This window comes from Sander vitreus, chromosome 4 (assembly GCF_031162955.1).
Source record: "Sander vitreus isolate 19-12246 chromosome 4, sanVit1, whole genome shotgun sequence".
Classification (NCBI taxonomy): domain Eukaryota; kingdom Metazoa; phylum Chordata; class Actinopteri; order Perciformes; family Percidae; genus Sander; species Sander vitreus.
The window spans coordinates 17864843-17936931 of record NC_135858.1 but is presented as its reverse complement, the minus strand read 5'-3'; the positions used below and the strand labels follow the sequence as shown (position 1 = coordinate 17936931).

General features: G+C 40.9%; 1 protein-coding gene across 3 annotated transcripts; it reads right to left on the bottom strand.

Moving 5' to 3' along the window:
• Positions 1-15830: 15830 nt before the first annotated feature.
• Positions 15831-60818, bottom strand: pax7a (paired box 7a). Of its 3 annotated transcripts, none has more exons than XM_078248816.1 (9): positions 60731-60818; positions 59270-59505; positions 58373-58517; positions 57855-57983; positions 39602-39801; positions 31988-32153; positions 31313-31509; positions 19705-19948; positions 15831-18568 (listed from the first exon to the last, which is right to left on the bottom strand). In XM_078248816.1, exons 1-9 carry the CDS (start codon positions 60816-60818, stop codon positions 18453-18455), a joined length of 1521 nt encoding a protein of 506 aa, XP_078104942.1. In that variant the 3' UTR covers positions 15831-18452. The 3 variants fall into 3 exon arrangements, with proteins under 3 accessions (XP_078104942.1, XP_078104943.1, XP_078104944.1); XM_078248817.1 differs by having other exon boundaries at positions 58388-58517; positions 60731-60815; XM_078248818.1 differs by having other exon boundaries at positions 39602-39789; positions 58388-58517; positions 60731-60815.
• Positions 60819-72089: the final 11271 nt, after the last annotated feature.

Sequence of the window (72089 nt, the reverse complement as noted above, 5' to 3'; positions counted from 1 at the left end):
GTTCTTCTTCTGCTCAGAATAGGTTAATAATAGAGTGAATGGACGGCGTCCGAGGGAGAAAATAGATTCTTGTGCATACATCAGCAGGCCCTTTAGGCCAAAATCAACTGGCACTGTAACATTATACTTTATCGTTGCTTCTAGTGAAGTGCCACACATCTGTATGTGTTTAATGGTAACAAATGGAAGTAAGGGGGTTGTGCCGTCTTGTAACAAGCTTGTGGTAAAAAGTGAGATTTCTTCTGTTTTATGGCTCCACAACATATTTATCTTGTGGTAATCAGATCATATTGAGTTTCAAGTTCAGCCTGCATACAACATGTGTGATAACTGTGTTAAGTATAAGATTTCGGGTGCTGAAACCTCACAGTAAGTGAAGTCAGAGTCAGAGGACCCAGTTTGGCGTAGTAGTCAACATCCTGAACCCAGAAGCTTTCTCCAGTGTTTGACAAACAGCACCATTACCCGCACGCCTTCATTTCCATCTGTATGCTATCACTTGGCTGTCAGCGGCCGGATTGGCCTGTAGTTCGCAGGATGAAAGGGAGAGATCCTGTTGAGTGAATAATCTTGCCAGTTTACAGAAGAGAGTGGATGTCAACTTGACAGACTGTGAGTAGCACACAGATTTGGGATTCACGGGCAATCCCATAGTCCCTTTAAATCCGGACGTGTGAATGTGAAATCAATAGTACATCCATACAACAGTTTGTTTGCTGGACTCTGGAACGCTTTGTTATGAAAATAAGAGTCATGGATCTTTCCCTTGCGGATTGAGGACACAGGAAAGGGCACAGTAAACATGGCATCTCAGCATGAAAATCCTGATCTTTTTTTTTTCTTTTTTTTTTTACACAGGAAATAAAAGCATACACTATTGAAATACATCCATTTTATCAACACAATGTAATTCAAAAACATGAAAGCAATATGAATGATCAGGGGCGGTGTTAAAATGAAATCTTGCTTGTGTAAAATTCCTAATTATATTCTCTGTGAATCAGTTTGTTTTAATTACCATATTCAACTGTGATGCTTTAAATCAAATGTGTCTGAAGGTAAAGCTCGCCATTTGAAACATCTCCTCAGGAGTCTATACACTCCACATACAAACTACCTCAACCTCAGACACTATGTCACAATGATCTGTATCGTAGGAAATATTCAATAGACTTCAATGGCACCTTTACAGACATATGCATGTGCATCACCGCATAGCAACTGTACATATAACATAGCTGTCTGGGTTGGCACGGCCATCATGCCCTGCTGTTTATTTGATATGCAAAGGAGTGCTGTGGAGCAGCGCCACGGTCTTTGCTAAAGTACTTTACTCCTCACATAACCCAAAGTGGCAGCAGCAGCATCAGGATGAGCTCCAAGAGCGAGGTGGCTCCTTCTCAGTAATTTATAATGCACTTAACTCCTCTATCCTGTTGATTGTCTGCATTACCAAGAATCAAACACGAGGCAAAACAAATAAAAAATGCCACTTTTTATTCTGGTTTAACACAGTCGAAAGCACAAGTCTTTCATTACGTTCCCGCTCATTCACATCAGGGTCTATGTGGAACAGAAACAGGGATTACGATGGCAAAGGAAAACCACTTCAAACTGCCTCCATAAACACCATCAAAGAATGGCATCTTGAAAAGACTTGGTGAAAAGAGCGAAGAGGGGAAAAGTAAACACAAAGTGTCAGTGTCAGTTTAAGGCTGGTTATATTCAGTATCTTTAATTCAGTAGTAGTTAAAAATATCATTATTGAAAACACTACAGCGCTGTTAGATTTATAAATCAGACACTGCAGGGACTCTAACCACACCCTTCACGCCGGTACGACATGCCTTAGCCTTCCCAGAATACTGTGCTGCTGCCTAAAGCAGTTGTATAGACTGCCCATTGCTCATGGTGGAGACCATTATTAAATGTGCTCTGTGGAGGGCCTGCAGGTAGCTCCCAGGATCAGACACAGGGAGAGCAAGAGGGGCTGTTTGGCTTAAGTGTTTTTTATTAGGATAGATGGAGACCTAAGCTCCATAACAGAGCTTCAGCCCTTTCTCCCAGACAGGGGCCCACTTTCCCTTCTCACTCCACACAGGCACATATCAAAACACCAGCCCCTCACAGACACGCTGTTAAAAAAATGGCTTGTTTTTTTTCCCCCTGTCAAAATACAAATGCTCTGTGTTGGAATTCTGCAATTTCCTTTATCAGCTGCAACAAGCCCATTTCTCGACTGTTAAACCCGTAATTATTGTCACTAAAAACAAAACTGCACAAGGAGGGAGACCGTGTGTCGTTGCATGTGTATGAAGTGTAAAATAATGACTTACTTATGAGAACTTGAAGAGCGAAACTCTGCTGGAGCTCTTATTGTGTGTCTCTGCTCTAAAACCCAAAGCTAATGAATACTGTCGCCAACTCAGCCAAATTTGAGTTTTGGCTCCACCTGCCAGTTTTTGCTCTATATTTTTCAAACAATGCTGCAGCACATATTAGAGCCAGCTGGCCAGATGACATAACTTCCTCCTCTAGTTGTAACGATATGGTGACATGTGTAAGCCTGCTTTTACACTGCCCATTACTGACACTAGAACACTGAATATCTGCTCTGACAGTAAGGACAGTAAGTCGGGGAAGAAAACTTCACACAAATGCCTCCATCCCTTAATTTGAGGACCAGGGCCAGTTGTTAAAAATCTCTTTGATGTAAAAACGTTATGTTAACTTTATATATCTTACAGACAGCAAATGTCACAGCAGTTGTATATTTATTAACTATCTTTGTGTGACAGAAGTTCTCTCTCTGTCTATAAATTGTAATCAAAGGTATGAGAAAATATTTTATAGATGACTTTACTTTGTCTTGACCCTACTGTTGTCATCAGAGGAATTGTGTGAACCCAGAAAAAAATGTTCCCATCTGGCTCCCCATCACTCCAACTGCTGCTGTTATGCGTGTGGGAACTATGATGGTCTTGCACTGGGCACAGAGGAAGAAAAGAAGTTGGAACAGTAGGAGAGAGGGATGGATTCACTTGAAAGATCCAGCTGTTAGGCCATCCGAACCCTGGGAAAGTCTGATACTGTTTTAATGTATGGGTGAGCACCTCGCCAGCACATCAGCCTGACTTATAAAGCCTCTTTAAAAATGTAGGGAACAGGTGGACGGGGAAGTTTGGCAAAGGGTGAAAAAGGCTGAATGCCAGGTCAGTTCTCACTGCCAACATTATGTGTTGCTTTGAACCCCCCCCTTTTTTAACCTCCTGCAATGCAGTCAATTACTTTTTTTATTTTTTTTATCAGAATCAGAATACTTTATTATTTATCCACACATCTATTAAACCACAATTCCTTTACACATTGATTTCTCCACCTTCATATATTCTCCACATTGTATTTGTTGTATGCATTAGTTTGTGTCAGTATAGGCAGATAGATATGAGAAACTCGCTCCAAAGCTTTAATGTGGTGCAATGCGGGTGAGGTCTGTACAGCAGTGTGTATATTGACTTCTGTGTTTCTGTAATGTTTCATTGAATAAAACAAACAGCCACCCTCTCAATCCAGTTTTATCCATAACCTCTGAAATGAGACTTTATGTTTCATACAAACGGCATCTCGGTTACATCAATAATCCTGCAAATGAAATCGATTTCCCCCCACGCTCTTCCAATTCTGATCACAGCTGGGTTCCCCATATGGAGTATTAATGGGGTGGAGCACCCTGAGCCTGATCTAAAGCTGGAGAATTCTGGGCACACCACAACATCAAATCCCACTGTAATTACCTTCATGCAAACACAGGGGCCCTCTCCAACACAATATGGGTTGAAGATTGGGATTTGTGTGCATTGTTTTTGAGGCTGGAATAGATCTTGAAAATTGTTTGGTGCAATTTACCAAGATGCTTAAGAAAATTGAAGAGCACTGACTGTGCGGCATACAAATGACGTTGTGATGAGAACAATATACAAGCTCTACGTGGCTCATCTACATTTTTGACAGCAATGACTTTCTGGTACAATACAACAATGGCTAATCATCATGTTTTCCATAAATTCAAATTAGAGAGATCATGGATCTTGACAATCGTCACTCATCTTTTTACTCAACAAGAAATTCTCCAAATCGAAAATGAAACCAATTCTACCCATGCAGATGGCTAAGCAGCTGCTTCTTCTCAATTAGCTTACACATGTTTTTGAGCCCAATTTTGGCACAGCAAATAAAATGCCATTTTGTCACTAGATTATGCTATCTGACATAAGGCTATTGTCTTAATTCCCTTAGGCTGTGGTGGAGAAAAATCATGGAACAAACAGAGGACCAGGCTATATCCTGTCTTACAGACATCCCTATCCCATCATGCACACCCCAGCCTTCTCTCTCTCCAGCAGGTGGGGGTGGTCATGCACCATGCAACACGGTTATGGGTTTAAGTCTGAAATCTACATACTGAAATGACTTCAGCTCTCTTGCACAATGCCAAACTTGCAGGAAGTCTGATGAGTTTATTTCATCAATTCCAGAAATGCTGCAGAGAGAGAGAGAGAGAGAGAGAGAGAGAGAGAGAGAGAGAGAAATGGACAGACAGAGAAAGAGAGATGGACAGAGTGAGAGGAGAGAGTATATTTCTACATACAATAGCCTGTGTCCATCAACCTCTGAGTACGTGTGTGTGTGTGTGTGTGTGCGCACATGCGTGGGTGCGCGTGCGCATGCGCATGTGTACAATGTGCATACATTGATGTGTGGAAGTAAGTTTGATGTGAATCCTCTCTGCCCTCTGAGTAGCACAGTGATTGCTGTCCATCTGCTCCAGGGTCTCAGGTGTGTGTTATCGCTCCCTGTGCCCCTGGGAACTTTCAACAGATATGCCAGTCAGCCCAGGCTGAACTGCTCTTGTAAATTACTCACTAAACAGCCCTGCCCTGGATTCTGCATTCGGGGGAAAATCAATTATTTGACCCCCCCTTACATTTCACAGTCCATTTTCAGCATGCTGGGGCCAATTACACCCAGCAGAAAGACTACTCTTTATGTCATTCCCACGATGACCTCCATCTTGCAGCTCCACACGGAGCACTGTTAATGCACCAACTACAAGCACTTGTGCCACGAAGGAGCGTGCTAATGCACTGGTTACCCACACTTTAGCCACACCAAGCACACAAATACACCAGCTGAGAGGCAGTACCACAACCGCACATAGCCAGCTGTAGTGTCTCTCAACTGGGAGGTGATCATCCCGTGTCCAGTGCACTGAGCGAACGCCACTGACGGTTTGACAGCCCTAATGAAAGCTGATTACCAGGAGGCATCTATTAATTTGTCCTTAATCATGACAAAGAGAGTCTGTGGCTAACAGCTGTGAAATGGCAGCCGCCGCACGGAAATGAGGCTCAGGGAAAGGCCGGGGACAAGGGGTTAGGCCCTGCGCTGTCATTAACTGCCTGCCATTGTGTGTGCTCGCTCAGAGCTTAGCTACAGGTAACTCAATAAGATAACACAGACTGCGCTCTGCCCTGGTCTTTGTGAAAAGCTATTGCTGTGAATCCTGGGTGGCTAGGCAAAGAATAGGAGGATATTGGTTTGCATGCTCCAAGCAGGAGTTCTTATGATCCAGGTGAGAAGCTGACAGTAACATGTTTAAGCTCTGTTCCTTCATCTGCTGGAGGGGTGCTGAGGAAAAAGTCAATCAACGACTGAATAGGTTGCTGAAAAGGAACTGAGCTGGCTTTTCAAACAGACACAGTGCAGAAAATGTATGCTCAATCAAACCCTAATTTTAGATTATTTTTTTTAATTTGAAGAAATAAATGACAAACCTGCCTTGTCTTTGAAATCGATCGAAAATAAAACTAAAACAAATATTAACTCCAATAGACACATAAGTCATGCAGGGAGGCCGCCTCATAATGAAATCTTCATATTGAAAATTTACAGCTGTGTCAAATCCTGGATGTAGCTGCTTTGGCAGGTTGGTGGAGTGATGGAGGCCCCTCATATAAGTCTAAATCATCGGCCTGCCTAGAGTGGCTAATGTGCTTTATAGGACACTTAGTAAACATTGGGAGGGGGGATAATTATAGTGGCTGTCACAAGGTCTGTGATGTAATTTTACCATAGAGCATTTAACCTATGATTTGTCATGAGACTAATGATCTTTAATTTCTCTTCTGTTAGTTAGCACAGAGGAGACATTTCTTGTCCTGGAGACAAACTATGTCCAATCCAAAAAAGGTCCAATAGAAATATATTGTTCATGTCTGATCAACAGACCCCCTGGGATCAGACTCCAACAGTTTAATCATGGTTAGATGTCCTAATAAAAAAAAAAAAAAAAAACATCAAATCAAAATGGACTGATTTGCTTTTCATTTCCATCTGCTGTTAGGTTATGCCTTTGACCACTCTGGACACTTAGCTTGACCAAATGTCCATGCATCACTAATGTTAAATAATCTGAATAATTCATTTAATTAGTGTAGGCTACTACAACACAGATTTGTGCAGGGATGTGAAATCTGTTCTGCTTCGGACGCCGTTGGGTCTTAAATTGTTCCTGTTCTTGATTATTGTTGCATTTTTCTGCGTCATGTCTAGTAATAAGCAGGGGTCTACCTGTGCCTTGTAAAATTCCCACTGGTGTTTTTTCTACTTCTTTTTAACATGAATGGCAGTGAGTGGTGTTTAGTTAAAAAAAACTCTAGAATAATTTCACTATTTGAGATCCATTCTTTTGGAATACAATTTTACAGTGAGGAATGCGTGAAATGATGGATTTTGTGTATATTTATCTTGAGACACCACAGTGTGCTTTGTGTTGTGTTGCTGCTTCCGTAAACCTGCAAACCCTATCAACTCTCTTATTCTGTCAGGGTTTGATATTTACATGTTGATATATAAGAATGATGTAGTCACTTAAACTTGCAAATTAATAATAAATAATTAAAAAGTCATTTGAAATGTATCACTCTGCATTCAGAATATATTTCTTGAATTACATTATTATTATTATTATTATTATTATTACATATGACATCTCTGCATTATATTTCAGTGTTTTTGCTCCACTCTAAAAACATTCATTCTGATAGGAGAAAGACTGCAGGACTCGGATGTAACATGACAAACAAGGCAGAACATTTTGTTTGGCTTCGTATGAATTAATCAGTGGAAATGGGCAGACATGTTGAGCAAACAGTCATTTAAGACTCTGCTGAGACACTGATGAAACCCATAATTCAATTAGATACTGAGCTCTTAAAGATGCAACAAGTCGTTTAGCTCAGGAGGGAGGACAACAATCACAGCCGGCTTCAACACAAATCCACAACTGACAGACACATACACTTCTGTAAACCTCCTGAGGGCTGGATTAATTATTTGATAGATGAGAAGTGATAAAGGCTGCAAAAATCTAATAATATTGTGAAACGTTGTACATTCAGATCATACTTTAATTTCTAATTAAAATGAATATTGTTGGAAATAGTAAAAATGCACCAATGTGCTACTGTGTTTATCATTTAGAGGATCCAGGAGGAGAACACTCTGTAAGTCCTTGTACACATGTGGAACATATGTCACTTGGTCCACGTTTTAAACTTTATTGTACATGAGTACATTTTACATTTCACATCTGTTAAGCACATTTTGTCGCTCATTTGCATTGCATCAGAAACTGGCATTAAACCTGTATGACTATGTAAAGGAAATGTAATCATGCTGTAACATCAAATGTTCAAATAACATGGTCGATACCATAGTACATCCATCCAGCTACATTATTATTATTATTATTATGTGTAGTCAAACACAAAAATTTGTGTATTGGTAAGCACCTCGCCAGCCCATCAGACTGACTCCTAAAAATGTAGGGAATAGGGGCGCCTGGGTAGCTCACCTGGTAGAGTGTACGCCCCATGTACAGAGGCTCAGATCTCTTCGCAGCGGCCGCAGGCTCCATTCCGACCTGCTGCTCTTTGCTGCATGTCGTTCGTCCCTCTCTCTCCCCTTTCATGTCTAAACTGTCCTACCAAATAAAGGCCTAAAATGCCAAAAAATTACCTTAAAAAAAATTTAGGGAACAAGTGGAAAGGGATGTTTGGCATGGGTTAACGCAACATCCCATAATCAATTTTGGATCGATTGTTAGTAATTTTACCTAAGTGAAAAATCTGAAACAGTTTTTTTGCTTGAGCAGGATATGTAATACAGTAGCTTCTTCACCTTATTTTTACAAATATTAGCATCTATTAACCTGCAGGACAATATATACATTACAAAATCAATTCATGTATTAGTTTTTACGTGCTGCCAAAATCTCAAAATTATAATGATAAATAAAATACAATTGTGACAGAATAAGAAAACAACCATTATGTTTTATGATTATAGAGAACAACATAGTATATGTATCTGATTTAAAAAGAATACCATCTTAAAGACACATTGTTGGCATTGCTTCAAACAGCAGTACAATTGTAGACATTAAGCGCTGTTACTGTGGGTGCTATATTCTTCATTCAGCCTCTCTCCTATCAATCCTATCATACGGCTTTCAAACAATTGCAAAAGCATTCTTGCTGCTTAAGTGCTAATTTGCATAACTTATAAGCCAGTGGGTGAATGTATGTGATCAAGTGACACATTTTAGTGGTAAAAGAGAACTCATGTGAAACAGCACAAAGTAGATTTGAATGAAAAACTCAGACATAAGGTGTCTTTATAGAAGTCAGTTAATGTTTGATTAGCATTTATTTATTATTTCACACTTTGAATTTGACTATATTAAAGAGACTAAAAGATGGAATGCAGCACGTTGCGTTCCTCTGTATTTCTGTTTGCCATTTGGTGGGTGTTGTCAGTTTAGGGTTTGGGCAGCAGGGAGTTGAGAGGCACCGCAAGCCTCATGCTGAGTCCCCTGGTGCTGCCCCCTCTCATCTACGAGAAGAGCCTCTTCCCCCCTGCTAAGTTTGCAAAGTCCAATTTTCAGCTAATATGGAGGTCGCAACAGCAAGCGCAGAGGGCGTAGTAGGACATAATGGCTATGGGATTGTAAATATTGGTTTTAGAGAGACACAATTGGAGGGCAAGCGGAGAGAAATTTCCATATAGTATGTGCTAGCACCATTGGAGGCCTTGGTGCGGCAGAATAGATTTTCCATTCTAGTGTGTCACATTAGATTTTCGGAGGTGCTCAGTGGCAGGTACATGTCATTAGTAACACTTTAGCACAGTAATGAACCTTTTTATTTATCCGGTGCCTCTCTCATGAATGAATAAGGAGCTGCTCCCCAACTGTGCTCAGCCGTGAGGAGCAGACCGAGGAGGCAGAGAGAGAGAGAGAGAGAGAGAGAGAGAGAGAGAGAGAGAGAGAGAGAGAGAGCCGGGAGCATGATGAAGTCGAAAGGGGAATGTGGAGCCCTGGGGAATGCTGAGGAGGGTTAAATGATCATTATTGTGACACTTACATGCACACACACTAACACACACATGCGCTCACATATGCATCAGTGAACAAAAGAACACACACACACACACACACACACACACACACACATACTCCCCACCTCCGCTCCCTGAGGTCCTGATCTGACACTCTATTTACACACACATTTACACAGTCTACTCCCTCCTTTATAAAGCTGACAGGTACTTAACCGGTACATTACTCTGAGGAGCTCAAGCCTTACGGCGGTGTAACCAAACTGTCCATTCACTGCTGGCCTTGTCTCAGTGTTCATTCAATAATGGCCTCCGAGAAATGCACCAGTAACGAGCAGTTGTAACTGTGCAGGCAGGCCCGGGAGTCTGACGCTAAGCATCAGGAGACTTTTAAGATGGCCCCAGCTCATTGGTGGAAAAGAAAAATCTGTCAGGGTTCAGTAGCTTGTAGAGACACTGAGAGCCTCGCTAGAGTTTCAGTCACATGGGAGCTCAGCTCTCCAGAACTGCCGGTGCTATGTAGAGTTGCTTGACGTGGGTCTGCTTCTGTTAGTTTCATCAGAAATCAATAGCACAAGTGAGTTTATCAGAGTTGCTGAAAACCAGTCGATGCATATCATGTCTTAGGTCAGTGACTTAAACCATTGTTATCCAGGTGGCAAACCTCTATCTTAGCACCTCCTCCTTGGATCCTCTCAGATCCCAGCCTGGTGCAGTGAAGCGGTTAGTGTGGCAATGGCTGGTGTGGTCAGGGCTCCATGTCACCCCCAGCATCCTCAGTGTTCATTTCCCTTTCATCTTGAGTGTGAAATCGTTGCCGGTGCAGCACTGACCTCAGCATTAAGAGGTCAACTATTGAAATCTGATGTGCGCCACTCTGGCTGAGGGACTTCAACAGATGGAGGGAAAGAGAGGGAAGGTAATACATGGAAGGGAAAAGAAGGCTCTTTAAAAAGATTCATTTCAACAAGTTGTAGCACCATAGTCTTAAAAAGTTACTCTCCAAATAAGTTTAAGAATCTGTTAGTGGGGTGAGAAATAGTTTCTGATTTTTACATAAAGAGTCATTTTCTTGACACTAGTGATCTGATGGTTTGTTTCAATTTTGAAGACTTCTTTGAAAGGAAATCCAAATTCCGAGAACAACCATTAGCGTTTTTATTGGAAGGGTGAACATCTTTATGCCCCTGCAAAAACATCACAGTCTGAGAATTTATTAGGCTGAATGTTACAATGAAAATTTGTGACTGTTCATTCGAGGTTATGTTCAATTTGGAAAATACCGACTTATTGGGACTTTAGCTCATTCACAGTAACCCCCAGAGTTAGACAAGACGATACATACATGACGCCCCCAGCGCTAGCTAAGAGCTAGCACAGATCCTTAGATGTAACTAGTTCCAACTAGCCTACTGCTCCGAATATGTGACAAAATAACGCCAAAATGTTCCTGTTTACATGTTGTGATTTGTATAGTCACAGGGTGTATAAATAACACGGTCACTATGCTTTTACTATCTAGTAATTGTTGACTCTATTACTCTAACTCTGGGCGAACTCCAGGCAAACTCTCTGCTCCTCACCACAGGGCTTCAGGTGCTGCTAGCAAATCACTCCGCCCAAGTAGCAGAAGTAGCAGTGCCTCGCCTTTCTGAGAATATAGTTCCCAGTTTGTATACGGTTAGAAGACAGCTGTGTCTCATATGACCTTGTTATTTGTACACCCTGTACAACATGTAAGCATGTTGGCGTTATTTTGTCACTTATTCAAAGCAGTAGGCTAGTTGGAACTGGTTACCTCCAGGATCTGTGCTAGGCTTAGCTAGCGCTGGGGGCGTCAGATACTAACTCTGGGGGATACTGTGAATAAGCTAAAGTCCCAATAAGTCGGCGTGTTCCATTAAAACACTCCTACGCATGTTGATACATAGTTTTTGGTAGTTCAAGTGTTACATCCCCATTTATTTGCTTGAAACATTATTTTTTACTTTCATATTTCTCCTCACCGTTAAGGGCACTAATACCTCTGAGTACAAAAACTCCCAAAACTCCAAACTTTGCAGCTTTTGGCAGCTTTCTACAAGATACATGCCAGAACTTCCTGTCTCCATGTGTTTTTAAACACAAGGTTCTGCATTTAAAGTCAATTCGACACCTCATCTCAGTATGAATCCCCTCCGAAAGTACATGTCATACGAAACATCAGAGAAGTTTGAGGTCTTGTCTCATATTTCCCATCGGCTACACTTTCATCCCTCTCTCTGCAGCAGACCACCCCTAGCAACCCTGCCCAAATAAGGTGTTCTGCCTTCAATACTCTCCTCTCTGAAGAATCTGAAGAGTTCAGAATCTGCCGAAACTTTGGATCTCAAACACAAACATCTTTTATTCAAAGGGTGTCTGTAATCACAAATAAATAGCATTCTAGCGATGAGCGCAAGGCACAAGAGAGAGAGGAGCCTATCTCAGGAGCAGATAACTAGTAGATATGATTCCTCAGATAAGGAGCAGTAATTTGGCTTTTAGAGATAGCTCCGGGGGCCGCTGTGCAGAGCTGCGCTGATTTACTGTGTGTACGGGAGGTTGTTTTTTTTCTCCACATTTTTATCTCTCCTGTTGAAGAGCTTTTCATCTCTGATGATTTTCTCTCTTTTTTATGTATTTCCCCCAGAAGGTGAGATCACAAACCCATAGAAGGCAGAGTGGCATGTTTTAAAGCGATGGACAAAATACAAATATTTGAAAATGTATTTCATGGTAATTATGTCAGGTTTCATGGCCTTGGCACAGTACTGAGGCACAGCCTGGATGCCTTAATTTGTGTAGAAACTGTAATCATTTGTTCATTTCAAGGTGAAAATTGCATTTTTTAATTTAAATTGTATCCTGCGTGATAGGCTATTATCTAGAAAAATTGTCGCTGTGTATGGCGGTCTATGCCCTGCCGTCACGGCTGTTTAGAGCCCACCTCTCCTGAGAAAGGGCTTATATATGAATCTCCTGACTGAATGCACCCAGCTTGTTCTTCACTTAGGGCTGCCACTGCACTCATTTCCATTTTGTTATTAATATTAATTAGTTTGAGAGCACAGCTCAGATTTGAAATGTAAATCAAGCTTGGCTTCACAGTGATTTTTATCTTGCTCCGATTTCTTAGATTTACAACTTTACTTTTTTCTTCTCCATTCATTTAAAAAAAACTGCTTTAAGGGACCTGTGCATTGCATGTGTGTGTGTGTGTGTGTGTGTGTGTGTGTGTGTGTGTGTGTGTATTTGTGCATCTATGTGCACACTTGCAATATTGGACTAATTGGTTGGTTATATCTTATAAATTATATGTAAACTGATGAAATGCAATATAGGTAAAATATTTTATAATTGGGAAGCAGATTCTGGTAAATAAGATGACTTAAATCTATCAAAATACATAATTTGAGCTCCTGCTTTTTACTTATACATTACAGATTGTCTCTCTATAATACCTGAGAGGGATAACCATGACATTCAAGATGCCTAAAATCTTCTGAAAATAAGATTCTCTCCCTATGCAAAACACACAGTTGGGCAGGAGATATATGCACAGCAAGCTGTGTGTCTGTGTCTGTGTCAGTGGGATCCTTGAGGTGACGAGCACAAAGCTGAGGCTCAGGTACACGGCGTATGCTGGCATAATTACAGGATTTGGAGGATTATTATACTGTAAGTGCTTTCATGGCGACAGCTGGGAGCTTTTTACTCCCCGTGACACATAATCTCAAAGAATAAAACCAAGACCCCCAGAGCATCTCTTAATCATTTCTTAGCATACCTGCACACGGCTCTGAACTCCCTTTCTGAAGACAGATTTGTAAAATTAGAATATAATTATCATATCTGGTATAAAATATTCTAAAGTCATGTTTTCAAACGCACATTTTCTTTAAAATTGAGACATTTTTTGGCATGTTTTTCTTCACTGGAGGCCCTTGCTGGTCGTTTGTGTTCTACCTTCTTCTTCATGGCTGCTCTGAGTCTTCAGCAGCAGGTTATTTATCACAGCATGGCCAGGTTCAGGAGCCTGGTCCTAAATTAGATCTAAATCAGAGCCTCTATTCCATGGCTCAATTTGAAAGTGGGTATGACCAGGCTGAGGCTACGACTTCTCTATCGCTGTCTCCTGAGCGATAGGGCCTCCTGGTCTCTGCGGTGAGGCTCAGGAGTTTCATTTCCATCCCTGTGATTTAAACAAACCCATTACCGCCAGCCATTTATGCACAGGGGCAGTATACAAGCCGCCGGCCTGAGGACACAGCCCATGGCTAAGCTACCGTGGCACAGAGCCACCTTCAATGGCCATATGTCCATATAGAGAGGGGAGAGGAGGAACGAAGAACTAGGGCCTCTGCACTTTATCTAAACCACTCCAGAGAGGCGAGTGGAATCGGCTCTTGTGGGCTCTGTTTATCCTCTGCTCCTGTAGTCAATCAATTAGGGGATCAAAGGAGGAGATGAAGGAAGTGTCACAAAGCTCTCCCACACACCACTGCCTGAGCTGCCACCCGGTCCAGTCTGAGTGACAGCAGACCGGAGGGGGACCAACTCCCGGGCCGGCACCTCAGGAGACAAGCTGGAGCAAAGGGGACAACCATGGCACATGCCAAGGTCTAATCTGGACAACCAGAACACAAACTTTTAGTGGAATATATGCAAGATGACACACAGCAGGCAAAGAGCCACCTGACAATGCATATTCAATATGTTGAGAGGATCCACTGAAATACTTCCATCTCCTCAGAGTGAACTCATATACAAAAATGTTGATTTAGTTATTGATCACATTCCTGCCTTATTAACATGCTTCTCCAGAACAATTTTTTAAATGTGTGTTTTGTAAATCAACACTGAAGATAATTTCCACATTTAACTGAGCCTCGATGACAATATTGATAATGATAACGTGGTGATAACACTGCAGTTTGGAGCTGATTTGAATCTGTAAATCTAAAGGGAATACTTAATATTCTGCTTCCGTTTATACTAGCTGAGCTGTTCAAATCTCTCAAATATTTAACAAAGTATGAAATATAAATAATAGTTACCTCATGATAACACAGTCTAAATAGAAGTTTATTCAGATGAGTCCTTACTTTATTTAGCATCAAATTTATCTCCTAATACAATTTGATGTTAATGATGTTAATACTTGTGATTAGTGATGCCTTTAATTAGTTTCATTTAATTGCAAATGAACAGTAAAGTATTGAATATTATTACTAATATTTCATTACTAATTTACACAACATAATGTATAAACATTTTATCGCTGCAGTGACAGCAGACATATGTAACATGTTTGAAGTGTGTTTCAAATCAATCAGGACTGAATGAACATACCTAAGGCGTGTTTCACATACCTCTGGCAGTGCTGATGGCAAAAACTGAATGAGTTCAACTGACGTGTAATATAAAACACAGCGGATGCTTCCAGACCACACCGGTTAGTTCTTCTGCATTCACACCATACCACAGAGATTTGCACACAACATTCCTTGGTCAGCGGCGGGAGAGGAGAGCGCTGCTGGTCAGTGGGCACAATGAATGACTTCCTACAGCTGCAACCAGACACGCTCTCAGTCTGTGTTTCTGAGTCTGGGACGTCTGAGCTCTCATCACTCCCTAATCACATCACCAGCACTGGAACAGTCTGCTGGTGGCCGCTCGTTCCACTAATGTACTTTAACACACACACACACACACACACACACACACACACACACACACACACACACACACACACACACGCACGCACGCACGCACACACACACACACACACACACACATGCACAGGCTGTGTGCATATGCTTATGTATACATGTGTAAGTGCACATGGTGCACTCATAAACTTTACACTAGGGCTGCAACCAACGTTCATTCATTATTGAATAATCTGCTGGCTTTTTGTTTTTGATAAACCATTAAATTTTTACTCTAATAATTGTCAGAAAATACTGAAAAATACTTATCAGAGCCCCGGGTTATGTCTTCGCTCTGCAATTTTTGTCCGAACAACAGTCCAACACTCAAATATATTCTAAATCACAATGATATCCAACAATAAAAAGCAGCAAATGTACACATTTGAGAAGCTGAAAGCAGATCATTTCTGTTATTTTTGTTTGAAGAATGACTTAAGCAGTCAGCTAATTATAGATATACTGTAGTTGCAGATTCATTTTTCTGTAATGGATCAGTTGACGAATCACACTACTTCACACACTAACACGTGGTAAAACAATCTGAAATCTAAAATAGAATATGTTTAAAAAATAATAATCAACACACAATAAAAAGACGAATGGCAGAATCAGTTTTGGATCTTTAATTGATAACAGTTACGCCAGTGTTACAGTAAACACACCAACAGGCTGAAGGTAGTAAATACCAGTACACGTTTCCCACTACTCTAATACTTCATACAGCAGAATAAATTATACCATGATAATATACACACATGCGGAACAGAAAAAGGAGTAAAGCAAAGCACAGATGTCAGAAAGCAACTAAACAAGGTTCAAACAGATGGGAGGGGGCATAAGGAGTTGTATGCTTTAAATATCCAAATGTTTGACGCAAGTGTTAGAAATGGGTTTGATACACTAAAGACAATTCTAAAGTTCTTCCTTTTTAAAATATACACATAAGTGAGGCGTCTAAGCGGAGCAGGGAGAACTGCTGTGATTCAGTGCGGAATCAGTGTTACTTTAACTTCTTCTCCTGAAGTCATATTGGTCCACAAATCAAACATGACTCCATTCAGTTTCCCAGAGCAGAGAGGCTGTGTTCACCAGCTTCATCACCATCCTGAACCGTTGGTAAAGTCCTGCACTGAAGTCTCAGGGTTCAGGTGTATTAGGTCCATGGTCCAGTCGAGTCTGGTCTGCACTAATAATCAGTCTGTGAGATCAGAATGCTCTGACACATGAAGATGTTTCATCAAGCCACCTTTCAAATATACAGTGGCCCTGTGGTCCAGGGAGTCTATGTGTGTCACCAAGCATTCATTTTCCATTAAGCCCAGTTTGATCCTCTTTTATACAACTTTTAATTGGAACATTTTTAATGGAAATTATTATTATTTTACTGATTTATACAAATTCAATCTTACCTGGGCCCAAAAACAGAAACACAACTTTTGGTCAAAACAGGTCAACCAATTAAATACTATTAAAACATAATCAACAGAAAAATAAGCCAGTTAAGGATACTCAAATCAAACATTTACTTCCACAGATTCCTTGCTTACCTACCACTCAACATTGTTTTGTTTTAGTATAAAACATACTCTTTATAAACAAACAATACACAATCTGCTCCAGCTACTGTACAGTTTTCTGTTTTTTAAAGGCGACTGAGGACCAAATCCTTCCTTGAGATAAAGTGAAAAATTCATCATCGTGGATATCACACACACATCTCAAGGGATCAGCTGGTCTTGGATCGTGTCAACTATGAGTGCTACACAAATGTTTCATATCCACTATTCTTTATTTTTTTCCTTCTTTTTGTACATTTCAGTGAGTCCGTCAAAGCGGAGGATTAGAGTCACTGGTTAGAGTCCAAACCAGTGAGGGGGGCCAATCAGTGGTGTTACCTGTGCCCTTTCACAACTGACTGGATTATATGATTTTCCAAAGTGCATGTGAATGGCACAGCTTGTGTACTTTTTAATCTCATAACAGAAAGCGTTGGAATGCTTATGGAGCCGGTGGAATGTTTCGAAGGAATGCTTGTTTAGTCTGAGAGTGGAAACCAGTTGAAGGTGCATTTACACAATGAGTTTTTTACTCTATGAAAACAGAAATACTGGCTAGTAATGGGAAGGGTCACTGTGAATTAGCTTTGACATTAATTTTGTGTGATTTAATCTGCTTTACACTGTTAAAGTCACATAGGGTTTCCTGGCAGATGGGATTTGGGAGGAGTAAAGGGGGTGGGGGGGATTGAGTTAGCCCTCCTTGGCAAGGTCCATATTTCTAAACAAAATACATTAATTTGCCCAATCCTGTTTTTGCAAACAATGCCCCCCTCCCCATGGACCGCGGCTAAGGATGGGATGGAGGTTAGAAGGGGAAAGCTATTGGCCACCAAAACGCTGCTTTAATTCCCTGCAGAATCCATCCAGCCAGACTTCCCACAGAGTGGCCAAGTTCTTTAGGAATGTCAAGATGAATATGAAAGTGGGAAGGTCAAATCGCTCACGAACATTAGAGCTCAGGGAACAGGCAGAGGAACAGCAGCTTGGAAAACAATCATCCTCTCTATGTGTGACTGTGCCGACACGCAAAACATGCACACGCAACAGACACACACTCCCAAATCGTCTCAGTCATCCACACTGTGTTTTACACACCAACATCTAACAGAGAAAAGAGATACGAATGGAATCAAAGAACAACATAAATCACATTAACCATAATCATATAACAGCAACAATAATCTTAACAATATCAAAAAGGAACAAGAATAAGAGTCGTTCAAATGATATTGGCTTTGTTAACTACTATGAACGGCAAGGTCAAAGTACATGTTGTTGATGGCTCTAAATGTGTGCTGGACTGCAGCCAAGACAAACAGGAACCCGGGCCAAGACGGCCATCCTTGGGTGTTCTGGGGTCCTGTCTGGCCTTCTGAGCTAAACAAAACAGGGTTTGGGGCTGGGGAAGGAGTACAAGGAACAGGCAGAGAAGCCCAAAGGTTGAGAAGAGAGGGTACAGAGCCGCCTGGTGGTTGACAATGGCGTGAAACGTTTAGTTCCATTCCCCAAATTGCCTTGTCGTACTCTCAAGCGTCACTTTCTCTGTTACACAGCGAGGCTGCGTGTCTGTGTGCTGATGTAATGGCCGGGCATCAGAGCGACCAGCAGAGGGGCGAGCTAGAGTCCAGACTTGATGGAGCATGGAGGAAGGTGGCAGAGGGCGGAGGAGAGTGGTGCTGGGTGCGTCCTGGGAGGGGGTTTAGTAGGCTTGTCCCGTCTCCACCTGCAGCAGTCCCAGCACGGCCGAGTGGTCTCCAAGTTTCATCCTCCTCTGGGTAGACAAGCTCACGTTCTTGGCCAGGTAGTCCACAGCAGCTGCACAGAAACAAAAAGACAGAAAAAAACACACGTCAGACAGGTGGTAGATTCCTGAGACATACGTCCTATTCACTCTCATTTCATTCCTCTGATTAAGGCTGAAATAAGTTGTGGCAGAAGCGAGTGATTCAAAGGAAAACAATTCACAGAGAGAGAGAGAGAGAGAGTGAACGATAAAAACCCCTCCCCTGTCCCTTGTCTGAGGTTGGCAGGCTGCTGGCACAGAGCATGTGCATCCTGGTAAAGTCTCCGTGCTGTCACTCAGACGGGTCCCCGTGTGTGTTCTGTGTGCCAGTCTTCATTACACTTGGCATCTCTGATTTCATGCCCTCCACACTCCACATGGCCGATCATTTTCATCCTCAGACAGCAGCTCTCTCCTCTCTCCTCCATTCATTACCCATCTACTGTGCTCAATCACCATCTTAATTAACCTCACATCAGCTCACATCCGCACTGCCACATCCGTCACTTTCTTGCTTGCTGACAAAACACTGGTACGCACACACAAAACGTGACGGATTGGCATGCACTCACGTGCATTCAATACAGCAGATCACTACTAGAAGATGCATATAAATACAAACAAATGTCGGCTAGCTGGCGCTGGCTGGCTTGTTTGGGAAGTGTGCTTCTTTTTACCTCTTATGAATGGCTGTGACAGCATCAGTCAATTATGCTGATCTAATAAAGCAAACTCTTTCCTGTCCTGAGGGTGTGTGTATGTGTGTGTGTATGATGGAGAAGAGAGAAAAAGGGAGAGAGGTGGGCAAGAGGACACTGTGGCCCCTGAGGGTGTGCCGTTCTTTGAAGTGGCCCTCTCCTCTTTCCCATCCAAGTGGAGTGGGCTGTGACTAAGGCAGCTCTCTAGGAGGATGGTGGTGGTGTTGGTGGTGGTGTGAGGGGGGGTCTTTATCAAGAGCATGTGTCTGCCTCCACCAACCAGGGTGCAAAGGTCAGCAGGCTTTCTTGCCTGGGAGTTGGACATCACTTCATAGGCTTTTTAAATGTAGTCAACTTTAGAGGAGGATATAAAGGAGTGACTCGTTTGGACACATAATTAGACAAAAGCACAACAACTCAAGTTAAACACAGACTTACAGTGTATAAATGTTAATTCAGGGTTTACTCACTCTGTCCGTACTGGCTATACTGGTAGCCTGCAGTGACGGGGTCCACACTGTAGCTGGTGGCGCTGTAGGTGGGGGGGCAGTATGACTGGGAGGAAGCCAGGCTGTCCTTGATGGTGTCAGAGCGCTGGCTGCAGCTGGCTGAGATGGGGTTGGAGCTGTCCAGGCTGCTGTGCAGGGGGGAAATAGAAAAGTCGTGCTGGGGCTGGGAGGGTACGGCGCTGGGGTTACTCAGGATACTCATCACCTGGGGGTGAAGGGGAAACGGAGGATGTTAGAAATTTGGAAAATTGAGGATCAAAGCATTGACAGAGTTAAGGGGAAAGTACATTTTTTTCTGCAAATATAGTGCCATCCTAGCACTTCACGGTAAAGATGCCAATAGAAATACACCATTTAAACTTTGAAATAGGGAAAATGGAAAAACTTCCCCATCTTTTTTTTTTTAAAGAGCAGAGAGAATGATACAAAGAAGGTGATGAGGTTAAAAAAAGGAGAAAAGGAACAAGAGAGACTGTTTCATTAGCTGGCGCTGCCATTAAGTGTTCTGCTGTGGGACAGAAGGGTCCCAGGGTGATCATAGACCCACCATCCGTGCCAGACAGCCCCTGTCCCGGAGCCTGAGGCCTGAGCCCGAGCCTACAGCACAACAAGCACCAAGGGAGTCCCTAATCCCTCGCCCCTAGCCTACCCATCTCATGAATAGTAATGGAGTTGGAACTGGTAAATGATCCCCTCAGATCCCCACACAAAGTAGGATCCACAAATGTTACTGAGCGGCCTGCTGATACTTGCAGGTTGAGGCTCGCCTGAATATCACAGTGTGTATATTATTCATAGTGCATAAAAGCTTCCAATTCAATATTTTAGATTAATGTAATAGCATGTGACATTCGTCAGGAGAAGGTCTCAAAATATGTTAAAATGGAAGAGATTACCTCTAGTGCTACCCCAGTCTGAAGCACAGTGGCCCAGAACACTGTGAAGAATTTAGTTTTCTTATGCTGTGAGTTTCTTTAAGTGAAAAAGCAAAGTGGAGTGTGTGTGTGTGGGAGGGGGTGGTAAAAAAGGAATTGTCCCACACATGCTTCCCTCCTATAGCAGGAAAGCCTTCCCTTTAACATCAGGTTCATGTTGAGTTTTGCTATGCTGCACTGGCCTTTGGCCCCTTGGCTGCTAAACCAATTAGCCCATCATGGAGGTGGTTACACAGGGGGGATACACACGCAGACATATGTTTGCATGCATGCACACATGAACGGACACATACATGCACACAAACATACGCTGCAAACATAGAGGCAATGCAGGGGCAAGCCAAACAGTTCACAAATTATGCATTAAGACAGGAATATCCCACAGAGGGAAAATTAACCATATTCTGCAAATTAATCACATCTACAGAAAAGGCCTCAGAGGAAATATGAAGCACTTGAAGCACATCATACACATAAAGGCTGGTTAGTTATTTCCACATGTTAATTCTATCAGTATGGAAACCCCCACGCCCCGTCCCCTCCACATCTGCGGACAAAGCATGTGACATGTATCCATAAGTGGGAGATTCATGGCCCTCTCAATGCTGGACACATGTGATGCTTCCTCCCATATGGAGCCGAGCTGCACACTCTGAGGAGGATGAGCTGTGTATGTGTCCCGATGGTTTGTGATGGTTGAGAGTGAAGGGGAGAGCTACTACAGTGTCCTGAGAGAGACAGCTGCAGGGTATGAGTCCATTTTAGTCATTGATTAATTAAAGCTTGATTACATCGCTTCCTTATGAAATAGAATAGCCAACAACTGGCCCGAATATTATTCATGCTCATAAAAGTTCTTCTAAAGAAAATGGCTTCTTATCATTGACATTGTGGCAGTTTTGCGAATTAGGATGGGTCAGCCACTTTAGAGTCTAACAAGTTTTGTCATCTGTGAGGACGTCGCTATCCTTCAGTCGTCCTTCCTTGAAAGAGGATTCTGTCTTAATGATTTGAGTTGAGAGGGGAGAAGGTAAACTCTTCATGGAGTTGTCAGGTTCTCATTAACTGTGTGTCAGTTACATTTTGTGTTCACACCACTATAACAAATAGCAATGCTGTTTCAACATTGTCCTCTCAATCTGATGAAGGTACAGATATAGGTGGATTTATCTTTCAAGTGCCAGGTTGGACTGTGTTGGAGTCACTTCAGCCTCTCAGCAAAGTTGTCTTACTCCACCCACATCTCCAGTATTTTAGGTTTTCCATAGGTCAACTTTAATTGCATGGCTTTGCTACTTTGATGTCCCCATAAAGTTCTCTCACTTCACATTTAACAGGGGTTAAATGATACTTAGTCACATAAGCTCATAAAAACCATTTGCAGACTGATACCTTCACATATTTCTGTTGCTACATGCTATGTAAAACAAAACTTTATAGATATTACATTTTGGCAGAAAGTCTAGCATTCCTGCTGGCAAAATCCTAGCCAGTGAATTTACTGTCAGAGAGAGATTTATGTAGATTTATATATTTAACATGCACAGCTTGATAGACATTAATGAAATGTGGTTTCTGGATTGACAAGGTTATTGTCGATGTAATATTTGATGGAGTTTCACTGAATGGGGGTCTGATGCGCCAGGATGTCACTCAAGTGCTATATTACACCTCTCAGTATAAACACAGGTGCATTAAACAAGACTTGTGGAGTTTGAATTGGTGTAAAATTTCAGAGCTGAGAAAAAAATCTTAACAACTACATAATTTTTCCTAACATGCTCTTTACACTCTTGCAGAGAAGACTTCCTCACTGCTTCTCTCCCTCCCTCTCTCCCTCCCTCCCTCCCTCTCTTCTCTCCCACCTCCCTCTCTTTCCTTGCAAACAGCGTCTTCAGCAGCCCAGAGTTCGTTTGTTGTTTGACGTTGTGTGAGTGCTGGTTTGGGAGATAATGTGAGCCAGGACCTAGTTTAAAGGACAATGCTCCAGGGCGTTCCCTGCCTCTCTCACCCCCTCCCCTCACCCATTCCTTCTCCTTTTTCCGCTCCCTCTCTACAGATAGATTACTTTATAAATAATAATAAAAAAGTAATTAATTCTCTCAACTTCTGAGCCCTCCAGCCTGTGGCGAAGTGAATGGGGGAGTGTAAATTGATACAATGTGCATCCTTTCAGATAAATAAATAGCGCACTTGAAACACAAATAGAGGCCCTTTCATACCTCCCTAATTTCTTCAACAGTTAAATTACATTTTTTTTTTGTCTGCGTGAATGTTTGACGAGATGTTCTTTGTTGGATTTCTTTCCAGAATAAAACAATGTGACAGAGACAGAGCTGAGAAAAACACTGTGAGTGATACGAGAAAAAAAATGAAACCAGAAAGAAGGGGGGGGAAAGCCAGCAAAAAATAACTTTTTAAACAATTTAGTTCTAATATCTTATGCAACATTTAAATGTGCAGCATTTATGTCTTTTCATAGTTAGCGGTATGGTATCAATGTGCCTTAAATCTGTGACCCAGAACATTTATGTAACAACTGTTTGTTCTTGTTCAAGCACCTGACGATAATAAGTGGACACATGAACTCTTATTTTGGACTAAAACAACATAAATTCACACATTTAAAGAGAGGAAATGGAGAATGAAAATATGATAGCCTATAGAAAGAGGGCGAGGGGGGCAGAAGAGGGAAGAGAAAGTGATATAGGGTGAGTGAGAGGAAAGTGGAGGCTTTGGGAAGTACAAAGACTCCTGTAGGACTGTGCTGGCCTGAGGGCTAGCCTGCCTGGAGAGCTGATAGGAGCCCCTTCTGTTCCATTCCCGGCGCCAGCGCCAACACACCCCACTCCACAAATACTCTAATCTGCGCAAGACTGGATTAGTTCCTCTGTCACCGATAGCACCCTGTTCTGCCCAAATCAAAATGCCCCCAAGATGTACCTTTAAGTTAGGCAGAGGTCACTGGGGCAGACAGGGAAAAATGAGCACTCCAAATGACTGTAAGTTATCTGAGTGGTGCAGAATAGCATCTTGCACCTTAGCAGATCTGCCTGGCTGATACTCGCTTCAGCAAAGAGTGATTAAAGATCCACAGTGATGACACTGAATTTGAGATCAATATTTGAAGGCCAGTCCTGAGGGTGTGATTACAGGAAGAGAATATACTCTTTAATTCTGTGAACAAAGAGTCATACAGATTCAGTGCCTGGAAAGTGTCTGACTTTGAAAACTAAATATTATATCTGGACTCTTACATATATTTGAAAAGGAAATCTAGAGATTATCCTTGAAAACTTTAATTTGCATTGCTTCAAATTATGATTTCAAAAATCTAAATCAAACATCTAATAACCTGAAACAAACATGAAGAAATAAATAACTATATACACATATCATGGACCCCCCCTCCTCCTCCTCTCCCTAAGTCAGTTGACTCCTGCTTTCACAACGTCCCACCCTTCCCCCATCCCTCACATGAGAGGGCCGGCCCAGCGGGCAGTAAGGCCCCTCATCTGAGCAGACAAAATGACTATTTAAAAATAACAGTGATTGCATAAATTGAATTAAAGCGTTTTGGTCACGGTGGAGGTGGCGAGAGGGGTGGCGTGGGGCCGCAGCAGACAGCCGGGATGGTGGCAGGCAGCAGATGACGTGCTCTGGCCTGCATGCCACTGCGTTAATTGGCTGCGGCACATTAATAAAAACTGAAAAGTGTCTTCCACCAGCGCCATAGGATGAAGAGACAGAAGCAGAATGAGCAGTAGAATGGGAGGAAGGGTGGTGGGGGAGTTGATGCTGGAGGGAGAGAAATTGGCCTTTGAAGAATGTGATGCACATGGGGGGGGGGGTTGGGGGGGGGTGGGTGCTAATTGTGTTCAATTAATTGGCTGATTGGCACTGACAGAATCTGGGCACAGATTGAGGACGATTAGTGGGCACTGGAACAAGCTGTCACTCCTCACAACATGTTAGCCATCCTGCGCCTGTGTCTCTTCTCCCTGTGAAGCTGTTCATGCATACAAAGAAAGCTGAAACAAGTGGGAAAGGAATATTTAGGCTTTTTTATACCTCTTCTCTCTCTTTGAACATTTTCATTAAGCTAAATCCTGTCCAGACCACTTTAGCTCATGCTAGTTTTACTGTTCAAGAAAGCACAGCTGCTCAAGCTGGAGAAAGGTCCCCCTCCCTCCTAAACATCCCACAGTATAAGCTATAAACTCGGCCCAGCGCTAACCAGAGGTTAATATGCCGTCTATTGGACTGCAATTGGAGAACGTGTGGGGAGCAATCCTCTATTCTCTGCTAGTGATATGCTTGAGTAACTATGGGATGGATTCAGCCACTGGGAACAAGAGAGGCCCCCTTCAAAGCATGCACACACACACACACACACACACACACACACACACACACACACACACACACACACACACACGTACTCTCTGCACCTTGCACCAACGCTTCTTCTAAATTAAACGGCAGATTTTCTGATTCCAGGAGAGTGGTTTCAGCGAGGCAGGGTTTGTGTGTGTGAGGGAGAAGCTCCAGAAGGAAAAGCGAGGCGGATCAAGGGAGTGAAGGAGAAAAAGGGGGGAGAAAGAGGAGGAGGGGGAGGAGGAGGAGGAGGAGGAGGAGGGTGGGGGTTGTTTGCTAAAAACAGCAGGGGCCAGGTCTAGTGAAAAATGTCAGGTCAAATTGTTCTTGACAGTGTTAATATCTGCACCTCATAGCCATAATTACATGTAAATAAATAGTGAAATAGCTCTCAGCTGGAAACTGAGAGGGGAGAGCTGCTGCATGAGACAACCAGCTGAGGACCCAACCACCTCCCATATTCTCATCTTATTGTCAGGAGGAAGAAAGGAGGAGAGAGAAAGAGACACGTGCAATGAAGCATGCTGGCAATAGATACTCAGATATCTAGCCTTTTTGTTGTTTTTTTAAAAAGGCTAAGAAAACGGTTAGATCAACTTTGCAAAGAGTCCACATTGAAGTCAGGGACCAAGAAACCAATGAGGGGCATGCAGAAAAAGACTTGAGAAAACTTGAGAGAGAGAAAAAGTCAGAGAGAGTATTAATCACAGCTATGCACCTGTCAGAGTGGCATCTGGAACTAAAAGGAACCACATGCAGCTAGACAACAACCCAAGACCTCCGGCTAGCAGGACAGGTTCACAGCGAACCAGCCCTCCTTCTTCCCCGCCGTCCCATAACCTCCTTCACCCTGACCCTTGACCCCGGAGATGGGTCACCCAGCGTATGCCCCACAGACACTTCACCTGCCCTGTGGCCTGCTATTACAGATTGCAATTATATATTAATATGATTATTATTTCTATTATTATTTCAATACAAATCACCTTCAAATAGTGTATGTATGAGGCTGGAAATCTCTGCAGATGAGCATGTGACACAGTGCATGTATGTGTGTAATAGGTATTTTAGATAGGATCGATGTCTGTGCCTATACTTTAATAAAAGCAGTACCACTTTCCACCTTACAGGCATTTCAACTGCGTGGGACACACAGCATGTGAATCAGTCTCAGTCATTTTCCTGCTTAAATCCCCATCTTCTAGGATTTACTGAAATTCATATTGGCTGCCTCTGCAAGATAAATGTAAATCACATTCCCTTATATTTACTATTTATCAGGATGCAGCAGCTCACTTTCAGCAGGAAATATCTCTCACCCGCACACAAACACCCTTGCATTTAAATAGCATTTTTATTGTCCGCCATAGCCTTTCATCTGGGCGTGGGGAGAAGAGCTGCCTCTCCAGGGGAGAGAGTTGGAGCAAAAGAGGAAGGTGGAGAGAGAGAGAGAGAGCGAGAGAGAGAGAGAGAGAGAGAGAGAGAGAGAGAGAGAGAGAGAGAGAGCAAAGCACTACTGGCAAGGCATCATGGGATGACATAAAGCCAAATAGAGGGAAGAAAGGTTGGTAGGTGAAAAATAGATTATGAATACGTAAAGCTCCAACCAAAAATATTTTGGAATGGAAAAGAAAATGGCTTTACTTCGGTGCTCGGGAGACCTAAAAGCTGGAGTGAGCAACAAATGGCTCAGGTATGCAGCGGCTAGCAAATGAGGCCTACATGTAAAGCTGCAGCTATCACCCATGATATGCACCATGAATGGCACTCTTTGGTTCTGTAAAGTGTCATAAAGCTTTGAGTTTATAACAAGAAACAATACTAATAGTTATTTCATACTTTATAAACACTACAGTACATGCAGATATAAGTATCTGCAAGCTGCAGAAACAAACCAAGATACATTATCATAAAGAAGACGAAGAGCCAATGCAACACAACAACTACGACGACGACCATGACGTGCACAGAGGTACATTTCTGGTGTCATAGGCACAGAATATTTCCTCAGAGTTCAAAAGTGTTGCAAAACAACAGCAAACACTAATAATCTGTGCAGAAACAGTATAGCCAGTGGATATGATTTACAGTCTCTGGATTTTCTTGGCAGCTGCCAACAGCAGGTCTCTTTTTTTCTGAAAGCCTCTTACATCTTTTTTTATACTTGCCAAATTGAAACAGTATTTGTTTTAATGGGAGTTCTAATTAACCAGTATGTATTCCCCCTCTTGCTCTGCGAGTGGCTGAGCTATGAATGCAGGCTATGTGCTCATCCCCTTTGATTTGTTGTCAGTGAAGCCTGCCAGCTGACACAGTGCCCGGTGAGAGGCTTAATGCCCAAGTTTTAATAATGTGGGGGACTACATGAATCTCCCCCTCTCATTGGTATTCAGGTGCAGAATGTCTTGTTAGAAGTCAGTGAGGGAGGCGGAAAGAAGCCAGAGCTCCAGATTGTTCCGTACATTTTCCCCTCTCCATTTTTGGCAATGGCAGAGCTTGCTTCTTAAAAATAATTCATCCAGTTTTTAAAAGAAGCGTCTGCGCTAGCTAATGGAAGAGCAGCAGCACAGTTTGGAGTCTCCCCTGGCTTATCTCTCTCAGACAGTTGTGGGGAGTCGCTGGTGAGCATGGTGTCAGTGTGCGTGGTACGGTGCAGCGCCGCGCGGGCAGGCAGGCCTGGGGACACAGATCAAAGGGAGGCAGGGGTGAGAGCCGCTCTGCCTCTGATCCCGTGTACGTGTGTGTGTGTGAGTGTGTGTATGTATGTGTAGGCCCGGCCCACTCACACAGCCCAAAGGTCCTCCTCAGACACACACACACACACACACACACACACACACACACACACACACACACACACACACACACACACACACACACACACATCCTTGTCATTCCAAAACACACAACACTTTCATAAAACTGCAAAACAGAAAAAAGTTCCTCAAAAAATTTTGCAAACTTCCTTCATCAAAAGAGAAATAAAATCTCTATCCGTCATAGCTTTGAATTCCCACTCTCCATATCACACCTCCCTATCATTTGAATAACCTGTGAACACCATACAACATCACTGCAGAGCATTTCCCACTTTTACGATGCAATAGAAATGCTTTTTTTTTCTTCTTACTATTTCCTCATGTCATTATTTCTAGAGATTTCTCTGAGTAGTGAAACCCAAGCTCTGCCACTGAGCTCCTCTCGCATTGCTGCAGCTCTCCAGTCAGTGCAGTTGTTTTCTTTCCTCTCCCAGCAGGTGTCCCTGTCATGCAATAATGAGGAATTCAGCCCAAATGTCTCCCCACAAAATGCAATGCCCATGAACAGTGCTTCAAAGAATAATTTGAAACCTATCTAAAAGGCTCTTTAGAGTTTCATATTACCAGGGTTTGTTTGTAGGGTTAGGGTTGTACAGTAAACATTAGGTAAATATGCAATATTCTTAATAAATGATTTGCATTGGCTGTTAAAGCATGCCCTCTTTAGTTGTAGGAAAGCTGCCTTTCTTGTTGTTTTCTAGTCAGAGTATACAAAATTAAAATTTGAAGCATGATGGCCATATATGAGGTCAGAGACAAAGGCCTATTTAAAATGGGCCACAATGAAAAGGCAGACATGAGCTTAAATCTTCAGGTAAAGAGAGACTGGAATGTCTGTCCTCTGTGCCCTTGCCTTTCCTTGTTTGCAACACCTGCTGTGCCGCTAAATGAAACAAGACCAACCACAAAACACTTCTGGTTTCATACCTTTTGCCCAGCCATGCACAGCTTCACTCTCACCACCCCTAATATACTGCCTCCCTCAACCAGCCAAACATGTTGTATATCCCACAATGACAGCAACCAGTTTGAGTGCAGACAGCTTTTCCACCGCCTGTAATGGGAAAATGTGTGCTGTCGGGATAGGTTATGGGATTGGGATGGACGCAAGCTCCTGTCGGGACTGCTGAATGCTGCAGGATTCCATTACAGACTTGGCACCTCGCCACCACAGCCCATTTACTGGGAATCAGAGAATTTTTGTCAATCTTTACAGCAACCGCTAGGCCATCAATGCCAGACACTTGAAGAAATAGCTTGCACACATACCAATGCACAAGCATATCTCCTGCAAACAGATGCTGTCTGTAACTCAAAATATCAAATTCTCATTTCCATCTCGATAGAGAGTCTCCTTGTGTTGCTTTTTCCATTACAGGGAAGGGAAAACAGGACAGTAAAAACTGTAAATCATGGAAAATAAACTGGGAGCTGTCGAACAATCGTCGATAAAGCAGAAACGTATTTTTTAGCCATCCTTTAGCCGAAATTTGTTTAAATGCGAAGACAAAACAAGGTCTGACTTGGAAAAGGTAAACTTAGTGTTTATTGTGTGAGTTTTGTGTGGATGGCTGCATGTTAGTGAAGAGAGAGAGAGAGAGAGAGAGAGAGAGAGAGAGAGAGAGATGGTGGCTGCCCAGCCCAGTAGGACGCTGCACCACAGACTGAACTCTGATTCTGCTGTCAGTGGGAACATTCATCTCCATGCTGAGAGACTGATAGGAATGCCACACAGCATTCTGCATGCATTCAATACATTTCAATTCTGTGCAGTGCAAACATGGTGTGACACATCAAAACATCTACACCACATGCATATGCCCCTCTGAAAAAAAAGAAAGAGAAACATAATTTAAGTTGTAAAATTATAATAAATTAACAAACAATAAATTATAAAATGCATTTCAGGTGTTTAAAAAAAAAACTTTAATCAAACCGACTTGATAGAGTAATTGAATAGTGAAAATCCATGCTGTACAGTAGCCCAAAGGCTTCTGTCCTAATCCTCACTATGACAGGAAATGTTTAATATCCCAACACATTCTTGAATGCCTGTGAAGAGAGGGAGAGAAAGCGACAGTGTACCCCATGCCAGTATTAGAGAGAGACATTAATGAACTGACTCCATGTTCCTGGTGTTTTTCTGCAGGTTTGCAGTGAGAGCATTAGCAGTTAAAGCCCCTGTGCCACGATTAACAATCAAACACGCTGTGAGCCTCCATGTTATCCTCCGTCGCTCCAGCAGGAGAGAAAATCTCTTTTTTGTCACAAAATCCTTAATTCTTTCTTCTCTGAAGAAAGAGGGTAATACCAAGAATGTTTCCAATCTGCTTTGAGAAATATTTGAAGAAAAAAAACTCCCAATAAAACACGTGTGAACGACGGGGTAATTGTGGACAAATGCAGCATTGAAATTCATTTTCAACTCTTTACACACCATTTCAATCTTATTTTCTGCCTGTTAACCACATCTTGTTGGCGAGGGTGGGCAAGACTGGCCAGTATTGATGGGTAATTGTGTATAATTCACTCCGTACACACGATTTGCATCAATACAAATCATTTTTCATTCAGTGCTACTTAAAGCTCAACCCTTACCATATAGTCGCATTTTAATGCTCATTAATGAAGGTGTCCAAAGAGGTTAATGTGAAATCCAGCGCTTTTCAGAAGAGGGAGCAAACAAACCTGCACATACTGTGTAACACATTAAGATGGCACAGAGGAGAATGCGTAGAATAGATATTTTTGGGATTTAAACTGCAATTAGGAAACCCAGAAATCTAAGTAGCCTGGGTAACGTTCTTCTTTGTCATGACAGGAGTGCACAAGAGTATGTGAAGTGGCCAGCAGGATAGACCTACTAGAAAACCTCACAGACAGAGAGCTCATCGCCTCTGTTTCTCTGTACATAGAGCTGCTTGGAAATCAAGCAGTAAAGAGATGAAGAAAATCGTTGCATAGCGGTGGAGTCTTCCAGCTGCAGACAATTACGTGAAGAAGATTATGGGTCTACATTTATAAGCTTTAGCTAATTATTTCATCTGCATGTGTTCTCACTGCGCTGCGCAAGGATTTAGATGTCCCAGGAAAGTCGAAACCGCTGTTTGGAGCAGCTTGAGTACTTGCGGTACTATCAAGATGAATTTTAATTTGTTGATGTTAATCCAATTGTTTTACAAATGTAGCAATTTAGAGTAGCTAAAATAAATCCAGGGCTTTGGAAGGCGAAACATAAAAGCCCACACTGACAGTTATTTTGCTGAACATGCTGTTTCTGAATTTTAATTTCAGTCAAATACAATTACATATTCTGAACAGTGAGAGGAGGAGGAAGGGGGGGGGGGGGGATAGACTGATGAATGTGAACACTACAGTATATGTGGGAACGTTATATATACTGGGAAGATATACAGAGGTACAACTTGCTGGACTGACCTGTGGGGAGAGTCCGTTGCCGACGGAGTTCATGTGGTTGCTGGATGCTGAAGGGCTCATGAATGTATCGGAGTAGCTGGAGAAGCCGTGGCGATTAGACGAGAGACAATAAGCAGAGCTGCCATCAGCGGTCAGGCCTCCCTGGTGCATGGAGGATGGAGGCAGGGGTTGGGGTCTGTGCAATGTACTGCTGCCCTCTGACACCAAGAACAACATAAACAGGTACAGTAAGACAGAATCAAGGGGGAAAACGCACTTAAAAGTCTGTGTTGGCGCTAAACAACAATCCTCAAACAGCAACCTCTAAATTTAAGCTCACTAAGTCATACATTAGGTGTCCTTGCAAATTCATAACTATAGATAAATGTCCCCTTTATGCATTAAAAATGCTACAATGGACAGATGTGACCTGTACTTGTAATGAACAAGAAAAGAAGGCTTGTTTTTGTTCCACTGTAACAATGATGTGATTGTAAACATAAGTACTTGCAACGTGGTTCTTATATGCTGCACATGGTTCATATATCATTTATAATGTTGTTCATGTGAACATAAAATATAGATGGCATACAGCAAATAAATCGGACTAATCTAATATTTACCAAAATTAGATTAAACTCAAAGCACAGAGCATTCTGTATGTTTTCAGATGGAAATGTTTTGTGCGGGTCTTACCTTGTGATAGTGTGGTGCCGGGGTAGCTGGACTCTGGTAGCTGGTATGTGGGTAAAGTTGGCATCCCTGTGGGTGGAAATCCTCCAGGAAGCAAGTGGTTGAAGGCCGCTAGCTGATTGGCCCCAGCTTGTTTACGCCACCGAGCTCGCCTGTTGCTAAACCACACCTGAGAAGAGGAACAGGCACACACACACACAACTTCAAATCAAAGCACAGTTCAAATTCTTAGTTTTTACTAATTTTCAGCTTTGAATGTTTCAACTCCTGCAGGTTACAAGTTTTTTTTTTTTTTTTTCATTTACTTTAACTCCATTTATGTTTGTGCTGTGAGCATTTGACTGCTGTAGACTCTCATTAGAGTGGGCCGGCTCCTGCCACCTGTGATTAATCTGCCAGTTAGTGTGAGCGGTGGTGCTGGTGGTAGTAGTTTAGAGAGTCCCTGTGGGAGCTGCCATAGAGGCTCAGTGGTCCGTCCCTGTTGTTCTTAAGTGGCTGAAGCTGTGATCTGTGTAAACAGGCTGCCCTAAGCCCCCTTCAGAGGGTCCAAGTCATTTAAAGGTCAGAAGTAGGCCACTAGCCTACACATCACACACCTCAAGTATGTTTGTGTAGCTATTGGATGCTTTGTGAGAGGCCAGCACTTCTCTGTAGACGCAGAGAAACATCAACTGGCATACATGCTGCTGTGTTGTTTTAATGTGGTTGTTTTTAAAGCTTCTTTTTTTAACTATAGATTCAAGACACAGAGTTGAAACTAGCAAAAATGCTCACAAAATGAACAGGACCAAAGCGCAGACACACAATGTCAATTCCCTGAATGAAAAGGGAAAAAAATAGGACTCTTTTGAATCGCAAAGATTTACACATTTTAAAAAGGCTTCTGCTTCAACAAAACATGAATATAATCAGGCCCTTCTGAAAAGAGCTAGCAACCTGTTCCATTTAACCAAGACAAGGCCCGGGCTTCACTGTGTGCTAAGGGTTGAAGGACATTGATCTATGCCTCGCACAGGCAATTCATCAGAGTTTAATACACTGTCAGCGCAGTTCATCTACTGTTGTGTTTCAAACGGCCTGGGCTATTGTGAGAGCACATGAAAGAGGGGGACAAAAGCCCCTCCATACGCCACAGAGAACACTGGACACAAAGAGGGGGCGTCCCTTTTAAACAGGTCTTAAAGAGGGACACTTTCAAGGGGACTTAGACAGCGACATACTCACTGCTTTTCGGGGGCTGCCTCTTTTTTGTACACACAAACATACATATAAACTCGTATGGGCCTACAAGGGATCTCAGCCCAATGAAGATCTTAATTTGATTGTGGTTCTTTTCCCACACAGCCACTAACTCTGCAAAGACCAGGTGATTTTTTTGTGTGCCTATAGCTTGGTTTAGTCTTGAGTGCACACTAGGGAGAAAATGGAATGCAACAGGCCATGACTGTGTCGGGCAAACACACAACTGGAAAACCAACAGGAAATCCTTATCTCAAGCCTGGTTGCCTCTAAAGACCCTGTTTGAATCCCTCAATCAGCTATTCCAAAACAAATGTGGTGAGTGGCTCCAGTGAAATTTCTGCTATTGGGATGTAGTGGAGCGTGGTCCAAGGTCTGAACTAAGCTCCTACTGCGCCAGACAAACAGCTGCCTGGCTCAGGGGAGGGGAGCACGAGGGGCACGAGGGACACACCCCTTTCTTCCACACACTCCCCGTCACCCCACCCCACAGTGCCACTTCACCTCCGACCTCATCCACTCACCCCATCCCTCTTTTAAGTTCACTTTAACTTCCTTCCCCCATTGTCATCCAAGCTTATGAAGGAGGTGTTCCATCATGGCAGACACAAAACACTTAAACGTTGAAGTCTGCTTTTTGCTTTGACCACTTTCCCTTTGTCAGTGTCACATTTTCAGTTCTTTCTCCCACTCCTAACTTTACTAATGTTTTCAGTGCATACATATATTTATTTGCAGCCACCACAAAGTTAGACATTTCCTTTACAAAAATAATTTCTCGAACAAGTAGGTTCCCAGGTTCCTATAATTAGTTTGAAATGCATTTAGTTTGCTACTAAAATCCATCCTAAATACTGAGCTTTTTCTGTGTTTACACCTTCATGGAATTTAAATTTGTTTGGAAAATTACATTGTCGTTATACAGGAATGTGTCACTCATTGGCTGTCATTATGTCAGGGTGTTTCCTTCCTGATCCGACCCCGTCTCCTTGAAAGTATATTTATATACTGTATTACTAAATTGGTTAAATTTGTTTCTCTACCGCACCAAGATTTTGGTTTTAGTTAGACTTTGTGCCTCATACATCAAGTTGCTGTTGATTGTTGAAGTGCTATGAGCAGCTCAACATAACCATAAAAAAGTTGACTCCCGCTTTAGTTGCATTATGTTTCTTTAAAAATGTGTATTTGCAAATTAGTAGACTATAAACAATATATTTCAAGGGGATAGGGTTGCAGCATCACAATCCCTTCAGCTGCCAAAAAAACGCACATAGAGGAACATTAGTAAAGGGTATCCTCATTATTTATTGGAAAATTACAGTATTCTACAGATTTGCTTCAATGTTACTACACACAAACTTACCCAAGCAGACTGCAGTTCTATTGAGGTATTATGCACAAAATCCAGGTGCAGTGTGTTCACTTTAACATGCCCCACTGACTGAGTGGACAATTGTCAGGCTCTTAGCACAGACCAGGATAAACATGTACACAAGTGGTGATACACATGCGCACCAGTGCCCATACGCTATCACACGCATGCATACATTACGTACACACATTCGCTCTCACACAAAGTAACACACAGCCTGAAGCTGAGGATTTGAGGCTGCACTCTGGAACCTGATCACAAAGTCACCTTGGACCACAGATTCTCCTCTGCTCTCCCCAATCCGTTTTAATTCTCTGCCATACAGAGAGCTGCCGTGCTCCTCCATGTCTCCCCTACCTACCTACATGTGTGCCGCCGAAATCATGTGGCTCACTTCTGTTTCTTTTTCACGGACTAAAAGGTTTCCCTGCATCCAGTGCACTTGGATACGTCTACACTGCATCTCTGAATGGTTATAGGGAAAGTTTAGGAAGGCAGCGGAGGATGAAAGAGAAGTAACCCATCTTATAGAAGTCAAGCTTAGCCCTGCTTGTGAAACAAAAGAGGAAGGCTTGGAGGAAGACATAGTTGAAGGAGGGTGAGGGTTGTTGTAGAGCACAACTAGAAGATGGTCTAGTTACAAACCTCCAGCCTGCAATGGTATAATAAGAAACCTTCACACCTTATGTCCCCAGTTTGCATGCTTTGCTAATTTGCCTTTAATCTTCCCTTTACTCTCAGCCGACAGAATCGATTCCGAGCGATCAAGTGGCATTTTGCATTTTCTCATCGCTGATCAGTGATAACACGCAATCACAAACATTGTGACACTGCACTGCAGTAAAAATCTCTCTCTGTTGTTTCTCTTAAATAGGATCACTCATATTTCCGAATTCCCCGTTCATACAATCCTCCATGAATTATTTTGTCAAAGACAAGCGCTGAATGTGTGATGCCTTTCAGGAGCCAATTTGCAACATTCGGTAGATGAATACCAAGAGCCAAGATAATGACAAAACAAAATGTGCTGCTGACTTCATATCCACAAAAACACAGAGGGGTGATGCAACCAGCATCAACATACAAATCCTCTTCTGTCTCATACCACGCAATACCCCCTCCTCCTCTCTCCTTCCCCTGTTCTTTCCCCTCTCTCTCTGATTCTCTCCCTGCTTGCCTTCCAGACTGGCACTATGCTAATTAAAGTAGCTAGGAGTGTGAATTTGAGAGGAGAGTGGGATTAGCTTGATAAGTATCAGGAGTACAGAAGCACTGTACCAAAGTCATTTAAATTCTAATAATAAGAAACTGTTAGAACATTCACACTGATGCATTGCAACAATTTCTCCCTTACAATCTACACAAATCCTATTTATTCCTTTATGAAACATAAACCCATACTGGCGGGAATACAGTTGCCTGTTGGGTTTGGTTGTCACCACTCAGCTCCATTGTGATTTTCTCTCTTGCCGCTGGTACTCGACTGATATTACAACAACCAGGGAACTGTGTAGTACCTCCTGATACCTCCCTATGGGATTATAGTTTTATTAGCTGTGTTGAAAACATGTTTAAAAGTGTCAGCATGAATTTGAATTTGCCTGTACTGGTCTGTCACATATGCTATGAAAACCAGTACACAGTCTCCATATTGGTCTTTTCCCTGTGCTCATTCCATTGCACATCAAAAGGCCAGCACAAGCCCCAGATAAAGAGAGAAACTTTTTACCAAAATTGATTTGCACGCTTTGTAAAAAGCAATGCTTATACCTTATTAGATTCCACTAAGTATAATAGCTACATGCAGAATGTTTATTGGTAATGAAAGAGGATCTATGTGACAGATTCAGTAAAGTGATCTGGAGGCAGCATGCTGAGATGATGAGCCTTAGCCGAGACTTAGGAGTCACTCTCTTTAAAACTTCAGTCTAAATAGAGGAGAATGTAATTTGCTTCATATGTGTGCGCTGATTTACAGCGGCCTGCAGCCTATTGCCTGCTCCCCCTCCCCTCAGTGCTACCCCCACCTGATCCACTCTGCAAAGGGAACAGACTTTAAGGATGCCCTCTTCTCTAATAGCTCATGGAATGGCTCTGCTGCCTGCTCCTGTTAAAACTGAGTGGTTATCAGATGGAAAGTGGCAGCGCACACTGCATCAGCAGAGCACATACTGAAGGTAGACTTGGCAGTATCCCCTCCCACTGAGACAGCCTGGAACTAATTGCTGAGAGATACGGATCATATCCCACAATTTGTCAGTTGGGGTGATAAAACCATTGCAGTGCTCATGGTGGTGAAGGAGCGCTGGTAGCACTGCTAAAAGGGGCAGCGGGCTGTGAAGATGGATGGTTAAAGGGTCTTACAATGGCAGGCGAGGGCAGACACAAGGGAGTTAGCTCTGTTTATGAGTTTAGGTTGTGAGTCAGCGCTAAGCCAAACACTCATCACTTCCACAAGAATCTACTAATTTTAATTTACAACACAGGCTTCAGGCTGTGGCGGTTAAGTGCCAGTGCAGCCATGTTTGTGCCTCACGTTTACCTCTGAATCCAACCTGAACAAACTGCTCCCCACATTATCACCGGGTTTAATGACAAATGGGTAACGATGAACCATGACCGTGGACACAAATTCAAGTTAAAATAATATGAGTCTCTGGGAGCACTGACACCCCAAACACCTTTCAGCCCCAAACACCAATTTGTCTGTGAACGACATCTGGAAGATGCGTCATTGCAGCTGTGCTGGAGAAGCTTTGCTCTCAGGCCAAAGGGTCTTCTCTCTCCTGCCCTGTGATAGGCCTTTTGGGCACCAATGTGAAAGCCCAGCTGGTGGACATTTTCAGAACGCTGAGATGCACCCACATGCACAAGCCTTCAAAAACACATTTAAACAAAATTCTTTTTTAAATATTTAGTTTATCTTTATGATCTATATCTAAAGTGTGTGGTATTTCCAGTAGTCAATGATTCCTTTGAGATGCATTTGGGAAATGATATGACAAAACAATCAGACTTATGTTACAGTTATAGACTCATATCTAACTTCACCAAACTGGAGCGTAACTTTAGCCGCTATTTATTTTGGCTACCAGAGCCCATTTCTTCATAACTTCAGAAAATTAGGTTTAAGTTGACCTTTTGAGACTTTCAAAGCCTTTAAGAATTAGATTATGAGGCAAACAGCATTAACAAATTATAGCCATGTCTTAAATTCCTCAGGTTTTCACATGACATCATTTAAGTTTATTATCTAACAGCAAACAGCAGTCACTCTGTCTTCTTTCTTTTTCTCGCTTTCTTGCTTAGATATTTTTGTCAAGCTCCAGAAATACACAGGTGCTAATACAAGAATAAATGATCGAGAATTTTGTTTTCAAACCTGAGGTGTTACTGTCCTCCATGATGACTTTAAATTGCACGAGATTAATGCATTGGTACATGGATTCTCCTATGTGGTTTGTACAATTAAGTGTCTGTTAAAAACGGTATTAGGATTGTTGGAACTCAATCTACAAAATGCAAAATTGAATTCACTTTCTAGATATTAATGATCAGATTTTCAATAAATATTATTGATGATTTCAGTTCTCTTGTCCACATTTACCTCTTAAACTAAAACTAATATATTGCCTTGAGATACACCCATGAAATAAATTTCTCCTCCCTTGAGTGAGGCATTAAACACTCAGACATATAGAACATCCTTGCATGTTGGGGGGTTTCAAGATGGACAAAGACATGTGTGGAATTAGTTACCCCAACTGCATGTTTGTAGTGTGATGAACAGTTAGCATGCGGTGAGGAGTTTGGGGGGTTCAGAGGGAGTGTGAATGACTGTGGTAAGAGGAGAGGGGTGCCCCGGTCCTTTTTTTTTTTTTTTTTTTACTAGCGGCCGATTGATTAATGTTGTTGTCGGGGCATAGGGTCCCTGGAGAGGATGAGGAACCCTTTGTGATATGTGGAGGGTTTTACAAGCAGCGGCGAGCTTGAAAGTGATGGGATGAGATCCTGGCCAAAGGCCGAAATGAGAAATCCATCAGGAATGCATTCCCTTTCTCTCCTCTCCTCTTTTTTTCTCCATTTCTCCATCTTTGGAAGAACAGCTGCTGCTATAACTCTACTGTACATATCTTCCTTCAATCTTACATGCAACTGCAGGGCACCCTGGCTGTCAGACAGACATGCTCCTGGGTCTGAGGTGTGAAGATGGGAAGCATTTCTCTCAAACATCTTGGCTAATGATTTGCAGCGAACTCCCTTACATGCACAGCATAATATGGTAAAAATGGCAACATCCTCCTGACAAATGAGTAAACCATTGCTTTGGGTAAAAGAAGGGCAATATTACATTTTCAGGATCAAACTTGATGCTTTTGCCGTGTGTTTAGGGGAATTATGGTATTTGTTGTTCAGGCAGCACAGATCCCTGCGAGGCCTGCACCAGGTGTGCAGCTCTTTTTCTTCATGAGTCTCACCACTGAGCGACTACAGCACATTAGCAGGTGGCGTTTTTACAGTTGACATAGCTTAAGTCCAATTACACATGTTTACAGTGCTGTATCACCCAAATATGAAAAAAAAAAACATTTTCTCATTTACCTCCAGTCATGCAAATTGCTTAGATCGTATTTGTCCAGGTCTCTGAGATGTCTTCCCCAACACAATGACGATGAATCAAATTACATCTCAGGTTAGTCATTAGCAATCTATCTTTCCAAACCTAATGTCTATGTTATTTAGGATGACCAACACATGAACGTTTTCAGTGGAACTTTCTACCAAAGAAATAGTCCCCAAAAGTCCATAAAAAGAGTTTACAGTGTGTTCTTTTGGTTATCCAGAGTAACATTGATGATGTCAATTTTTTTTACATGCTAATTCTTCCATTTGTATTGGGGTGGAAGCAGAAATCTCAGGGACCAATGTTTCAAAAAACGTTTCATAGCTAGGTACCAGACACAATGCCTGGTCTCACTGGTACTGTCACTGGTATGTCTAACCTGCACTCTGGCCTCTGTGAGTTTTGTCCTCTGAGCCAGCTCCTCTCTGGTGTAGATGTCTGGGTAATGTGTCCTTTCAAAAGCCTTCTCCAGCTCCTCCAGCTGCTCAGCGGTGAAGGTGGTGCGACTGCGTCTCTGCTTCCTCTTCAGGGGCAAGTCAGGCTCTGAATCTACATCTGAACCTTCGTCTGTGCGGTTACCTGAGGTGAAAAAGAAAAAGACAGAGGGCCATCTGTGTGATCATGGAATAAAATCAAGGTAAGGAGTGTTTTGTGTGAATTAACTGAGGGGTGTTTGTAGAAAATAGCATCAAATTTGAGCTGCAACTGATCAAGTAGGAGCTCTAACAGCTTTATCTGCATTTTGGAGCCTTGTTTGTTGCTCCAGATAGCGGGACTGGCAACGCAGAGGATTCAAATGACAGCTACTACGCTCTGAATATACAACTGGGAGAATATTATCTTAATCTGTGGATATTTATTTAATATAAAAGAGGCCCTGATACACAATCCTCCCTCTGTGAGGGGCCCCAGAGGCTGTGAAGGCAGAGGGCTGAGGGGGAGCGGGGGTGTCGGTGGGTAGAGGGGTTAATCTGCACAGGCCACCTTGCTGCTCCTCACCCTGCTTTTCTCTCTCATTGGCCCAGGGCACACTGCTCATACACAGCTCAGCCAAAGTGTATAAAATAGAACACAATATCACACCAAAACCATTCAGTCCCATGTGTTTCCATCTGCTGTCATTAAATGAATTAGAACATATTTTACATTACTTTTTAGGCATTGAACTAAGCTGAATTTTTGCTCGAGGAATATAGATACAGCACAAAGCTGTACAATCCGGGCCGACAGGGAAATTTTTGACAGCAAAAACGCATTACCATTGCACATTACCATTATAACTGAATTTAGAAAATTGCATCATTTTCACCTCCTCTGCATGTCTATTCAAACTACATGGCCCTTTTCATTTCATGTCATAAAATTCATATTTTCATAATTTCCTCATTGAGACATTGACAAGGCATCGTGATGTGCCAGTGTTGCTCCAGGCCTAGTTGGATTGCATCATGCACAGTCCAGAAAGTGTGGGAGAGGGACAATAAAGGGAGATATTGAAGGAGAGGGTGTATGAAGAGATTTCTGCTGCTGACAGAGGCCCTTCGCTATTCAGCTCAAATGAAAACTATAATGCTCACCTGAATGTCTCGCCAGAGTGAGTTCCTTCCGTCTAATTCATTGTTTTACAGCTCTGATCTCTGTTTATTGCTCACTCTAGTCAAATCCTTCAACATGAGTGGACAAAAGAATACTCAAACCTAGCCTCCAAATAACAACTGTGAGAACAAAAGAGCAATAGAGCTGGCGGAGTCTCAAGGCCAGCTCCCGAGTTTAATTAAACAAGGAATTATGGGATTATATGGAGACTATCATTACAGGCCACTCTATGAGTCTTCTACGAACATTTTTGTCCCCCTGAGCTCATGCTCAATGATTCTCTGCGGATTACATGTGGCCGCAGGACATGAGGCCGCATTCATTAAATCAATTCTTCAGTCTTATCCTTTTTAATAAAGATTGATTCTTGAAGCACAGGCTCACTCTGCGGCAGAACACCCTTGAACATACAAAGTTGAATATGTACATACACCACATATCCCTTTGTTGGTTTTCATGAGGATGCGTATATCCATTTGCCCGGTAACTTGCCATGACGACACTTGAGACCAGCCCAGCAGTCTGCAGATCACTTTCCAAAGTCACCTCTGTGTCCTATAGGGAGACGTGGGGGCCAGAGTAGACACATACTCAAGGGGCTCTGAGAAAGACACTAAAGTCCTCTTCTCCTCAAATTATTTTATTTTCCTCCCCTTTGTTTGAGGCGCTTGTCTTCACAGACTTTATTTCACAAGTAAACCGCTGTGGCAATCTGTGTCCCATTTAGCATGCTATCAGGCTAATGACTGATAAACCTCAACAGACAATAGCTTGTACTGCTGCTCTCCGTTAAGCCTCACAGAACCAACACATCTGCTCTTGTACATGAACCAGAAGCACAAGGTCAACAGCCCGGCCTGTAATGAGCAAGGGAAATTAGAAAATGGCACACGCTGCATGGGGCCAACTGGGAGTGGGGTTGGACGTAAAACTCATCTATATGCCGGCTACACTTGGCGAATAGAAGATGGAAAATACATTAAAACACATGGCTGCTCTCCATGTTGATGTAAAACAGAGCCTGACACTGATTCTTGGTTAACATACAGATCTGAATACAGTGGTGTTACAATAGTCCGTACAAAGAGAAGATGACTAACAAACTGGTCTGAATACATGTTAGACACAAGCAGGTATAAAGATAGAAAACAACAATTTTTCAGTCTGTTTACCTGACAAAATCTCTTTAAAATGTTAATTGCATGTCTCTTTTTTCCCCTCACACATGCCAATATTAACAATCAAAGACAAAATAAGATTCAGCAAACAAAATCCCTGCAGGGCTGTCTAGGTCAATTCCTTAATGGTCCGCTCAGCACAAAAAGGTACATTCTGATTAGACGTTCCTATAATACAACTGCGGTAATTCCATTCACAGGTTCATGGGATATTGATAAACCACTCATGCCATGTCTCATTACTTATCGTCCAATTAGAATCTAATTATGTGCCATCCAGTGGGCATGATTACCAGTGTGTACTCTCCTCCAGGGGCCCTCTGAGGTTTTTCCCCAATATTGATTTAAAATTGCGCCCATTATGAGTAGGAATTAATCAGGTTTACACATTGCTTTGTCTAGATAAGTGCTCGATTAAGATTAGAAATAACACTGGTTTGAGTAAAAGCTACCTTGACCTAAATTGTAATGAATGTCATGACTTAAGAAAGAGATGTTTTAAATACATGGAATAGTTTAAAGGTTTAATTGAAGCAGCTCAATCACTGACCTTTATTAAGACTGTTATATATAATTGATAAAACATAAAAAAGGTGTTGTTAATGACTTGCGAGCATTAAAATCATGTTTTGATTGGGGCACTGTTGTGCTGGAAAACTCATCTTACTAAACAAACTATGGTTGCAAAGTGGATGAACACTAACAATGAATATGTTGATGAACACATTATTATCCCTAATTTAATTTATGTGGTTGATACCATATCTCTAAAGACATGGAGAACCACCAAATTCTTTCACAATGGTGTAACTTTGCTTTAATGATTATTTAATTCTGACCATACCTTTTAGATAAAAAGAGTTCATGCTCTTGAAGGACTTGTGCTGCTAGTTAATAGTTTTAAGGTTACGATGAGGTTTAAAGCCTGCCCCCTCCCCTGATGCTCCTCTGCTGACCCTGCAGACAGAATCCTCAGACTACAGGCAGATGGGATCCTCATCATCACCCTGTTTCCTCAAAACCCCGCCCCTCCTCTTATCAACCCCCTCCCCAACTCCTTCTCTTCCTTTACCTCCAATCCCTCGCACTCCTCCACCTTTACCCCCGAGACGCTGAGGTAATGCTGATTAAACAGACAGCTGTCCACTCAATACCGGCAATTAGCCATGTGATCCATAAGGTTACATATTTATGATACATAACAACAGCAATAAACTTCATGTTGTTAAGAGATGTTGGCTAAATATGTGCTGATTCTTTGAGGGGGTTCTGAGTGAAAAAACAGTAACTATGGCCTTGAGTAAATGTTGATCATGAAGCATTACAATCAATTGTAGGAGCAACAATCTATGAAATTATCAAAGTTAAAAAGGGTGAAAAAAGCTTTATTCTGAAAATGGGTAAACACAGCTACAACGCATGTGAACGATGAAATAAAAAAAAGAAATGACTCACTCTTTGTGCAAATAAAAATGTAATAATAACCAGAAATCGTAGGTGTCTCTATTGGAATCATTTTTAAAGAACATCCCTTTGGAGTGGTGCAGGTTTCAGGTGTTTTATCCCTCATCTCTGACTCACTGAGCAGTATTAACCTAAAGTTAAGTAGCGCTCATCCTAGTCAGACTGCCTCTGATATCATAACCCATGGCCTCAATATCAGCCATACCTTTGCAAACTATCCAAGACAGAGGGACAAAAACAGACAGGGCTTTGGCAGTGCAGCATTAGCTCATAATGGCTCATTTTGAAAAGCATATTAGTTCCAGCATAATTACAATCAGGCCTCACGCTCTGTGTTTTGCAGGCATTCACAGGACCAGCCTCTGAGCACCGAGTCACACCAGTTGACTGTGACTGACAGCAGATTTAGTTTAAAATGGTGTTTTTTCCTCCCTCTTTTTTTCCCATAGGACAAAAATAACACCGCGTCTTTTCTCCCTATTTATGTTGACTTGTTTATTTTGTGCCTACCTTTTGTCGTAGTTGATACTGCAATTATACTTTTTGTCAGTCAGAGGGGGTGAATATCAAAAGGCCTAATTATGCAAACAGGCCTGTGATAAGAGGCATCTGCCTGAGATGGGATCTGCTATCTCTGACATGCATCTGTCTCTGTGCTGTCTTTGCTGCTCCAGGCCTGCATATAAACAGCCCTGCCTGTCCCCAGGACTGCATGCGATTCAACTACCGACACTGGAGTGGAGGGATGTTTCGGGGGCGGGGGGGATCGTGCAGCAACATCAAATAACTAACAACTTCCCAATTTGCATTTTTCTGAGAATGGTGCGGAATCTCTGCTTAATGCACTTGCCTGTTCATCCCAAAGGGGTTGCCAAGTTAAAGGAGGCATGTGATTCAAGGCATTTACCGAAGGATGTATCTGAGATAGGAACCTTATGTGAATACAAGATAGACGACAGCGATAACCAGAGTGGTTTAAAGACAAATTCTCTATGAATAATCTTCTCCTGTAGTTATCTCCCTGCAAGTGAAAAACAAAAACAAAACTCCAAAAGTGAGCATAGCCTCAGCATAATCAGAACTCATTCATATATATTAGATTAAAATATTTTGATTAACATACCAAACTATTTGTAAAAAGACTGCATACAGTATGTGGCAAAATCAAGTTAACTGTTTACTTGGTTTGGTAACATGCCAAAATGCATCGTCAATTTCCTCTGGTTGTCAGTGACCTTCTCTGGGCCGTAATTTGACATTTAGCTGAAATTGAATCCGGATGAGATGTGTAACTTTACATAAGGATATTAAAAATCCACCGTCTATCGAAAATAACATCATTGTCAGCTCACCTTTATGGACAGATGTCATTGGATTCAGCTTTGTCTCATGCCTATTATGTAAATTACCAGTTTATGGCAGGTGGCCCAGGGCCAAGGGCACTTGTCCCAAAATCTATTTCAAGTGGTAAGATGGACAACGGAGAAAGGAAAGCAGAAGTGAACAAGAGCTCTAAAATGTGTGTAGCTTTTAGTTTACTTTTTAACATAAGAAGTAGCTGTTAAAACTGTTCAAACAGACTACCTGATGAAAATAGAAAAGGCTGCCTTGCTTTTGCTACCAAACGCACAACCTCTCACCACTGCCAGTGTCAGAGTTTTAGGCTCTTTTACATCGACATTCCTCAGGAAAATTCCAATACTTTTCTTCCCTTGTCTCTTGGACAGAATCACATTATTTAGACAGGGAGTAGGGGGCTTAAAAAAGAGGGTAAAAATGCAAGGGAGAAAGAAAGATGGGAGGGTCTATAATCTTTGGCTCTCACAACAAACAATTAGCCCCCTTTTCTCTGTTTGAGGTGGGGAGAAAGGGGAGAGAGGAGGGAGGGTAGGGGACGCAAGAGAAAGCAGAGGAGACAGAAAAGCAGCGAAAGCGATGCTCTTTTATAGCTCTTGTCATATGGATGAAGGCGCAGCGCGTCCATGAGAGCGCACGCTCACCTTCAACAACAGGGCGTCCACTGGGCCTCCCGGCCTTTTCAGCCCAGAGAGACGGGCTCCTCGGGGGGCCATTAGAGCATGAATAGGGGCCTGACAGCCCTGTGCAGCTCCGCAGGGCATCCATAAATGCTGACATATTGACTCCCCATGCCTCTGCGCTGCCTGAGTGTGAAAGCGTGAAGGGCTCGAAGGTTTGGATTTTTTTTCTTTAATATACTACTGACTAAAACTACGATATTAAACAATATGTTTGTTTTCAACTCCAAGATAATACTTTGAGGCAATTACAGTACTGTTTCTCTCCTGAGTACTTTTTAGTTTTTATTTTATTTATTATACATAAATTAGTTTGAAAGACTTCTCTTGATGTAGATATTAAGAAAAATGCACTTCTAACATTGCAAATATGTTAGTTTTAATAATTTACACAATTCAAAATCTCACATTTTATGAGCATATATGAAGTTACTTGCTAAATTATCATATAATTTCCTGCTGTGGCAGATCAAGGCTAGATTATAAAGGATCTAACAGAGCGACATGGACCCATAAAGACTTCAGAGGATACCAAATTTGAACCTTGTTAGGAAGACTGTTGCCACCTCTCACTTCTCCCCTCACTGTCGAGTAGAATGTCACCGCCTGAGCTTGAGTCTTTGCTAATTGAGGTCACAGTGAAAGTAATGAAATTAACAGAGAGCACAAGAAAGTAAAAAGGAGCCCATGGGGGCCTCTGCCAAATGGCACTGGAGCCAGAGCCTCGGTCCCCCAGCAAAAAGCTCTAAAAACCTACGCAGGAAATCAAACAGTAACGTCTCAGGGCTATGAGCCGAGGTCTCCTGGAGGAACAAATCATTTTCTCAACAAAGCCAAAGAGAGATTACTGGGCACAGTATAGGAATGCACAGCGGACATTTTTATGTGCCCAAAGGGAAGTTTCCTAATTTTCTGGACAAGGCTGGGCAGCAAATATTGCGAAAAAGTTTGTGCGATATAGAGGACACAAGGAAGGAAAGAAGAGTTAAGAATGATGGAAACTTTAATAGAAACCTTAGGATTGATACACAAAACTATATATATATATATATATATATATATATATATATATATATATATATATATATATATATATATATATATATATATATAGTCTTTTGGCTACTGATTTATATGTCTGACTATTACTTTATTCCTATGCATCCTGACATTGAGTCCTCTCTGTAATTAGATAAAAATAAAAATAGTATAGTGTGTTTTGAAACCTCAGATAAATGGCTCCATAATCTTCATATGCAATTTGAAATCATTAAACATATTTTTTTTAATTGTATTATACTCCACTGTGTTGTAGTAAATGGACATTTAGTGGCTTGAAACTTAACAAAAAGAGTTTCCTTTATATTCAACAATTTAATGAATATTTCAAATAAAGAGCTTTTTTTCTGGGCACAGTGAAGCATTACAGTGCTTGGCATTAATTTCTAAGATCCCTCCATATTGAAGGGTTGTAATGTGGCACAGTAGCAAAGCTTTTTATTGCAGAGACTACATGTTCCCCAAGGAGAGAATGACTGACGATGCAGAAATAAGCCCATTAGTTGAAAATAGCGGACAACATTTGAAGTTGTTATTTTGTCGGCAAAGACAGGAGCTCCACCCCACTGTTTGGACAACCGCTTACACATTTTAACTTGGTGGGAAAAAAACACATTTCTGATTTGCAACACTCGGGGAACATGTGTATTGTCTTTGTGGTTATGAAAAAAACATGCACAATTAAAACAAATGAATATTTCAGTGTTGAAGCAGATCAAGAGCATAAAATCTGAAATGTTCTGGCCCTAAGTAGCATAGGCTAATGGCGATTTTTAAACTAGCAGACCATGGTCAATGTTTCTCATTCATCACTGAGGGAGAGCAGGGGCGCACTGTGCTAAACGTAATTACTGTTGCACATTATGTGGGCTATTCCTGTATTGTAATAAAATTAGCCAGAAATGCCTTTTGTCTTTTGTAATGCAGCTCCATGGTAACCAGTGGATGGTCATAATGCAACACACTGTCCCCGATCTGTGCCAGCTGTCAGAGCTTGACAACCTTAGGTGGCAAGGCGAATTGGAGGAAACTACATTTCTTTCAATAAATTATGTGGCTCTGACCTCCTTATTCATTACACAATTTAACATCTAAATAATAAAGCTTGAGATGTCCTGATGTACTGTATACTTATTTGTGTGATCCTTGTGTTTGGCAGAATAACAATGGTTTAATCACTAAGACAAAGATGTATTCCTGCCAAAGGTCCCGCCTATTATCATTATTATTATTATTATTACACTGTTCATCTTCAAATCTTAAGAGTGTAATTAACATAAAATATACATGCTACATTTAACCAAAACAGATCTAAATAATGAGATCACTGCAAGACTAAATTCAAGTATTTGGAACTGATTCAATGATAATCAATCATTATAATTAATATTTCTAAACTACAGGAGGGAAACAAATGTAAAAATATGTTAAATGTGAGTCTATATATTGGAGGATATTTGTGAAATAAAAGCCAGCTTTCACAGGATTTAAAAACTATACTTTCAAATTTAGTGCAGAAGAAAAGACAGTGTTTAGTCCAACTGAGCCATACATACAAGATCGTGCTGATTTATCAGCTAGAAGATTATATTTGGATGAAATCAAAGAGACAACTGCACACCAATACTTGTCTCCTGACCGATATGGCATACATAAATATACTGAAAAATGACTAGTGGATCTTTCACAATTTAACCGGTCTTTGTCATTGTTTGACATTATCTGACAGCCGGCAACAACATTTATGTTATTTGGTAGATAACTTATTAGGCTAAATGACAATGATTCATGGAATTACATGGTTAATTAAATACTGCTTAAAGCTGAAATAACTCTGTAATCTGTCTGTCCCCTTTGGCAATTCACCTAGTCAACGACAAAAACAAAAATACTGAACATTTTACCTTCAGTCTAATCAGTCTATGTTTGGGGCTTCTTATCTGTGTTGTGCCATGAATGCTCAAAATCACTTTATTGCTTGTTGACAATGCTATTGGTGCTTTCTGACAACAGGCACCATTGTCTGTAGAGGTCCTGAGGTCAGTTAATTACACTTGTTTATTGCAGCAAAATGATGGCAGCTTCTCTAGTGATGTGTGCAGAACATCTGCACCAGGAGGTTTGTTTTACAGATGTTCCCTTTATTAAACTGGGTTTTTTCTTCTTTTTCTCGAGGACAGTAAGAAAGATGCCAAAAGGACATTTCAAAGCAATTAAATGAGATTTCTGTCTGATAACTACGGGTTTTTCCATTAAAACCTTTGAAACTAATCTCCCCAACTGAGAACACTTGTCTCTCCTCGTGGCATGGCTGGGATTCAGGAGTGAGAGAAAAATAAATGGCTTTTAAAAAAACATTGGCCCTCTTGTCAAGACACATATCCACTCGAGAGCAGCAACAGTCCACATGTCAACTCATTCTCTTCCCATTTCCTCTGCTCTCTTCGCTAAGACACTCCTGTCTAATGAGGTAGAGGGGCTGCAATCCCACAGGGCTCTGTCATCCCTGAGTGTTGTTTTCCCTCCGGACAGCCCAGTCATCGTCCACTATCGAAGGTATTACTCACCAATCAGGATTCATTACAACACTAAATCTATCAATGGACTGCCCACTCCCAAGCAAAATCCACAACTAACACACAACTGCCCGGGAGAAGAAATAGGCCTCCCAGGGAACCCCCTCCAAACTAAATTGGATTGCCAATACGGCCCACAGACGTTTGAGAAGTCGAGAAAAACAATGGAGAAGAAAATAAATACTCCAAAGCCACAATGATGACTCCACTTGGTAAACTAACACAGTATTGATCGTCTTCTTTTTTTTGTTTGTTTAGAAAAGCCTCATCCCTGCTAATAGCTGTCTGAGAGTGTAATCTCTCCCTTGTCCTCCCCCTCCTCTCCTCCCCCTCCACATTCCCTATTATGTGGCTCCTTTCAGCGCGCCTCAAATAGTTTAGGTTCAGTTTCGCACTGGGGTACGGGGCCTGGGACTGGGGACCAATTGTTTGCTAATGTTGACACCTGCCAGAGCAGGCTTGGTCTATTTAGGGCCCGCAAAGCTGCAAACTGGATGCTCCCCCTCTTTAGCAAGATTAAGTGTGGGTTGCTGGGGTCACAAATCACTGGACTCCCTCTGATGTTGTGAGGCACAGAGCCAGAGACTGAGAAGACTAAAAGAGAAAGCTGGAGAGGGAGGGACAGAGGAGGGAAGAGGGATAAAGAGTGACAGTCTATTGTTTACTGAAAAGGAGGGGAATAATGTATCTTCTTGAGTGTGCGTAACCAGTGCACCCCATTCAAAAAAAAAACATCAACAGTGAATTCACGTCGCCAAAGCATACAACAGTTTTCTGCCTTGTTTTCTATCTTTTTGGGGTACATAATTGATCAGGACTATTTGAAAGCTTTTTGTTTGAAATTCAGCACAGGACAGAACAGGAAAGACCAATTGTCACACTCTGCTCTTGGTCTCGATAACAGCTTGTGCAATTTCCACACCCAAAATATAACATTAGCAGAAGAAGAAAATAGGATGCAAGGTACTAAACCATCTGCTTTTATGATGATTCAGAGGACAAACTAATATTTACGCTGATAAAAACAACCTCTGTTCTTCGATAATAAATAAACATGAAGCCATACTCCATATCATTTCCTCAGAGAAAAGTTTAAGAAAGTGCTTGTTTACTAAAACATATATATCTTCTTTTAAGTGTATTTAAGCATGACAGACAGTGCCTAGCCCCCTCCCCCCCCCGTCCTTTGCAGATGTACATTAATGCAAAAAAGGCAGAGATCTGAGCTGCAGCAGAAGCACTCTCTCTCCCTTTAAAACTGCTGCTGTCCAGCCTGATCGTGTCAGTTTGAAGGCCCCTATTCAAAAGTATTCATGCATCTGCCTTTGAGGCACAATAGCAGCTAGTTTATAAACTGTCTGCCCAGGCATCCAAAGGCTTTAGTTTGTATTGTTTTCAGCCCCTTAATAAACTTTTGGAGGAGTTCATCAACTTGCCTGAATAGCCTATGCAGCAAGTCTCAAGACAGAAAATAACAGAAGGGCCTTTTCTCCTCCCTCTTCTTTCTCTCGTCCTTTTCTAGTGGCTGTTCATTTAACAATGGTGAGAGTAGGCTGTCAGACATCACAGGGCTTTTTTGTACCAATACAAGAAAAAAAAGTATTCAATTAAAAAAGAATGCGGCCTCTTAATAAAAAGGGATTCAAGACAATTGTATTTTCACATGTGCACAAGCGGTGCTAACTCAAGCAGCACAATAAGTTAGAAAGTTGTTTACAAAGTTAAAATGTGTTTCTATTCATTGATATACAACATTAAGATTGCAGAAATTGGTTAGATAGAAATATTAAGATTTAAATTTCAAATGTGTCTCTAGACACGTGTTTTAATTTATTTACCAAATACAGTTGAAGGTGAAAAAACAGAGCAGATGAATATGAAGATATTAGTTTTCTCTAAATTTAAAGATTGCCTGACACCTGTTAGACAGAAATGATGGGATGCAATAAAATGTAATTTTGGCTGTAAGCCATTAATCCACTGTTTTACCACCTTTAAACTCTGTGGAAAAAACATTAGCCAAACTTAAAAGTCTTTAATAAATGTCTGCTCTAATTAATTTCATACCTAATTAAAGCAAGGCTATACAGCCCATGCAGGCTGGCCTGTTTAGCCTGCTGGATGGCCATAATTGAAGTAATAGTGGAAAAAAGGCCTGCTTAGAAAATAAAACCCCGCAGCGGTCCAATTCAACAACATCACCATCCAACCACGCTGCTCAGCCCCCTCCACCTCCACCATCTGACCCAAAAAGGCCTTATTGGCTGCCCCGGACCAACCACCTACTGTTTCCCACCGATGCACTCGATGTGTTTTAACACCCTAATTAGATGTGACAAGTTCAACGAGCTGGTTTCAGAGGAGGAAAAGCTGGTCAGGTTATGATTTCCGAGTCAGACTCACAGGGGAATCTCTGGACAGCTGATTCCTGTCAGCCTCATTCATCCTCTTCCAGCCAATTAAACATCACTAACAAAGCGGTGGCAATTTGGGGAATACATTAAACGTCTCAAGAGGAAATGTAAATGTTTGAAGCAATGTCAATAAGCTGGTAATGCTAACATGATAATAATCATATTTAAATAGAAAATACTACTACTACTACTACTACTACTACTACTACTACTAATAATAATAATAATAATAATAATAATAATAATAATAATAATAATAATAATGCAGTGTATGTGTGCATAGTGTACAATATCTGATGTTAAAGTTGGAGTTGGTAATGCTATTGGCCACAAAAATAATAATATCTAGGCAGAAAAATATAATTGGATAATATATAAAATAATGGGGTAACACCTATAGGCAATATTTTCCAGAATATCAACTGTCAACACTCAAATTATTTCCCAAAATGTTAACCCTATTTTTAACAAAAACACCACACAATCACCCCCAAATTACCACAAAATTGTATTTACCTCTATCAACATTATAAAATCCTAATAAACGGACATTTTTAAAACTACATCAGCTATTTAAGATGACCCCCAAATCCCCCATACACACTAAGAACAAATGATGTCACAAAAACACAAAAAAATTAAGTTACACATATTTCAATACCCCCACCTGTTGACATGAATGTGTGAAGCTGAGAATGATATGTGTGTGTGTGTGTGTGTGTGTGTGTGTGTGTGTGTGTGTGTGTGTGTGTGTGTGTGAGTGTGTGTGTGTGTGTGAGAGAGAGAGAGAGAGAGAGAGAGAGAGAGAGAGAGAGAGAGTCATTCAAACTTAAGTAGATACAAAAATTTAGATATTCTATTTATTTTGGACTGCAGCCCTACAGGCAGGATCCCGGAGCCCCATAGTGAAAATTAGTGAAATAAAACACAGACAGAAATGAGAGACGCGCTGAAGCACCCTACTGTTGTGACAGGATACCTGGAGGGTAACACTTCCTCTTTAATTTGTCTCGTATCGTTTGAGACCCCCAACCAGACATTCAATCCTCAGTCTGCATAAGCCTACTGAGTTTAATTCTCGATGGTGAAATTATATGCTATAATTAAATATCGTATCACTTCAAAAATGCTCGGTGGCATAGAGGCGTCTTATCAACTTGGTCTTCCTCGGCTTCATCCTTGTTATCACATTAATAGTAACAACATCTAAAACGGGCCTATCAGCATGTGTGGGGGAAATTGCAGGCTAAACAAAGAGCACCTATGGTTTACAGCTTACATTCTGATATTTTCGAGCAGGAAATGTTAACCTTGAAATGCTACTATCTGCGCTTAACAATGTGTGATCATAACCCCATAAATGAGGGGAGAAATTGAATCCTTTTAAGTTATTAAGCAGGAAAGGATTATAAACTCGTCTTTATAAATGAGCTAGAAATCCCCATGTCTTCCTCTGTACACTTTTAAATTTCCCACAAGAAGCTGGAGTGGAAAGATTGCCCCTTTTCAAGAGCCCCACAAGAGATGGAAAAACCATTTTTGTGCCCAGATAGGGAGTCATCCCACATGGTAAGCGCCACTTTAATTAATAGACAGCCTTGAGAGGTATCACTGTCAGCCTGGATAATGGTGGCAGAGTCAGTGTTTGTGCTTCCATGAATATTTCTGATGTGATCAAAGTCAAATGCCAGCACAGAATGAATTTAAGCCTACTCCATTTTTTTATTTAGCCTAATGCTGCTGACACTTAAAGCTCCTGACACTGAAATGTCTCTGCAGTGTGGTAGGCCTACAAGCTTAAACTGCACTCCTCAAAATTGATGCATTACTCATTACTCATAAGCATGGGTTCCATGTTATTATGTTGCACGGTTTGCTCATGTTACCTTGCTGGAACCAATAGGCTAATTTGTTACACTAGTAGTAGCTCTTCACCATAACATTTCGCAATATGTCATTAATGACAAATTAGACCACCATTTTTTCAATAAAAAAGATATACTGAATATAACGTCACCATTTCTTTCAGGTGGAATTTTATTGTGTAGTTATTATCTTAAGTCTGCTCAATATTGTTGTAGCCTTAACAAAATGAATGGATGAAGAGAAAAAAAATTAACAGGCCTATTCTGCCTATATGGTGTCAACAAATAGCCCATTACTGAAGCTAAAATTGAAATTTGTTACACCAGTGTCTACTGAATGAGACAATGCAGCTACCTCACAACCTACTGGCTGTAATTTCAACTAGCTGTGCTCACTATTTATCCAATTTTGTTATTTTTTCTAGTATTATGGAGCAGCTGTTAAAGGCATATTCCCAGAGACATGTCATCTGTCACTGTTTATTACAAACATAATGGAAAGACGACAGGTAGCTAGCTATCATCAATGCCAAAGAGACATCATGGAAACACACACAAAAAAAAGAAAAATATCCTTTAGTTCAGAAGTGCTGAAAACTAAAATATTAAGTGTAAAACTCACTTAGCTCTATAAATATTTATGTTTAACGTGAAAAGAATGTTCAAAAATATATTTATATTAATTGTTACGCATAACAAAAGCAATTGCTTTTTACTTTTCTCAAAATTGGTTTGGTAGGACAAGTGTTAAAAATTTAATAGGCCCTATATTTTTCCATCTTCATCAATTTTATTAATTTAGACTACTGTAAATACAAATACAAACAGCCCTAAGATGATAATGATGATGATAATGATGATGGTAATTCTTCTTCTTCTTCTTCTTCTTCTTCTTCTTCTTCTTATTATTATTATTATTATTATTACTATTATTATTATTGTTATTATTATTAGTACTATTACTATTACTATTATTATTATTATTATTATTATTATTATTATTATAGATGTTACTATTATTATCATCGATGTTGTCGCGTCTTTCATCTCCTGCCCCCTCTATAAGACGAAATGTAGGCCTACCGATGTAAATTCCAGTGAAATGTGGCTTGAGTGGCTGCGGGGACAGGGGAGGTTAATCCGAGTTTAATGCAGTGAAGCACAGCGCAGGGTCTGGGCTATGATGGGTATGTTATCTCTGCCCAACATTTGGGTCTCCCTCAATTTCCACCCAGCCAAATAGCTGCGAGAAAGTGCAGATGGAGTCACTCTCAATGCCTGAGGAAAAAACGTTATTAATAGCTAAATAACTTCCCCATACTTTCACTGAATCTCTCTCACACACTGTTCCAGATGGATTTGTTTGAAGTGGTCTCTCGCTTCATTCCCCTGTCCTTCTCATTCAGCACGGCTTTAGACCCGAAATATAGCTACATTATATTACCATACACTAAGAGACTGGGTGTGCGTGCACGAAAGTGTGTGTGCGCGCGTGCGTGCGTGTATGTGTGTGTGTGTGTGTGTGTGTGTGTGTGTGTGTGTGTGTGTGTGTGTGTAAGTGCGTGCGTGTAGTGACGTAGAGCTCGTAGAGGGGGCAGCTTCTCACAGTTTTCATCACTATAGGCTGAGCAGAAATTATTTTTTTTTTGTTTCTTTGTTTCTGTAGGAAAACATATGCTTATTTTTTTTGCGTAACTGGTTGACGTATGACGTAAATTAACTTTGCAGGTAACATACAGCACACACTGAAACCGAAATGGAAAATGAAAATCTAGAGACAATTGGTTTCTACAATTATGTTTGGAACAAAGTGTAAGTCATGATTTACGCCTCACATTCATTTCACTACAAATTACATTTCACTGCATATAATAGGAGCCTCCTTTCAGCCAATCCTAACCTGGATCTTTGGTCTGTCTGGCTTCCTCACACCTCTTCGCTGCTCTGTCACTTTCCCTCCATGATACTCGGAAATAATCCCACCTGACATCTGTTTAATTAAATTGAGCACCTCAGGTAATCCTGCGATTTGCTGAAGTGTCCATCGCCTGTCTCCACCTCATCTGACGGTCAGGTTGGTTGCGTTAGTGTGGCAGATGGACGCCGGACAGCTGTTTCACCTTCTCTTTCTGAGCGGTGTGGCGCAAACAAAAGGATGTCCACGTTTGCACAGATGTTGTGCAACCTTAACCCAATTTCTTGCGCGTAATTTAACTTTGGCACAGAATTTAAAAGTGCGCACCAACTTTTTTTTCAGCACAAAAAAGATCGCTGATCAACAGATGATTAACAATTATGGAATAAAAAGGCCAATACAGCAGTGAGAAAAAGGTGGAACTGATTTCGGTGTATACACTGAGTTTTGTTTGGTTTAGCTTTCGCTATCCTTCTGAGAAATAACAGTTGACTCCAAGCAACAAAATAAAATGTACAATATTATAATATGTTTAGCAGTTTGAATACACGTTAAATAAAGCTAGATTAGAGCTGGGATAAATCCGTGATGTAACCTCTGAGAAAATCAAATACACAGGGCTAATAAACAAATAGATAAATAAATAAAGTCTTAAAATCTGGATAAGTAAACGAAAAAAAATCTCATGAATTTTTGTGCCCTGGGAGAGCCACTGTGAGCTCCGCTGTGAGATGAAAGTGAAAAGAAATAAAAGGCTCTATTTAATCTGCTTTAAAACCCCTCTCCACATAAGGGCTGCTTCAAACTCGGAGAGTGAGGGGCTGATTGGGGATAAATACATTTCTTACCATGCCTTCGAGCTATTACACCCGGCACGAACACAGCAACCTATTCAGCAACCACCGTTTCCAGTGCTTACTCTAATAAGTATTAACATTATTAAATGCCATCCGGATGCCGGTAGTCTAAACTGCTTTACGCAGTGGGTGCGTCTCTTTTTATAGCAACGTAATTGAGTCCCAATTTAAAACACAAGCAACGCTAAGAAAAAGAAATAGAAGCAGGGACATCATGTGGATATGTTGTACCAATAGTAGACAGTCAATAATAATGCAATGATAATGTAGTTAACACTTTAAAAGTCAAACTATCACATTACTCAGAAAACATAACTCAGTTTTACGCGGCTGAGTTGTGCGTAACGAGCAGACTCTCCAAAAGACGTTGTCCATTTATAGCCAGCAGGGTTTACACACCATCAATATGGACACTTGAGATATTTGCAACAACGTTTTGACATTTCTTTCATAACATTAATGCGTGCGGTGGCAGAAAAAAAGACACCGTTTTCACGCTATCAACTGATTCTTCTCCAACGGGCCATTATATAAAATTACAAAACTATCTACCAGCGGGGCGTACTGAATAATTCATCTCCCTTTATGTCTCTCCGTGCCCTTTGTCCAAAGTTTTCACTCTCTTTTACCCTATTTTTGAATGAGAATGGACGGGTCCATACTCTCCTTTTCGCTGCCCTGCTTTCCAGGATTTGCTTTTGTACCTTGCCACTCTTTACTTTAGAAAGCGTCAATGGAGGGGAGGTTTTGCTCATGAAGTTCATCTTGAAGTTTGAAATTTTTTGGCAGTGTCCTTTTGAGGAAAAAGGAGGCTTTTGTGAACTCTTATCTAAACCCCATTCACTCATGTTTGATCACCAAAAGAGCCAACCTTTATATCGTTTGGACGCTTTGCATTTTTCACTCCGTAGAAAAACACTAAACATAACGTGACTATAAAATATGACAATAAAAGCAAAGTTTGTCTCGTACAATTTCAAACAACTCTACTCTTATTAAATAACGTAGAATAAGAGAAATCTCACATTTTCTTATTTAAAGTTGTATTAACTAAGAACTGTTATTTCTCAGGTGTATTATATATCTTTAAATATATAAATCATGGGACGAAGGTATTATATACCACATATAAGGTTATTATAAGCTTGTAAATACAATTGACAAACACTGACAGCAAATACCTGCATCAAAGCTTTATTTTCCCCTCCTCGCAGCATTACTAATAGAGCAAATAATAATATGAACATTGATTTCCACTTTAACTGACAAGTGGTGAAATGTCAGTGAACTGACATCGATTGTGAAATGGGTCAACTGTCAGCTGTCGTTTAGAGGTCGTTAAATGAGTGAATGAATGAGGAGGAATTCGCTACACAAATTAATTTTCTGCTGTTAAATACCTTCTGCCAAGGCTCTCATAAATAATTGAGTGAATGAACAACTGCTGGCTCGAAGTTAAAAGCAGGAATAAATTCTCAGCGTTTAGCTGCAGCTCGGATGTGGGACAATTTCCCAAGAGGACGTAAAGTAGGAAGTGTATTTAAAACATTTCTCCCTGCTTAGAAGGCTGTAATTTACCCTATAATAATAATAATAATAATAATAATAATAATAATAATAATAATAATAATAATAATACAAAAGGGCCATATACTTTCTGCTGTTAACTTACATTTATCACCGAGGATGCCATCGATGCTATGCTTTGTTTTCTTTTCTCCATCTTCATCCTTCTTATCAGAGTCATCCTCGTCATCTTTTTTGCCAAATCGGGCCCTCAAAACGCGGCTGATGGAGCTCACTAATGGCAACAAAAAGGTAAATGGGTGATTAGCTCTAAAACCCATAAAATAACCATAGTAATCCTATCATACATTTTGTTAGGATACCATACAAAAAACACAGAAAAAGTTTTACATCAAGCAGCTGCGTTGAAAAAAATAAAATTCTATATTAAAGGAAAATAGTACACTATAAATGCAATAAGGAAAATAAACTATTCAGCACCAAAGGCACATTTTCCCAACAGGGTGGGGTTTTTTTCTGGGTCACACAACTGTATGTGTTCTTCCTGCTACACTGAACATGTTATTATCAGTAACGGGCTTAAAACATGTTGAATTCAAAGTGATGTTCAGAAGTGATGCTGCAGTGTTCGCTCGTAATAAGAAAAAAAAAAGTGCAGCTTACCAGATGAAGCCTCACCTGAAGGAACTGTGCTTCTGTCGCACACCCCGTCCTTCAGCAGCTTATCCCGGATCTCCCAGCTGAACATACCGGGGTTCTCTCTCTTGTACTCCTCGATCCGCTTCTCCACGTCAGGAGTTGCCACCTGCTTTAGGTTTGAAATGGTGTAAAGGGAAGGGGAAAAAAACGTTTTAATTGAGAGGATTTTTTAAAAGATGAACACAAACTGTGATACAAAACGTATTAAAAATAAACGACGAAACTCTAAATATGTATATCTTTAAGTACGTGCCAGGTCGGAACGGCACAATAAACTATGTATTTAACACCAGTGATAAACTAAGCTATATGTCCCCCTTTAGTAAAACATATAGCCGATATAATAACACAAATAATGATTTTGTATTAAATACTCACACTACTGTATAATCAATCACTACTGAGCATCACAGACAAAAAATAGGCCTATATATCATCATTTACTTCTCAGTGTTTGTAATTTTCAGTTCTTTAGGTTAATGTTTTCATGATTCTTTTATCGATTATGAAACATATTGCATATGTATTTAGGATTATTCAGGAAAAACAAAGTAGCAGCAGCAAAGTTTGTTATGATCAGTAAGGACTGCAGAAAGGGTGTCACAGGTGGGCTGTATAGGCTAAATGTATACGCTAATTAAACTTTTATTATTATTATTATTATTATTATTATTAAATTGCCAACATCAAAAGATTTCCAAACAGACGAGATCTGACATCCTTTTAATCTTGATCGTTCCTCTCCATCAGGCTGTTGCAATAACACAACATCCGTTTTGAGCTCACTCAGGTGTGCTGCACCTCGAGACGCCCTCCCTCGCGCTGCAGTGACCCACAAACCCGTTCAAGGATCACACTCACCCTGGGCTTGCTGCCTCCTATGGCTCCCGGACGGATCGAGCCGGTCTCTTGGTATCGGCAGAGGATCTTGGAGACACAACCGTGAGAAACTCGCAGTTGTCGCGAGATTACACAGGGTCGGATGCCGTGGTGGGCCATCTCCACTATCTTGTGTCGGATGTGATTTGGCAGGGGCCTCCCGTTGATGAACACACCGCCAAGCTGGTTCACCCTACCCTGGCCCAGAGGGGTGGATACTGCGCCACAGTAAACAATACAAGTCTCAAAAACCAACATCAACACATCTTATTCTTGAAATGTTCACTTTAATGTAATAGATGAAGCTTATTCAGCTTGTGTTATAGTCAAATAGTGGCGTGTTTCCTGTTTTGCTGACTTTTAATGGGACGCTGTTTACGCACATTATCATACATTTTTAAGAGAGCGTCGTGCCAAATTCATCCAGCGTAATTCTGGCTGACAGCATGTAGGCTATCCGAGGCCACTTCAGGATCCAATTTCACATTCAAGAGAGACTAAAGAGGGACACTTCCCACCTTGATTATTCCTAGTCATGCTGTACAAATATTGATGTGATCCTTTGAGTCATCTCTTTGCTGTGTGTATTATTGCCATTTCCAGCAGCAGGACACTTGAACAAATCCCGCAGCTCGCGAGCTACGTGGTTTTTGTACATTTCAGTCCAGAGCACTTGAGCACGAACTGGGTGTAATGGGAAAACTGTTTCCATAAATGCATGCAAATACAAAGTGATCTTTTTCTGCCCATATGTTCAGACAACTTGAGTATATGGGTATCGATGTAAAAAAAAAAAAAAAAAATTACCAATTAGATTGCTTTTTGTGTGTGTAACAATCGAAGCTGGACTATAAAAAACAAATCTAAATTCTATAGTCTAAAATGTAAAGTAAATTACTGTCAGGTTGGCTTCAATTTTAGTAAATGTTTTAGGCCTATTATTACCATGTATCTATTACTTGAACGTCAAACCATCAAAAACATAACAATTATATAAAAATAATGAATACTAATATTTCAGGTAGATTCTGTATAATAAGCAGGAATGAGAGAGGTCTGTCTAAACACAAAAAACTAAAATCAGATACAAATAAATCCATAAATTCATACAAATATTATGTATTATTTATGAATAATAAACACAATATCGGGTTCAATCAAAACAAGGCTATGAGGAAGGCTATTTTAAAAGGTTGTGGGTTGATTTTCAAAGCACGAGCTGACGTTTTTTATGCAAATATAATTCACTTTTGATTCAGGTTGTTAACTCTAATCATCAATGACTGGAGGTCGTATTTGTTCACCCACCTTTTTATTTCCCAGCATGTCGCCGGTAACGAACTGCGCTCTGTGTGACTATCACGCTGACAGATGGAAGTACTGATGATGAGTTTTGTCACAGCACAAGTTCAAACATCAAACACACGTTGTCATTTCTCTTACCTTCCAGCGGGAAGCCGGTTCGGGGGTAGTTCTGGCCTGGCGCAGGGCGCATCATCCGAGGCATTGTTCCTGGTAAAGTAGCCATCATTTAGCCACTCAAACAAACAATAGACAAACAACAAAACGGACTCCAGTCCAAGTAAAAAAAAAACGCAATGTCTTCAAAATAATGCACAGTCTGCTGTCAAATCCAAATCCAAGGCGGAGAAACTGGACAAGCCCTTCCACCGGCGAAAAATAAATGATGCTCTCCTGGTGCGATGAACGTGCCAAAAATGTAAAAATCAGCTGCTACAAATTAAATAAAAACTCCTTTAAACAGGGAATTCTTCTAAATGGAGCATTAAAAAGTTGTGTGTCTGAGTTGGAAAATGCATGCAATGTTATTATTTTCCCTTGGTGTAGTTTGGGATCAGTATAATGTCTGCTGGCTGGTTGGAAGTAGTTTAAGTGGCCAACTTTCGTGCATGTCGTAGGAGGAGACAGCCGAGCGCTCTCATAGGCTCTCTGGCCTTTCTTTTATGGATGAAAGAGAGTGGGTTTAGCCAGGAGCTGACCGACCAATCAGAGCAACACATTCCAATTTTAATTCACTGCTGCCTCTCTCATAAGACTACACCAAAAAGCAGTTCAAAATGTTATTATATCTAAATGTTATTCTAAAGCCTGTCTTTTCCAAATGTGTCTGCTTCCCTGACATTCAGCTATTCGAACCTGTGGATTATCATTAATTTTTTTTCTTTGCTAGATCAGAAGAAACGTAAACGTATATGTAAACAAAATATTTGCCTGTATATAAACTACATAACAATAGCAAATGAAAAAAACCTGAAATAATTTCGTTAGAAAAAATCCAATTGAAAATGTCTTTAAAAATAGTTAATTTTTTTATATTGTCTGCAGATAAAGAATTAAAGTCTGAATAAAATATGAATTATTTGAAAATGAATTGAGCAAAATCACCTTGTTTTCGACAAACACTCTCAAACTTTAAGAGTGTCTAGGGTAAACGTGTATATCCAAAGTTGTTCCTCCAAACACCAACACGCGCTGAGCTTCGTGTGAATAAAAATCATGGTCCAAAATAATTGAGTCAGGAGTTGATGGTGTGGTTTTTGGATGGACAAAAGCTGCGCAAAAGCAGCCTAGCCCAGCGAAGGTTATAGACTACAAGATGCGTTTGGCTTGTTAACCTTTCAATTAAGTAAATGTGCGCAGCATGAACATCTAAATCGCTCCTATAGCTTTTGTGGTAATTACAACATCTATTGACGAGAACAGGTTGACTTGCCCTCGAGTACGCACAAGAGTAATTGCTTAAAAGTAATTGTTAAAAAAAATAATGCACTATTAAACTCGAATAAAAAGAGCACATATGGTAGAAAAGAAGAAGTGCATGTGTCAACTCTGTGGGCCCACCGTGCATATAAAATTGTGTGACAATTGCCGTGGAAAACACTCCTGGTGGAAGGCAATTTCACAAATAATTCTAGCAACAATTAGGGAGTGTGGAGGGGTGAAATGGCGATTTCACATGCAGATGTGCCGGTGGGAAGGACCTGGTACCCTGCCGAATAGCTATGACCCTCACTCTCCCGCTTTGGTTTGCTTCACATGGGACAGAAAAGCACAAAGAGACCGCCTCACCCTCCTGGGAAGCCGCAAAGAGCAATGGATTAAGTCAAGCATCAATCATGTGAAATCCAAACAATAGCAAATTTCTCTTAAGGAAAGCATATTCTTTTACAAATATTTTCACCTCTGTGTCTCTCTGAAGCTACAACAGGTATGTTTTTGAAATCACACAGACACAGATAAAGCTATTAATCCCTGCAAATATCATTGGTTCACCACCATCAGGTGTGCCCTAATCATTATTACCCTGTTATTCATTTGTTATGCAGCTGATGATAATTAGGGCCTACACCGAAAAGAAAGGTGTGATATATACAGTAATTTATGAAATTAAATGTGATGTTCTGTTTGTCATATTTTTGCAAACATAAAGACACTTATAGGACTGAACTATATATCCTGTTATTCTAATTTGTTTATGAGTATTTCAAGAAATTTGATCTTCATTAATCTTAGTTAAGTATATACTATAGAATAATTGCCAGGTTTTCATTTAGTTCTTTTTGACAAAGGCATGTAGGGTGGACACATTAACACGAACACATCTAGATCAACCTTAACAACTTAACACACAAACAAATAACAACTTTAAAATGAACACTATACATTGTATAGTGTGTATGGTATACAAGCTCAACAAAGAAAGCACTTATTTCGGCACTTGAATCGCACTTCATTGTAGGCTACAGTTTTCTTAATGTAACACCACGTTCAAGGATTTTCAAAGAGTCCAGATGAAGAATTTAAAAGCTGATGACTGCTTAAATTTATGGTAACAGAAGTGTTGAATAGAATAAATGGTTATTCATTAATGGCCTCCTCGTTTTGGTCTGTAACTTACAAGCTGCAACACTGCAGCAGAAACAGCTGATTTTAATCGACCAAAATTTTAATCTTGTAAAGGCCTGTCTATATTTTCTAAACTGAGTTTCTTTATGAGAATGTTATGTTTATCTTATCATATTGTTGTTGCACCATGTCCACTAGTGGACGACTACTGTTTTTTCACCACTTTTTTTAATCAGCTGATTTATGTGGAGAAAAGCCACATAAAGACCAGACCTTCCTCCACAGCGCTGTAGAGGAGGGTCCACGTAGGATTCTGGGATGGGAGAAAAACGTGCTCTGGTTTATTTGCATGTCTTTAAACCAATTACAATCGTCTTGGGCGGTGCTAAGCGCCCGACGGTGCTGCTGCAAAATAGCCTCGGGAAGGAACTTGTTTTGGTGGAACGTGAACGTTCAAAAGTCGTTTTAGTCGTGCAACAGAAAACTCAGATTCAGATTCCACCATAGTCCTCATAAATCGACCGGAGTTTAAAATTACAACACAAAGAAAGCCTTAGATAACGGACTTGCAGCCGAAAAGAGCAACATCCGGCGGAATTTCTGGCGGCAACAGAGCAATCCCGGAAGTGCAACGTTGTGGATATAGACTACTTTAATGTGATCTGCATGCTGCTCCAAACAACAGTTTTGTAGTCGTAATGTTGTGCGAATGCATTATGTTTCTGTACTATCTGACCATAAGTGGCGTCTGAATCCCCCTCGTCCTCGTCACACCATACTCCATTTAGCCCGGTTGTTTCAGAGTTCAGCTCAGCATCTGGCTCATATACTGTACATAAGTAACTCCGTCACTTAAGTTTCCTTTCAGCTGCAGCAGACAGAAAAACACTTTCTCTCTCTCATGATAGTGTCTCCAATCTTATCTTGATCAGGACCACTCTTCAAACACTTTCCTACATAGCCTCTCATTATTTGTGTTATGGCAATTACCAAAGTTTCTTTTTTGCTTGTAGGTGAACACTCCATCCCCCACCCCCCCCATCTACATTTTCTCTATGTTTAGCTATTCACATTGAGGAGCACAAAGAGAAAACACCTTTGATAAGATGCATCGCCAATTTAGGCTTTATCTTTGTCTGAGCTGAACGAAGGCGAGAAGCACAGGCATTAACTGTATATAAACATTATTTTTTACTGTATTTAAATTGTGCTAAACAAGAGTTTAAAAAAATGGTAAACGGGTACAGTACACAATCTAGTTCTTAAACAAACCCAAAACACAGTAAACATTTAGACAAATACTCCGTCTTGCCCTATAAAAAAAAATATATTCATGAATCTAATTCAATAATTTCCTAAAGCTTTTTCCCCCCATTTTGTGGGCATATTAATGCTGAAGGCAAGTTTTATTCTCTGTTGTCAATACTTTTGAAAATAATCTGCACTAGTACTCAACACATAAATCATAAGCCATACGTTTTCTCTCCTGTGATGGCTGAATTTGAAAGTATTGCAAGTGAAATCTGCCTATGTATAACAACACAGTGGTCACTGTGATAAACTGCAACCCAAAGGAGGAGGAAGTTCCTGACAGCATAAAGCCACAAAAATAATTGTTTTTCCATCATCTTCCGTCCTCCACTGCCAGGCTGAAGGCTCTGGAGACTTAAGAGTTTCTTAACGCGGCACGCTGCTTCAACAGTGACAAGAACTGCACTTCCACCACAGCCTTGTTACCTTGGTTAGACATTTCCACATCTGCTCAGAATTATACTTATGTGTAATCACTTCCTTATGGGAATTATTTTATCATGATAGAGAGAGAGCGTATAAAATGTGCTCTTAGGAGGATACTGGTGTTGTAACTTTAACTAAAGAAAGCTGATTTGAGATATTCATCTCATTATGTGTGGCACCGGGAGGAGCCCTGAACAGGCATGTTGGGTCTGACAAGGTGATGTTTGGTTAATAAGGAGAGGAGGTTAATAAGGAGCATTCCTCACACTCATTTGGAACAAGTTAGCCTATGTGTGAACTGTACTTGAACTCCGCTTGAAAATTTCTGCTGTAGCGCACTAGACATCCCACAACAACCTTACTCTTTTCTACATCACTGTGTACTCTATCACACACAACGTGTGATAGGGGAACAGGAAAAACGACATATGTTATGTTGACATCTGAGTCTGGCATGTGAGTTATGAGACAGGGAGACATCTATAACTCAACCAGTGATCAAACACAGCCAAAGGCCACTTAGAGAGGGCAGCTCTCTCTGGATTTTAAAGGAGATCAGAGGTATCAGAGGGAGGACAAACTGGACATGGAAAATACCAAATTATGGTACAACTGTGCTAAAAATGAGAAGACTAATCAGTCGTATCAGGCCAAGCTGGAAAAAAGGGACAGAAGTGAATGTTGCCTCCTTGTTGCAACACCATCAACAGGCTGATCGGCTCTACAGAGAAAAAACCTCTGTGGAGTGCGGGTGACATCACATAAACAGGCAGACTCAGCTGGATGGGTGCAGGTGGGTGCAGGGGTGGCAGCAGCAGGCTGGGGGTTGACATCCTGTCACTGCTCATTATAGTGTGAATTCTGTCTATCCTCAATAGCACCTTAACTTGGCACATAAGCAGCACAAACTAGTGATGCAACACTGGAGATAAATGTCTGGAGGGAAGAGTTTGATCACTAAGGAATACATGGAGGACAATATAGACAGTGGACAATGCACTGCACAAAGACAGACAATCTTGAGTCTTCAAATGAGAGTGATCTCACACTTTGAAGCCAGGAAGTAGGCCTAACAGGTAACAAACAAAATACAAGGCACATGATTACTGTTGTCTCCTCTGCGTCTCAGGATGTGCAACAGCGCTCCTTTATCCTCCTTAAACAATATGTTAAGAAACCTGTTGTCTGTATATCACAAGGCTCTTATCACCCCACAACAGAGCTCACCTGTCCTCTTCTGTTTAACGCAACAGAAAACCAATAAAGCACCTCTTTCTGTTTTACTGGCACACAAAATCATACATTCACTTCAACACCAGTTTGTGTAACGTTGAGTATGGCGTTGGTCGTGAGAGTCTAACGCGATGCCTGCTACTCAGAGTTGTGCATAAATATGGTACCATGTCATAGCCAACCGCTGATCTCGTGTCTTTGATGATTCGCCTCAGACCGGCACAAACGCATTGAGATAATGCTACATTTTAAATGGTGTAGAACTTGTCATGGCCGCCTACAATGTCCCTAAGATAAGGCAGCTTTTGGTTTAGTGTCAGTTACCTAAGAGAGGGGCATCATTACAGTTAAACAAGGAGTAATCTCTGCGTTGCTACTGGGTGTTCAATAAACAGGTTACTCTACACCCAAATGTGAAAGATCACAGATGAACAGATTTCCCTGAAGCACACATGAACATGACTGAGACTAAATCAGTGAACAAGCATTTTGGAAGAATGTATCCCCAATGATTTTTGTCACTTTGCTCAAAATCCCTTCAAAGGTTTGACTAGAAAACAACCAGAAGGCTTTTTTCTATTAATTGAAACATTTTAGTTTTGGTCAAATGAAACTAAAATCTACTTTTAAGTTTGTCAAATGTTAATCTCTATAAACACATATCTGCATATGAATGCAGAATCTGCAGGCAACGGGACAAGATTTTGGTTTCGGAAGCATTGTGGTTTCCGTTTGTAGTCCGTTTGTATAACGAGTCGTATTGACCAATCATGTTTGAGCGGGTTTTGCTTGCATGTAGGTCAACAGTCCGTGTGGAGAGCAAAAGAAGCCGAACGCATAGGCCGAAAAGCTATCTTGGAATTATCCTTTTTATTGGCTTTTTTAAAAATGTATCTGCATTCATACTTAATAATAACTAAACAAATACTTGCTACTTGTCATAGACGTCGTCTCTCAACTCCCAGAGGTTAAATCGCCGTCAGACCAATAGCTAATGGGTTCCGAGATTGGTCAAATGCAAACCTGTTAGTGCTCTGTCTAGTATATTGAACATAAGGAAAATGGCTGCTTTACCATTCCCCCTGTCTGCAGTAAGACAAGAAACACAGATTGTTTACAATATAAAAAATACATTTGGTAAAATTCCTTGTAATGCTGTACAACACTGGACACTGAGAGTACACTGAAACCTTTAGAGAGTTTGTCTGTAAAGGAATACTGTTGGTTGCTGCCATCATTTAATTACAGTGGCCAGTGTTACAATCCATTTTACACGACCAAGAATGCTCTGTGTGCCTGTTGTACTTGTGTGAGTGTGTGTGTCTGTGTGTGTGGCATGTGATAGGACCAAAATGCTTGGGTATCACGCTCTGATGTGCATGCCAAATCCACTTGTCCTCTCACACAACCTACCAGTGTGGTTCTGCGGTTTCAGCTCTGCCAGCAGAGGTCTGGGAAGAGCTGCAGCTCAGGAGGCAGTTCACGACCCTTTATAGCAGAAATCACAATGTGATGTGCTGACTGAACTGACCAAATATTACCTTTAATAATAATACCACCTTTCATAATGTCAATTGAAAAACTAGTAGCTCTTAAAAGAAATATATTAGCATTCTTAAATAGAGATTCACAATTGTTTTGTTTTGTGTTGTTTTTGTTTTTAACCCAGGTCCTTTTATAAATAACTCAATGACTACTGCACACTGATGAAGGCATAGCTATGTATATAAGTCATAGCTAACTTTTTTGTGCTAAACATAAACATAAATTTGATATCTAAAGACACTATAGGAATTAAAGGAACAATCAGTTCTGGGACTGTGAACTTAATTTATACTTGCTGGATTTTGACATTTATGGAAGAAGTATTCAGATCATTTACTAAGGTAAAAGTAGTAATGCTGCAATGTAAAAATACGCAATTCCAAGTAAAAGTCCTGCATTCATATTGTAGTCCTGAAAGTTTATCAACAAAATATTTACAAATTAATGAAAGCAGAATAATTTCGCAGTATGGCCCTTGTCAAAGTTATTACATATTATGTTATTTAATCATCGTCACTAAGGCATCAACATTTAAGAAGCATTTTACTGTTGTAGCTGTTCGAGATGAAGCTCATTGTAAGTACTTTATATACTGGTAGTTTAATCTGTAACAATGCTTCACATTGTATAGACTGATCACAATATTTGTATGTAAATCTAAATGTGCAGTGTAAATATAACTGCCCCTCTGAAATGTATTGCAGTTGAAGTATGTAGTAGTAGAACATGGAAATACTCAAGTTCCGTACAAGTACCTCAAAACTACACACATTCCACCATTGCAACTGTGACATTAGTTGCATGTGCCCCAGCTCTCTTTTTTTGTTGTTGATTGAGCGCAACGTTTTTCTTCAACCCATATCCCATCAAAATATTGTTACCATCATTAATAATCCTGCATGGCACAACTTTATGCCTATGATGTAGCTTGTCACTAGTTATAAAAACTGTTAAATGGGTAATTGTTTGGGTCTTCAAAATGAAATTTTAAAAAAAAGGGAGCACACATTATAATCAGACATGCATATTTGTTCAAGTATAAACATGGTCACAAACGTTTGCTTTTAATAAGGCCAAATGGATTTATTTTTTGCACAATCTCCTGTTTCTCGTGCTGAAGAATATATGAAGACATTAAAAGGTAATAGTAAGTGTAGTTTACAACAACATTTTAATGAATTGATCATGCCTATTCTGTGAGCATTCTGTTTTTGAAATGTTATCCTGGTCTTTGAAGTCTTACATGATATCCCATTAGACCATGTTTAGACCCACAAAGGTTAATTAGTTTCTCAAAGCTAAAGCTGTTGAAGAGTTTGTGTTGTAAAAGATGGAAAAGATGGAAAATATAAAATCTTTATGGTCCAGGTTGAAATACAACATACACCTATTCTTTGCAAATCTTTGAAAATGGAACCATTTTGCCAACATTGCTTTGTTAATTAACACTGTTACTACATAATTAGTGACAAACAAAAGCTGTTCAAAGTAACAGTATTAGTTGTTCAAATCAGAGTATTTAACATGAAATAGATTGTGTATCAACCACAACATTCACTACTTTGTTGACTGAGGTGAGCACGCATATACTTCTCAGTTCCAAAGAACACAGAATATTTTTCTTTGTCAGTGGCTGCAAGAGGAGAGAAATCTTAGAGAAAAAGAAAAAGTCTCTTTGTTAATGAAGATGAAAGTAATGCCTCCATTTTAGCATGCTATTACCATTAGTCTCACCACAACCATCTGAAAGATCCTTCCAGAGAAGGAAGATCACTTGACACCCCATCTGTGACCGAATCCTGTCTTTCCATTAGGTGCTCTCTGCAACCAGAACGTCTATCTCTGCTCGAGCTGGACACAGATGATTAAAAAAAAGCACGGGGCATCACAAAGAGCTCACAGACTAGAAGTCACACAGCCCCTGTGATTGAAAAGATCCATTATTCTGACTAACTGAGCTAAAGAATTGAATGCATATGCTGTTCCTTTCAAAAAATAAACTTACAAAAAAATAAACAACACATTTTGATTGTAGTGTAAACGAAACAGTTTGGCTGGCTGTTTTACAGATAATCTACCTTAGAAAATGTATTATTTGGTGCAGAAATTGTGGTCAGAACAAAGTAGCATAAAAAAGTTTCAGCAGTTCTTTCTCTTGGCCTCCTTAATGATGGGATCTGGACATTTCCCTGCACCATTTAGTGTTTGCTAACACTCCCAGTGTTCATGTGGGTTACCTTGGGTACCCCAATGGCTTCATTAAACATTGCAAAGGCATGCAAGTGAATTTGGTAGTGAGCATTGCAAAGTATTTGCATCAGGAAGTCCTGTCCAAGGTGTCTTTGTCCTTTCTATGTATATGCTTTTCAATCAATCAATCAATCAATCAATTAATCAATAGGGTGAGGGGTAGTGTGGCATGTGTATGCAGTACCTTCTACCAGACCTCACCAGTGTGAAAATGCTTTTACCCAGGTGGAAATTATCTTTAATGATTCCCTTAGCATTTTTCTTGCAGTGCCTGGTGTAAATAACCATTACGCAGGGTAGGGCACCGCCTATTGCATGTTCAGCCGATCAAACCACTCTTTGCAGGGTCTTGTGGTCCTGTTCAGGGCTGTTTCCGTACCAGGCAGTGATGTTCTCCATCAGGACGCTCTTGATGATGCAGGAGTAGAAATTGCTCAGTATTTGAGCTGAAAACCAAAATTTCCTCAGGCGTCTGAGGTGAAACAGTCTTTGCCTTGCCTTTCTCACCAATGAGTCAGTATGCTGCGTCCAGGTCAGACCCTTGGTGATGTGGACTCCAGGCTACTTGAAGCTGTCCACCCTCCTTACCGAGGACCCATTGATATTAAGTGGAGGTTAGTTCCTTCCCTTCTTCTTCCCAATGTCCACTATTATCTCTTTAATCTTACTTACATTTATGAGTAGGTTGTTGTCCTGACATCAGCAGGTCAGGTCCTCCTGTTGGAGTCAAAAGTGGCTACACAGTCGTGTGTGTACAGGGAGTAGCCTACAGCTGGGAGTTCAAAACACAGCTCAGTCGACACTGTCGCCCGCGATGGGACAATACATACTTTATATCATATCTCCAGATCACTAAAGTTCAAAGACTTACTTTTTTTTGTTTAGAAGCAAGGAAATGCACCGTTTCAGCGAGATCCTCAAACTATTGTAGGCCATCCAGTAGCTTTTTTAATCCATCGTGGAATTACACTGTCAGTAACATAAATAAATATTTATGAATCCAAAAATCAACTCACAAATCTCCGTTTTGCTTTGCGACCTTTCAACCCAGCGTCAAGTCTTTTTAGCCTCGTAGCCATTAGCTCCAGCTTTCCAACAGGATGTTTGGTGTCTTTGTAGCCCTTCCAGAAGTTTACTAATCTGGCCGGAGTGACTTTTCGGGGGCTTCCACAAGTAATTCCAGAGTGATAAATCATATTTTGAGTGAAAAAACAAACAGAAAATCCAAAAAAAGTCGAAGGTACAAGACTGTGTACATATTTTCATTATCGAGTGAAGGAACTACTCATCCCATAAACCACCGCAAACTACTGAATAGAGGAAGTTACGTCAGTTTAGGTAACAGCTAATTCGGCTAACCGCTAGCTGAGACAGCATGTAATAACTTTAAAAGACGCTCAAAATAAAACCTGAAAATAACCGTTAAAATATATAACAGCTGCAGCCTGCTTAGTTTGAGTTAACGTTATTTTAGACTGAATCAAGTTGTCAGCTAGCGGTTAGCCGAATTAGCTGTTAGCTAAACTAAGGTTAGCTTCCCGGTGGAGGCTAACGGCAGAAGCATGGAACAGATCGTGATTCGTGCAGTGTCATAAATCCTCGTAAAACAAGATTATCATCTTGGGCATGCGCATGACGGATCGTGCAGGCATCGTGCAGGCAGCTCCCGGCAGCTCCCCCTCCTCACCAGCATGAGTTCCACCAATCAGAGGCATCACTGTGGGATTGCGAAATTGTTCAGGATTGTGGGTAATATAATGGAGTACTTATCCAAGACATCGTGAATAAAAGACATTTATCTCAAAACAAGGTTGGTCCAATTGTCAAAGGAAAAATTGCATTGTATTTTTACTTCGGGAACCCACTGTGGGCGGGACTGTTGAGCTCTATTGGAAGGTCCTGGCAGAGGCCTGGCAGATAGAGACGGCAGAATGAAGCCTGGAGGTTGAAGTGAGTGTGATTTGGCCTACTGATGTCAAATAGCAGACGGATAATGCATTGCACTTGAAGATGACACAACTAACTTTTTGGATAAAAGTGTATGGACTTTTATGATGAAAAATCAAAATAATTTCATATTTTTGTTAGTTACAGAGTTTATCTTTGTTTCCCCTGATTGCCAACTTGGGATAACAATTTTCAAAAGCCAAAAGTTTTCATTTTTATTGTT

Excerpts from the sequence above, each read along its gene's own strand:
- pax7a (XM_078248816.1), bottom strand. The coding sequence starts at position 60,818 with ATGATGGCTACTTTACCAGGAACAATGCCTCGGATGATGCGCCCTGCG. Across the intron at positions 58,518-59,269 it reads TAGGAGGCAGCAAGCCCAGG|CAGGTGGCAACTCCTGACGT; the intron begins GTGAGTGTGATC and ends TCAAACCTAAAG. Across the intron at positions 57,984-58,372 it reads TTCAGGTGAGGCTTCATCTG|TGAGCTCCATCAGCCGCGTT; the intron begins GTAAGCTGCACT and ends TGTTGCCATTAG.